Source organism: Myotis lucifugus, unplaced genomic scaffold (assembly GCF_000147115.1).
Source record: "Myotis lucifugus unplaced genomic scaffold, Myoluc2.0 scaffold_111, whole genome shotgun sequence".
In the NCBI taxonomy this organism is placed as follows: Eukaryota; Metazoa; Chordata; class Mammalia; order Chiroptera; family Vespertilionidae; genus Myotis; species Myotis lucifugus.
In genome coordinates, this window is record NW_005871159.1 from 2991205 (window position 1) to 3057986 (window position 66782).

The window sequence follows — 66782 nt, forward strand, 5'->3', positions numbered from 1 at the left end:
ACTTATGTCTTCACCAAAGCCTGGTGGAAATGTGGCCGAGGACATTTCCTCACACTTCCTAAAAAGTATTACACTTCCTAAATAGCCTGTTTGGACAGCTCACTCCTAGGTTTCATCCTCCCAAGCTGCTGCTTTCCAAATCTTCCTTTTCCGCTGCTGGCAGAAGTCCACCTCTGGATTTAGTCCTTCCTTCCCCAAGTATCTATGCAAATCGGTTTTATGTATGTAAATCAATTTAGTCTTTCTTTGCACCTGTCAGTTTTCCTGTCCTCATTGCTTATTACCCTCAACAGCATGAAAAGGGCAAACACAGACTCCTTGCTGGGAGTGCAGGGGGAATGTAAATTTTGACGCTGTCATACTTGAATTGGTAAATACATTATACTATTTTAATGCTGTTTTTGATGGTGATACACCTCACCAGATGATAAGAACCCAATAATAAATTAAAATGTATAAATTATCCCTTCTTCGGAGCTGCCATCTTCCTATTCTTATGACCACCTCTCCCGTCCTCAGTCTTCATTTTCCATGAGCGTGTTTTCCATGGCGTTTTGTCTGAAATAGACCTGGCCGTGTTCCACGTGTCCTTTCAAAGGATCCCTGTGGACCTGCCTGGGAAGGAAGCACACATGGGCATGAGGTGAACACTTGTGCACATACGCACAAACACATGTCTGCATATGGTTTTAGTTAGTTCATGGACCCCTGGAAAAGTCCCAGTTCATAACCACTTTCAGATCCTGAAATTCTGACCCTAAAATGTTAGCTAAAGTAATAATACACTTACATGTCCACAACAGGATGCAAAGTCCTTTTTTTTATCGGCAAATGAATAGTCCTTATAAATTACGTAACGCATACATAGATTGGGAACTAGAGAAGCCAAATTTGTTAGTCACTCATTCATTTAACAAACATTTGTTTGCCAAGTACTTACTGTAATACATTAACATAAAATCAGTCTCTGAGTCAAAGCAGTTCATGGGGAGAATTGAGTGGAAATGACAGTAGTGTGCTGCAACAGAGGGAAGAAAGGGGTGAAGAGAGGGTAGCAGTGGGGAGGGTGCCCGCTTCAGCCTGGGAGTTGGGTATGGCTGAGAATGGTTTCAGGGAGAGCTTTTTGGAGAAGAAGACACATGAATTGTATGTGAAGAAATTCTTAGAGTTTTCAGAAGGCAAGAGTGAAGGAAGATGTTCCCTCCAGCAGGGATGGCATTTGCAAAGACTCAGAGGCAGGAGGAACCTGGTGCAATGGAGAGCTGGTCCCTTGCTTGCCAGGGCTGGAGGAGTGGAGTGTGAATGCGGAGACTGTCACAGGAGAGAAGCAAGGGCCGGTTCACAGTGGGCCTGGAATGCTGGTCTGAGGAATTTACTCCTTATGCTCAATGGGACTTAGAGCCTCTGAAAGGTATTAAGCAGGGCATGGCATAATCAGATCTGTAGGTAGCCCAGTGAGGTGTGGTACTGACACCCATGCATGGAGCTTGTTTCTGTCTCTCTCAGTTGCATTTAAAATTTGAAAATAATAATAAAGAATTGAGATTATAAATGACATGCTTTTAATAAACTAAAACAGGTACATTTTTATACCTTCATATAATAGAGCTCTGAGCCACTTGCTTTTAAATGTTATTTTGGAATTATCACCAGAGCTGCAGGAATAGCATGTATAACTTGCATCCCTGCTTATCTTTGTTCCTGCTTTTAGAGATGCACCCGATATAACCTCTCATACCAGTGGAGATTGAAATATTGTGTTCACTTATAGTTTTGTATTTATTTCCACTTTCTTTATTTTTTCCAGTGATTATATTTTTATTTTAAAAAAGAGAGAAAATATAAATGAATAAAACATGCATAGAGCATCAATATCATTAAATGGATACTTTACTTATACACATATTTATAATATGCTTTTATGAATATAATAGCCCTTCCCCAAACAGTCTGTGGTCTATCTGCTCTACTTTCCAGCTCAATTTGCATTAGAAATTAGATAAACTCGAGGGAGTAGGTAATGTATGTGAAAGTCATTGCTTATGATATACTGCAACATGAAAAAAAATTTCAATCCAGGCAATGCTGGGGTAGTGAAAAGAACACACATTTTGCTGACAGATCTGGGTTCAAATCCCAATTCTGTTAGTTACCAGACATGTAACATAGGGCAAGATATATCACCTCTCTAAATCAGTTCCCTTTATGTAAAATGGAGCTAATAATTATTCCCTTGCAGGATTGCTGTGATAAGGGAAAGAACGTGTATTTAGTGCTGGTATAGGTGTTTAAAAATGGGTGGTCAATAGTAGAACAGTCACTGTGAAGGTGATGTGGACATGGACTCTGAAAAAGATGAGATGTAGAAGATGGATAGTTCAGGATACCTAAACTAAGGCATTTGCAAAGAGGAGAAAGAATAACTTTTAGAAATATTTAAAACTTGATTATCACATTAAGATAGGCTCACTACTGGAACTAAAACAATATCTATGGTGTAATATATTAAACATATATTTCTGAAGTTGAGTCTTCTGAAAAGCAGATACCATGATGAGATTAGACACGCAAGAGCTTTATTGGGGGAAATACCTGTGAAAGACAGGTAGGAGGATGCTAAGGGAGGTGAGGAGAGCTTTCAGACCACAGGACAGGTTTGACTCCTGTGAAGGACAGGAACAGGGAAGGAGGATTGGGTAGAAAGAGCCCTGGACTTCACTGTAATTCCCAGAAAAGTTCATCCACACCATTGGAGAACTTATGAGTCAAAGCCATTTGCTGGCAGCATCCAGTGTCTTGCAGGAATGGGCTCGAATTTGTATGCGCTGCATGCTCCGTCATTGGGAGCAGCCCCTGGGAAGTGTAGCCAAGTGATATATCCAACTGGGGCACCAGTACATCGTGTTGCCTCCAGTAGGAGATCTGAAGGGCAACTTTGTGACCCCACATCCTCACTTCACAGTACAATGCAGATCAGTTCTGAGAGCTGCAGAGCTCCATTGAGTCATTCAGGGACCCATCTATGGCTCTGCTCTGCTTTAGGTCCCTGAAGTGCTCCAATCAGTTGGCAGATGGGGAAAGAGTGCAGGTAATGTGTGAAAGGTTACTACTTCCATGGGTTTCACCTGAACTTGCTCATGTTACCTATGTTCAGATTACATTGACCGGGAGGTAGTCAGATGCCCCTAGCTAGTTGCAAAAGGACTGAAAATTATAGACCAACTGCACACCACAACGATTTATATGAGGCATACAGGAGACAGAGCATTGTCCCCGGTTTCTGACTTGAGTTACTAGCTAGATGGTGGTGCCATTCACTGATACAAAAAATACAGGAGGATGCTGACTTCAGAGGAAGTAGAGCTACCTAGCAGCCAGCTAGACATTCAGATCTGGAGTTTGAGGTAACCTACATAGTGACTGAAGCCACGAGGTTGATGAAAGATAGTCTTAGCACCAGGAAAGAAAAGAGCTGAGAACATAACTCTGAAGAGCACCAAAGTTTCAAGGGACTTGTGACTCAATATCTATTTTTTTTAAAATATATTTTATTGATTTTTTACAGAGAGGAAGGGAGAGGGATAGAGAGTTAGAAACATCGATGAGAGAGAAACATCCATCAGCTGCCTCCTGCACACCTCCTACTGGGGATGTGCCCGCAACCAAGGTACGTGCCCGCAACCAAGGTACATGCCCTTGACCGGAATCGAACCTGGGACCTTTCAGTCCGCAGGCCGACACTCTATCCACTGAGCCAAACCGGTTAGGACTCAATATCTATTTCAGTCTCCTTTCAGTAAGACTTCCCGTACTGCAAAGCTAAAAGGACATCTCCCAGACTCCTTGTAGCTAGGGTTTCTGAGGATGTGATTTAAGTTCTGCCTATTAGACCCACTCACATGAGACTCCAAACCTCAGAGCAGAGAAGAGGGGTGTTGAAGGGGGGGCAGGCTGGGCAGGCGGCAGCCACTGAGCTGGTGTGGAGGGCAGCAATACTAGATGTCAGGATGGCAGCTGTAGGGCGGTTTCCCAGTGCAGCAAGCACTTCGCAATCATGGCAGAAGCAGCAACTCCCCTGGCAATTCACTCCTGAGAGTGGCTTAGTTGCTGGTAACTCCGCCCAGGGTCTGCTTCTTCAGGAATCCCCTGGATGCTATAACCCAATCAATACCTGTAATTATGCCTTTCTGCTTACCCTCGCCAGGGTGGATTCTGCCTTTTGCATGACTGATATAGTCAGAGAAGCCTGAGCCTTTGAAAGAGGCTGAGAAGGAAAGGCCAAAGAAATAGCACTAGGACTAGGACAGGCTGCTGCCTCAATGTCAAGGGAGGGAGGGTTTCAATAAGTGGTCAGCAATTACAGTAAATGCTGCTGCAGAGGGGCCAAGACAGGTGCCAATGTAAAGTAAAATAGCTCAGCCAGGAGGTCACGGGTGACCTTGACAGGACCAATTTCAGTGCAATGGTAGGGGAGGAAACCAGGCTGTAGGGGGATCAGGACATTCTTCCGTTTCATTTGGACTCAACTAATGAAGTAAGAGTCAGCTATTAGAGTCAGGTATAGGAATCCCCCGCTTTTCGAAAGCTTGTGTTTCGCCACTTGGCTTTTACAAAGGACTTACTTTTTTTTTTTTTTTTTTAAAGACCCGTTTTTGCCAATCAAAAGAAATCTGAAGAGGCTTTTCACTGTTATGAAAAGAAAGGTGCAAAGCCAAAAAAAATAGCTGTTAGAGAGGCGGCGCGCACACAAGCAGTGGGAGTGGCCGCTCCAGGCTCCTTCCTGGGAACCACACACGGCATCCCAGCATCAAGCCACAGCGCTTTTCTCTGTGTCTGTGAGCATCTGTGTGTGTCTCAATTCACATTGTGCATCTGTTAGCAAGATGTGCCCTGAGGCATCAGAGGAGCCTGAGAGAGCTCGTAAGGGTGTTATGCTTAGCGTAAAACCGGACAAAATTAGCATGTTTGGTGTGATTTGGTAGGTTATTCTTTGGGTCTGGGAATGCTCAAAATTTTTTCCATATAAATTAATAGTAGTTGCTTTTTTAGGCCATTTCAGCTTACTAAAGGTTTCATAGGACCATCTGCTTTAGGATAGCAAAACCTGTGTTCTTAAGCGGTTTGAGAGGTACGAGGGAGATAGTTACATGCTTATTTCTGTGTCTGAAACTGCGGCCTGGTGGTTCAGTCCCTCCAGATGCAGGAATTTGTCTTCTGGCATCATTTATCCCATGGGCCTTTAGCCCTAACTCTGTTAGTTCCATAAAATAGTTTTTAAAACAGGAAAAGCCCATTAGAGAATGGCACACAGGTGTAGCCTGCCTTCGGCACAGGCAGAAGGGTGTCGGAGGTAAAGCCCAGGATTTGGACTTGGCCAGACCCAGGGCTTAATCCTGGTTTGCCACTTGGCTGGATGGCCTTTGGGAAGTTATTGAGACCTAGCTTCTCCTCTGTAAGATGGGGATGATACTCCCAAACCTCAGGAGCGGTTATCATGATTAATTGAGGTATGTAAGGCATTGCAATACACAGCAGCTGGCATGTAAAATACTCAGTAAATGATAGTTCATTTTATAAGTGCTCAAAAATGTCTTTTGGGAAATATGACTATCATATTTCCTCACAGGGTTGCTGGCCAAATGAGATGATGTACAGGAAATCAAAATATAAGGCCTATTATTAGAACAAAAATACACCAGGAGAAGGTCACCCCTACATCCAGAAATTGATGGATTTCCTTGACAACCAGATTGTGCTATGGAGTTGGTGGAGGGGGGGGACAAGAGAAAGAGGAGCTGGAGATTCATTTCCGTTGGTGCATAGTTTTGCCCAGGGCTGGCCCTTGTTGCTGTGATAGACACTCCACTGTAGAGGGGCAGTTGGAAAGCATATACCTGTTGGTAAAGATGGAAACTCTGTGTCTGTAGAGCTGGGTGAGTGGAAGGAGTAAAGAGAGCAGATCTATTTGCTTGAAATTAGGTAAAAGATTCATATATCCAGAGCTTCATTTTGGCTGGCTCCAATGCCCAGCTTCTCTCCCCTCCCTTTTGGGTCTCAGCAGAAAGCACACACCAACTCTGTGCAAAGTAAGAATCCAAAATAGCTTACACAGAGATAAACCACCTGCGTGTACAAATAGGAAGACCAGAAATCCCTGGAGGTAAGCAGTGAGTTCTCCTTCCCTGCCTAACCCGGCCTGCCCTTGGCCCTGCCCCACAAAGAGGGAATTAAACTCCTTTCTCTCCAGTGCCCTTCCTTTGTTTCTGCTCAGTGGAACACATTCAAAGAGGGGCCTGCTGATGACACCACCTCACCCCACCATTTACTTTATCCTTATTCCTGTTAGAGATTAAACATAGACAAGAGAGGGAGTTTTTCATTGTGGATTATTTTATTTCTTCACTTCACCATTGTTCTAATTAGTAGCCATCCATCTTCTCTGTTACCTCATGCTAGGATGTGAATAATTTAAAGCCAGGTTAGAGTTCAGAGTCAGGCTACCTTCTGCAGCTGGTGACACTCCAAGCAGCCCTAGGATGTACTCTTCTGGCTGCTGTCAGGGACCTGTAGGGAGTGGGCAGAATGGGCATGTGGTCAGGGGTGGTGCAATCAGTTTTGTCACCTGGTCGGCTGGGTCAATGCTGGCTGAGTCAGTCCCGCTGAGGGAAGGCCCAGGCCCTGACCCACAGGAACCTTAGTAAATCACTATTGATTGCTAATCTCTGAGACATCACAGTCTAACATTTCCCAAGACAGACCTGTGATTACCATCGCTCAACCTAATAATCACCGCCCAAGCCCAGGTGTTCTGAATAAGTGGGGTATCAGCCTGTATTAGAAAAGAAAATGATAAGGAGCTATTTGCTCAGCAAAGATTCTGTAGAGGAGATCACAAGTACACATTGTCCCACCCTCCTCCATCTTCTCACAGCACCCTGCAACCCCAAATTAGAATTATACTCTAGCTGTCCTTTCTGCAGGCTGTGCTCTGATCTTTATAAAAGCCTAGAGGCCTGATGCACGAAATTCGTGCAAGGGTAGGCCTTCGCAGCCCCAGCCGCCTCGGCTGCCTCTTGGCTCTCGCAGCCCCAGCTGTCTCTTGGCCCCATTCCCCGCCCACTGGTTGTTCCAGAAGGTCGTTCCACCATCCAGTCTAATTAGCTCTTTATTATATAGGATAATTTAATTTTATTCTACTCAACCCATTGAGTTTATACAATTATCTTAGCATCTATTCTATGTCTTGGGACTATGGGGGTGAGGAGGCATGGATGAAATGTTGGGTCTGCCTGAAAAGTACATGCAGCTGAGTTAGAGAAATAAACACCTTTACTATTTCACAGTGACAACTGAGGGCTATAGATAAAAGTGCTTTTGATTTTTTTCCCCCTTCACCACAGATGTTCTAAAGATCACAACCCATCTTTTCCTCCCTCCCTCTTGCTTTGAGGGAGGAAAAAATTGAAATCTTATCTAAGGCTTATTCCTCCATGGGATTTGAGCCTCACAAGGGACTTTGCTTCATTCATCAACTTTTTCTTTCATTGTCAACCTCTTTGTACGTGCCCTAGAAATATGTTTAAATTAACCTATCTTTATATTTCTTTCTCTGTCTTCCTTTCCTCTTGGGATATAGTTTTTCTTCTTTCATTCATCCAATCCATGATTTACTTACTCATTGAACAAATGCTTAGTAATAGGCACTATGCGCAAGGCCTCTCCTAGGCTGGAGGCATAAAAACAGATAAGGTCCTTGCCTTTGAGGAGACCACTTTGTGCCTGAGGAGACACACTGAAGCAGGTATCTATTGCCACCACCTTTCTCCTTCTTTTCATTGCCAAGCTTCCTGGGAGAGTAACCACCTGCTCATTGCTCAGTCCCCGAGGCCCTCACAGCATTTCTGAAACAGCCATCATGACAGTCAGCTGGGACCTCTGTTTCCAAATGGCCAGTCCTCATTTTAGCACTGACGCATCTCAGCGCTCTTGCCAGGTTAGACATCTTGCTGAACTCTTCTCACAACACGGTTCTTTGAAGCCAGAAAACTCCTGTTCCAGCTGCACTGCTTACTAGCTGTGTGGCCTGGGGGAGTCACATATCCTCCCTGAGACTCAATTTACTCTGAGATTCTGTCAACTAGGGATTTAAAAAGTCTGTGTATTGGGGCTATTGTGAGGATTAAATGAGATAATGTATGAAAAGTTCCTGTCACATGGTAGATGCTAAACAAATATTAGTCTTCTTTCCTGGAAGACACTATGCATTTTTTTCTTTTTTTAGTTCTTTGCTTTATCTCACTTAGAATTTTTGCTTGATCTTTGTCCTCCTTATCTCCCTGTTTAGTCACTGCTTAAGGGAAATTTGCTTTTGGGGAGTGCCCTCATCAAAATTCCAAGAAAAGTCCAAGATTTCTGACTGGAGAGTCTAGCCCTTCCCAACCTCCATCTCCATCCTCTGCCCACATTCTGAGTGGCTTTGATGGAACAGATCTGGGCATGGCATGTGACCCAAGCCTAGCCAATCAGAGTCCTGCATGCTCCTGGACATACAGTGACTGGTTCAGGAATGGGCAGGGACTCCTCTTAGAATCACTGAGACTCCAGGAAACTTCTACACAGGTTTCTGGGAGTGAGGCACTTTTTCCACTGAGAATGAATGTATAAATATGTAAGACCAGGTGTAAATGCAGCCATCCTACTATGATGAGGGAGACCCAGCCCATGAATGAAAGTAAGCTAGAGTAGGCAAAGCCAAAGGAACCTGATGACATCATTTGGAATCTGCATTAAATCACACTCAAGAGTAGCATAACTTCTGGACTTCTTTGCTCACATGAGCCATTAGATCTCCTTTCTGCTTAAGCATTAATTCCTTTTTTGATTGAGTTTTCTGATATTTGTAAGCAAAAAAATTTAAACAAGAGAGAAATAGGTTAACATCCACTCATTCATTCAACAGGTGCTTATTAAGCATCTTCTGTGTGCTGAGGACTATGCTAGGACCTGGACATCCAACTGTGGGCTAGACCCCATGCCTACCTTCAAGAAGCTTGTCGTCTAGAAGAGACAGGTAACTAGGTAATGACAACACAGTGACTGAGAACTACAGAAAGGGGTTATACAGCATGCTCTGGAAGCACAAAGAGGGAATCCCTAAGTTATCTCATGGAGTCATGGGAGTCTTTCCAAGGGGCATAATCTGCATGGAGATTCAAAGGATACATAGTCAGGCAATGATGGGGAGAGAGATGAAGTGTTTCATGCAGTGGAAAATGGTAAGCAAAGGCTCGGAGAAAACAGAACGCAGGGAGTATAATAGAGTTCTAGGGAGAGGGTCTATAAGAGTGTAGAGAGCCCCTGGTCAGTGTGGCTCATTGGTTGAGCATCATCCCATGAACAGAAAGGTTGCCAGTTCAATTCCCGATCAGGGCACATATCCAGGTTGCCAGTTCAATCCCTAGTCAGGGTGTATACCAGAGGCAATCAATCATGTTTCTTTCTCATATCCATGTTTCTCTCCCTCTCTCTCCCTGTTCCTTCCTCTCTTTCTAAAATCAAGAAAAACACATTTAAAAAAAAAAGAATGTAGAGAAGTAAGCAAGTGCTAAACCATGAAGGACCTTGTAAGCTTAAGGAGTATGAGTGGAAATATGAAAGACTTTTAGCAGGAGAATGTGTAACATGGTTTCCTGCTGCTACACATACAAATGTACCATCCATTCCCACACCAGTAAATGTCATCTACTTCTAGGTTGATGCTATCCAAATCTGTGCCCCAGGCCTCTATCCTTACCTTCAGATCCACAACTCCAGGTCGACATCCTATGGCAGTGATGGTGAACCTATGACACGCGTGTCAGAGGTGACACGCGAACTCATTTTTTTGGTTGTTTTTTCTTTGTTAAATGGCATTTAAATATATAAAATAAATATAAAAAATATAAGTCTTTGTTTTACTATGGTTGCAAATATCAAAAAATTTCTATATGTGACACGGCACCAGAGTTAAGTTAGGGTTTTTCAAAATGCTGACACACTGAGCTCAAAAGGTTCGCCATCACTGTCCTATGGGAATTTGAATCTCTTCAGATTCCTCCTTTCTCACTCATTCTGCTCGAGTTCCCAGATTTAGTGATAGTGTTGTCCTCTTTCCAGTCACTGGCTCTAAGCCCCGAGTCGCCTTTCTCTTCCATTTCCTATACCAACTCAATGTTTGCCAAATTTCAGCAATTCTATTTTCATAATGTCTCTTTCACTTTCATGTGAACTGAAGGAGCTTATATTTTTAATTTCCCAGAAAACTTTCCCATCACCCTTCTTCTGGTAAATGAGTTGGGTATATGCAGGCCTGGCTATGTATGGTGTCTGTGGCAGACGGATACTAGGGTGGCTTCTCATGATCCTCACTTCCTGGTTCATGCATCTCTCCTTGAGGATGAGTGGGATCTTTGACCTATGAATTGCTTTTACCCAGTAGACTATGGCAAAGATAAAGGGTTCTCATTCCTGTGTTTATGTAAGACCTGTTTTGCTAGACTGCTCTAGAGATTCTTCTTGCTGGTTTGATGAAGTTAAGTGTCCATGTTGGGGAAGCTCACTTGGCAGGGAACTGTGGTAGACTCTAGAAATTGAGGGCAGCCAGCAATAAGTCAGGGACCTCAGTTCTAAAACAGCAAGAAAACAAATTCTACCAGGAAGAATGAGCTTAGAGACAGACTATGTCCCAGTTTAGCCTATAGATGAAAACCTAGAGCTGTCTGACCCCTCAATTGTAGCCTTAAAGAAAACCCTATTATGTTGTGACCAAACTCTTGACCTATAGAAACTGTGATATATTAAAAAAAAATGCTTTATTTTTAAGCCACTAATTTGGCAGTAAATTTGTGTGCAGACATAGTAAAAAAACTCCTAGCCATTCAACAAGAATAGATTCAAAGTGGCCACAGACCCTCCCTACAATACAGTTATATTCTCCTTATGAGTGACAGTGTTCATGGTAATTAATGCAAGCACTAATTAATATTTCTCCTGCCATTAAATAATGCATCCGTATTTGCATGATGAGAGGGTTGTGGACTGAGGCGAGAATGTTGAAGGGGAAAGACTGGAAGTGAATGCAGTCTCCATATGACACATCTGTGTGATATCAGATCGGTTTTCTTCGCTTTCAGTATCTCCGTTTTCACATCTTTCAGATGATGGAGTGATTTCTAAAGTCTCTTCCAACTCCAGTAAAAAAATTAAGGTCTCTACTAAAATCATTCTGAGTTATAACTCTTGGTTATCAGTAACAGAAATTCGCTTGAGCTAGCCAAAGATAAAAGTAATATGTAAATATTAAATAAAGGTAACAAATAAAATGTATTTATTAACATTCTAGAGTGTAAGGAATGGCACATTAGTAAATTTCCTTTCACTCAAACAAAACTTGATTCTGATCCTACATCCTCTTGTGGTGGCAGGAGTGTTCAGGAAGGGTATGTGCAGGTGCAGGCACGGGGCTTTGAGAAGCAGGGATGATATTCACAATATTTAATGACTGCTACAGCATGCCAGCTGAGCACAAGCCTGGGGGAAAGGAGTTGGTAGTTGGTAGAATGTGGGTGAAGAGAAAAGAATAAAATACAGTAGCTCTTCTCCTTCCAATCCTTATCCCCCAATAAACAAGACTATTGGTGCCTCAGTGAGTTAACTCATCTGGTGCTGGTGAGAGGAACTGACTGGACAAGAGGAACTTCAGAATATCTCTTCCCCTGAGGATTTTGTGAGTCAGAACATGCCACTGGAGCCCAGAGTAAAGGGACTGCTTTTACTTGGTTTTATGTTCCTTGTGTGTTAATAATGACTAACAGTAAAACCCTGTGGTTATGAACTGCACCATCTCTCCCTTTCATGTGGAGAACTGTAAGCAGGGGTTGCGCCCGTATGTACCCTACACACTAGCCATTGTCATTCCCTGCAGTCGTACTGTTGTCTACCTCTGAGCTTCTGAGCCTGCTGTTCCCTCAGCATGGAACGCTTCACTCCCCTCTTGTCTGCTTTTTAGGCCTCATCCTTCATGACTCAGAATAGAACTTTTGCCAGCCTTCCCAACACTAAAATGCCAAGTGACTAGAGAACTAGCCTGTTTTTCCATAACACCCAGGGTACCCCTCTTACAGCCTCTGTAGCATCTATTGTATGTGCCATTCCCTGTAATATTGTACATGTAACGGTGCATATATAATAAATATTTTCTGGATAGATGAACGAATAAATAATAGAATACTGCGTATCTATATATATAAAAGGCTAATATGCTAAGTGTCCATCCGACCAGTAGCTATGACATGCACTGACCACCAGGGGGCAGACACTCAATGCAGGAGCTGCCGAGCTGCAGTGACTTGGCAGCAGCGGTTCTTGGGTGACGCACCCCAAAACCAGAGAGGAGGGAGCCCGATTCCTCCTGGGGCCATGTGATTCCACCTTCGGCCGTGGGTTATGTTGTTGCTGGGGCACCGTGGGCCCCGAATCTGGATTAATGCACACTTGCATCTGCATTCCACACTCTGTATGATAGCAACTTTGCAGAGTGCCCTCTCACACTCGGGGACCCCTCAGGGAATGTCAGAGAGCCAGTTTCAGCCCAATCCCTGCAGGCCAGGCTGAGGGAACCCACCTTCTGGAGGGACCCCATTCACTCAGCAGACACCCTTTGAACCATGGCACAGCTCCAGGTGCAGCCAGCCTGGGAGAGATCGGGGAGGTTGGCTCCAGGGCATGCCCAGCCCATCTAGCCTAGTCCCACCCTGCCAGCCACCTTCTAATGAATTTCCTTTCAATGTGCATGAATCCGTGCACCAGGTCACTAGTTGAATAATAACCACATGTCCATTTGTCCCCAGACTAAATCTTATTTAGTGTCCTCACAGCCTCCGGAGAAGGTGTTTTGCGTCTGACCTAAACAATTTGCTGATCCCTTGTCAGAAATGTAGAGGGATCAGGGCTAATTGGGTTTGTCTAAAGAGAAAGACAGAGGAAGAGAGAGATATAAAGCAGCCAGGCCTCATCTTGTTGCAAAGTTTACTGAAATCAATCTCAATAAAATTGGGTCAGTGGCAGTTCTCTTGCAGCCCTGATTTAATAGAGGGGACAAGGGATGGTGAGTGCACCATTAAAGAGGAGCATGGGAGGAAGGGAGGCTGCTCAGCTCCGAAGCAGCCAGTCATGTCCATCACTGGCTGTTAGGAGAAGGGGCACATTGCCTATGACACTCAGTGTCCTCCCCAAGAAGCCCAGGTTCCTGGACTCTGAGCACGCGGAGTCTGACCTCTTTGCCACGTCCTCCCATGGTACCACCGATAATGGAGTAACCCTGACCCCGTTATGGTTGCTTTGAACAGGTTACCTCTTTTAACATATATTTTAAAAAGAGAATAAAGATTCTTGTTTGTTGCTATGAGCTCAGAAGCACAGGGTGTTCACAAAGCACCACACACATCACAATTGCAACAGTTTACTGCATGATATTTTCACCTGTAATAATGTACAGTTAATTATAGTTCATGGGAATTACATATAGAGCAGTGAATAGCAGCCATTCATATTGTGTATTTTATTAAGGATCTTTTTAAAACATTGAAAATTATTTTAAAAAAGAAAATTAAGCTCTTCTGGAATATCAACATCTAGGGCATATATTTAATTTGGATCACACTGCATGTTTCTCTATGCCATGTGGTCTCTGTAATTTTTAAAGGCTGTACAGTATTCCATCTCATGCATAGACCCTCGCTAATTTGGTCAGGCCTCAGTCATCATATCCTACCCCAGGGACTACTTGCCTCGGAAGCTTCCTTCCGGAATTTCCAGTTGGCACTGCCAGGAGTCTAAGGCTCAGGGAAAAACTCCCAGGCTGTTAGGGAATTCTTGGAGGCTCTCAAGAACACTTGGGGAGAAAGACCCAATGACGTTGGGTCTCCACACCCAGGGTAGTTTCCAGAATCTTCCCTGGGTGTCCTCAGAGCTGAAGGATCTCTCTGGTGGGAAGGGTAATCAGAGATTTTCAGTTTCACTGGGAGGGGGAATGAAAGGGAAGAAGAATTGTAGTGGAGTTTGAACCCTTCAGTAGGCCGAATTCCTGCAACTCAGTTTGCTTCAGTTCAATTCATTTTGACAATTTAAAAAAAATGGAGTGGTCTATTTTTGTAGCACATCCTGCTGGGAACCCAGAATTACCCCTGTCCTTTCTTTCTCCTTCTCTCTCCCCTCTCCCAGATGGAAAAATGTGCTTCTCAGTTGCTTTGTCTTATCCTCATTATTTTCACCCCTAGCATATTCTCTCCTAGTGCATTTCTAGATTATGCTAGCATCGTCTAAGGATACTAGAGTAAATTATCATGCACTCCTGGAGTAACTGAATCCCAAATATGCTAAGCATTCACAGTACTAGGTCCATGCATTCAATAATATTTTAAAGCGCATACTATGTACTAGGTCATATGGGGATGGCAATGAAGAGCACGTACACCAACTTCGCTCTCCAGGTGCGTACAGTCTACCAAAGAAGTAAATAGGGAATTACAAAACGATGAAATGTTGTAAGAAGGGTCAGCTCAAGATGCGATGTCTCACAGGAGCAGAGGTCGCCCTTGAGAAACTTAAAACCTGGCCCAGTATCTGTGTCCCTGAACTCACTCAGAGAGGTAGACATAGGAACTGGTGAAGACTCCAGTTTATCTCCCCCAGTCCTGAGGTTGGGGATGGGGTGTAGCCCAGGTCTCGTCTATTCTGAGAGGCCTTCCAGATGGCCACATGGAAAGCCAGTTCTGGCCCCCTAGCTCACCCTAGGCAGCGAAAACAGAGTCAGCAAACATGGACTGAATTAAACTGGTCAATTGTTACATTAAAACCCTGAAACCAAGCCAGAATCAAGCATGAATAATGCAGTTGTTATCATGTTGTCCAAGATTGCCATTTTCATATTTGCATCCTAGTTAAAGGACCTGAGAACCAAGATAAGTCTCCTCCAGACAGACACCAACTAAAAAGCCACAGACAGAACACTCGGCCACTACTGGGGATTCTGACCCAAGCTGTTCAACAGAGGAGGACTGTGCATGTACTCCTTAGCCTAATGTAGATGATAGATGGTAGATTGGAATGAGGAGCTGTAAGGGATTGTGTACTTCCCTTAGCAACACACCAGCAGGGTTGTGGCAAAGTCCCGACATTCAAGCCTCAGTTTTCCACTGAGGGAGAATAGAGTTTGCCACCCCAAAATATGTCCTTTTGGGATATTATTTTAAGCAGGTTATTGGTAAGAAACAAAAGACTCAGCCCTGACTGGTGTTCTCAGTGGTTAGAGCGTCGGCCCATGCACCGAAGGGCCTCAGGTTCAATTCCCAGTCAAAGGCACATACCTGGGTTGCAGGTTCAATCCTTGGCCTTGGTCAAGGCATGCGTGGGTGACAACCAATTGATGTGTCTCCTTCACATTGATGCTTCTCTCTCTCTCTCCCTAAAATCAATAAACATATCCTCAGAGAGCGGGAGAGCAGGTGCAAGGCGGGGCAGCCTCACAGGTGCCCAGGTTTGCTGAAGGCCCAGGAACAATTTCTGCATTTCATCTCTCTTGTCTACATGTGTTAAGTGGTTTGTTCCCTGAATTGTCAATTAATTATTATTTTTAAGAAATAAAATGGAAAAAATTAAAAAGGAATGAATCACTCCAGATGGAATTAGCTTTTAATGAATGAACCCTTACCATTTCACCATTAAATGAGATCACATGGACGTACAGCACAGGAAGACCATTCTTCTGATTTTTATTTTTAACCCGATTCAACCACAGCTCATTAGCTTCCTGTGGATGAAATTAGTGTCATGGTTGCTTTTCAAATTGACCAGCTGGCAGAGGGTCTAAATAGAAAGCTAAGTATTGATGGCTATCTTGTTATGAAACATTAAGGAATGGAGAGATTTGGCTTAAGAGTTAGAAAAACAAATCTTCAAGATTCTCCGAATTGCCCCCAGGAAGTCTGCAGGGATAGTACATCTTTTCTTCCAGTAGGAAACATTGGAGCAAGGCTCCTATAAACTACCACTTACTCGAAGCCAGTACCTTTTCACCCATGTTTATCAAGCCCTCATTATGTGATAGGTGCAGTGCTGAGTGCTTAATGTGTATTATTTTATTTAATCCTAGAAATAACTGTATGCAGCGGGTATGATTATTATTTCCATTTTACAGATAAGGAGCCTGAAGCACAGATAGGTAAGTGAGTTACCAAAGCTCCCAGTGGTGGTACTAGGATTCAGACTCAGGATGATCGGAATTCCAAGTTCACAGAGCTAAGTCCTCTCCAAGATGGTGAAGGATGGCCCTCAGTCTTTCCATAAGATGTAGAAAGAAAACAAATAGGCAGGGCTTTTAAACAATAGTTTCTTGCATGAGTTTTCACGAGTAGGTCTTCTTTTAGGATAGACCAGTATAAACCTGTATACCAAGATGTTTCAGGAAAATGTTTTTACTACCTCACACTGCCATTTCTCCATGTTACAGTCTATTACTACAGAATAGTTCCTATCCTATTCCTTCTTCACCTAAAATGTATGAAGTTTAGTGATATGCTATCATCACATGTACTTTGAGCTCCTTGAAAAAAGGATGCTATTTAGACACTCAGCAGAGCCCTGACTGGGTGGCTCAGTTAGTTGGAGCGTTGTCCCATACACCAAAAAGTTGTGGGTTCAATCCCCAGTGAGGGCCCATACAGGAGGCAACTGAGTGATGTTTCTCTCTCTCTCTCTCTCTCTCTCTCTCTCTCTCTCTCTCTCTCTCTCTTTCTCTCTTTCCTTAAAATCAATAACCATATCCTCAAATGAGGATAAAAAAACCATGCAGCAGAAATGATAGAAAACAGTGACAATGTGGTATGTATACAACATAAAATGGATCAGATTATTTTGTTAGAGTTTGAGACAAAAATAGCTCCTTAATCTTACGTGTCTATTTTTTAATAATGTTGTATATTGCCCTGTGTCTGTGGCTTTCAAGGGCATTCTGAAAGAAAAACACGTCTACTAGAATGTTGGTTGGATTAGCAGTTTAGCATTCTCCTCTTAGAGGGAATATTGCAATATCCAAGATCTTGCCTGTTTCCAGCTTTTGGAAGAACCACAGGTCAAAATTGTGTTGCCAGATGAGTGTTTCATGGCGGGAAGTTGACTGTGAATTTCCATATACTAAAGGCACTCCTGACTGTCCTCTATGAAAGATCCAAGAGCTTTTTATTATGATTCAAAAATAGTATGGTCACTTTAGGATTCTTGTTTCCAGAGTCACCAAAATATCATTTGTACTGCCCAAACTGGGCCATCACTTCAGAGTAGAATATGGAAGAAGTTAGTGTGAGATCCAAGTAGTGTTTTTTTCAATCTTCATTGTTGAAAGTATTACAAATGTCCCCCTTCTTCCCCCATTGACCCGCCCCCAGCCCCAGGCCTTCACCACCCTATTGTCTGTGTCCATGGGTTATGCATCTATGCATACAAGGTCTTTGGTTGATTACCTTCCTCCCCTTCCCTCCGAAATTCCACACTCTGTTCCATGCTTCCATGTTCCTGGATCCGTTTATTAGTTTATTTTGTTAATTAGATTCCACATATGAGGGAGATGTGATATTTGTTTTTCTCTGACTGACTTATTTCACTTAGCATGGTACTCTCCAGGTCCCTCCATGCTGTGAGATCCCAGTAGTTTTAAAAGGCATGAGGGATGTGAATGTACTTAACACTACTGAACTGTACATTAAAAAATGGTTAAAGAGGTAAGTTTTATATTCTGCCTATTTACCACAATTAAAAATATTTTTTAAAGTTAAGATGGTAAAATTTATGTTATATGTATTTTACCACACTTTAAAAAACACACACACACACAACAAAAAAGCATGAAGGATGAGAAACTGCCGCTCTTATCTAGGTGGCTCTGGCCAGCACCCCTCCCCCACAGGTAAAAATGCCTAATGCCCATTACACTTTCATACCTGCCCCCTAGAGCAGTGATGGCGAACCTATGACATGACACGCGAACTCATTTTTTTTGGTTGATTTTTCTTTGTTAAATGGCATTTAAATATATAAAATAAATATCAAAAATATAAGTCTTTGTTTTACTATGGTTGCAAATATCAAAAAATTTCTATATGTGACACAGCACCAGAGTTAAGTTAGGGTTTTTCAAAATGCTGACACGCCGAGCTCAAAAGGTTCGCCATCACTGCCCTAGAGGAAGATTCGGTGGAAAGGAACATTTACCATTTTCTTCCTGTGACATTGAAAAAGCATTATAAGACTTGTTAATCTTCTTTTAAAACCAGAGAACCCCCTCCACACTTCAGCCAGAGGAACTCTCTGGGAGAAAAACACACACACACACACACACACACACACACACACAAAAAAACCTAAGAGTAATCAACATGTATTTCACAGTTGTATCAGCTCACACCCAACAGCTCACTTCAGTTGGACTGAGCCTGTGGTTGGAACCTCATATTTCATGACCTGTAATTTTGTTTCGAGGGTGGCAGAGAAAGGAAGAAAAGGGACTTTTCACTTCCTCTCAATCAGCTCTGTTGTGCAGTTACGATCTCTGGCTGGAAAATAAATGCTTGATAATAGTGGAGGCTCGAGATTTTGTGGATACGGGAGAATTCATTGACATCTTGGGATGGAGAGGGCAAGTCTTGCAAGGCCTCGTGGGACATTTCCACCAGCACCTGTGTGCTGGGCTCGTGGTTCTATGGGAGGAACAGTGGCCCTGAAGACCAGGCGCTTGACTCTTTCCTAGTAAAATAACCCCAACCGGATAGCCTGCTACCTTTGCTCCACGATGTTTTGCTGAGGATAAAGGAAATAATGACTTTTCAAATGTTTTGAAATGTGAAGACACTATACACACGTGAGGTGTTGTTAGACCTGTGACTGAAGCAGGGTGGTGTAATGGGAAAGTGCCAGGCATCAACAGATCAGGAAGTAGGCCAGATTGTCTCGGAAGTGTAATGAAATGAATTAAATGATCCTCTTAGGGCAGCACTGCTGTTGGCCATCTTTCCAGGATCTGATCAGTTTCTCTTTTTCCAGATAGTGAAGACCGCTTCTTTAACAAATTTGATTTGTTAATCGATGCTCCTACAGCTTAAGTGTATTCTTCTCATGGTAAAATGTAGACTGTGGGTCAGGAGCAAGTCTGGGACCAGATGTGGAATTTCCTCTGCCTCCCTGCTGCTTGTGTAGGCCATTGCTATTTAAGGACCGGCGAGAGCTGAGGAAGGAGAATGAAGTGGTATAGAAATGGATTCCCAGCACGGCAGTGTAAGGGCTATGTTTGTGTGTAAGTCATGGGCGAGTCCTTCACCCACTATCTCAGGGCACGAAAGCGTGTGTGTTTGCAAGGGCCCTCCCGGGAGTGTTATGACATGACTTCATAGGCAGAATGACCCTGCATGTGCAGACACCCGTGGAGAGATGAGGATGTCAATCAGTCTTGAGATCAAAGGTGAAGTTTGCTGTTGTTTGTCCCCCTCCTGAAATACCGGGGAGAGCCCCCCAGGGTGGGGTCTTGGAAAGAACTGGACAGCGATGCACGCATCTTTCTCTCTCAACCCCTCGGGGCTTTCAGCAGCTGAAAGGGGGATGTGTGGACCTGAGCCCCGGGGAGAAGGAAGAGGCGTCAGCCAACTTCCTCCGCCGCCGCAGCACGGGAGGCAGCGCGGGCGGAGGGCTGGGGGCGGGGGGGCTGCCCGGGTCTGCGAATCCCGCCCCGGCGGGTAGAGGCGGAGCCCCGCGGTGCCCGCCCCCGGCCGTCCCCTTTTCCTGGCCGCTCCCCTGTGCAGCGCGGGCCGAGGTCACCGCCGCCTCCGGGAAGCTGGGAGCCTGGAGCCGGGAACCCAGCCGACCCAAAGCTGCCCTGTCGGTGAGTCCTGACGCGCACCGACCCAGCGCCGCCCCTGACTGTGCCCCATCACCGGAGGCGCAGAGCGGGTCTGGCCGGGGGTGAGGACTGCGTTCTTGGGGAGCCCGGGGCGCCCGCACCCGGGGCGGAGGTGTCAGGATCGCGACTTAGGGGAGCCCCAGAACCCGAGGCCAGAGGGGCGTTCGGGATCGCGATGTTGAGGAACCCGAGCCCGGGACGGAGTGTCAGTGCCCCTATGTTGGGGGCTCTCTGAACCCCAACCCCGAGGGCGAGAGGGCGGATCGGGATCGCGACGGTGGGGAGTCTCGGAGCCCGAACCTGGAGAGCTGAGGGGTCAGGATCGCGACCTAGAGGACCTCCGGTGCGGGAACTGGGAGTGGAGGGGGGCGGAACCGGGGGTGCTCTGTCGGCATTCTTGGGGTGCCCCCCGCTGGGCGGAGACCAGAACCCGGGAGGGGAATGCAGAAGAGAGGAAACCCGAGGCGGGAGGGGGACCCCGAGGAAGGGGAACCCCAGAAAGGATAGGGTGGGACGAGGCTGTGACTTCTCCGGGGAAAGATGGAAGGGGCCTCTCTGAGAGGGTGGGCGGGGGAGGCGGCTGGGTCCGGTGTGGAGAACAGGGGCCTGGAAGGATGGAACCGGACGGGGGATCCGAGGTGGCCGGGTGGGTGGTGGGGCAGAGATTCGGACCCTCTCGGCCAATGGCACAGCCCACTGACACCTCAAGAGGGCATTCACTCGAGAGAGCAAGACGGGGCCACCCCAGACGGCGCTGGTGGGGACTCGGCGCCCAGCTAGCTACCGGACTTGGCAACTTGGGTGGGGGAGGCGGGGTGGGGAGGTGCACCTCGCAGACCTGGCCCAGCGACTTGAAGGCGGCTGTGGTCCCTCAGCCTCCCACCGACAAGGGGGAGACCCAGACGGGCTCTTTGTTGCACCCTGTATTGCTGAACTGGGTTAGAAGTAATTTTGATCAGGAGTTAAGAGAATACTTATGGAGTGAGATTTCAAATATACAGGTAAGATCTACAAAGGGGTGTGTAATTTTTTGGATCCACATGAGCTATTTGCTCCCCACTCTCCTGTTCTCTGTGAGAGGCTATTTCTGAGTAAAAAAATCAGCAATGTGCGCGCACACACACACACACACACACCGCCCACAAATGCGCTGCATTCTTCAGCCAAGTAAACACCGGGAGTATTGTACAGTTTTTGGATCGTTTGTGCTCATTAGGGCTCCCTTACTGAAGTGAATAGGATGTTATCTACTCGGAAGGTGGACTGCCTTTGCCCTCTTCAGATGTCCACAGGCTGTGCCCACCCCTAAGGTGTCCAGGTCACCTGGCAGGAAGCCAGGCTGCTTAGGACCTCAGCGGATGGCTGTCCAAGTGTGTCTGAAGATAAACAAACGACCAGTGCAGTGTCTGTTTGTTCTCTGTTGTTTGTCTTCGGTGCCAGCTCCCTTTCTGTATGATAATTACTTTATTTGCTGTAACAGCTAATTCAGGTCCTGGGGTTCTATTATGTGGATTTTTCTATTGGAAGGTTTCTAGGCTTTGGGGATCCAGGGGAAGAGAGATGCCCCCCACTCCTTCTGTCCTGGATATAGATCCATCTTCTAGCACACACTGAGATTGGAGCTTCCTGGGAGGATCCAGCACTATGTTGGCAACTAGCATTTGTTGGGCCCAGTTTTTAGTGGTTTTTTTTTTTTTTCATGAAAAGGAAATCTCTTCAATAATTATGCAAGTTGACGGGAAAGTGATTTCTGCTTTTTACAAGTAGCATTTCAGGACAAGCTTTTTTTTTCATTAACTCCTAGAGTGCCGGGGAGCGCGATCGCGCTCCTCCTGTCTTTCACCAAAAGTGCCAGGAGCGCTTGTTTTAGGGGCAGGCAGTTTTTCCTAAACTGCTGTAAAGTCAGCAAAAATGCCTTGGCAATTTTAGCGTAGTTCCTAGGATATTGGTTGGCGCTCAAAGGGTTAAGGGGGTGGTCAGAACCTTACCCCAAATCTGCATTATCATGATTGCAGCGGAATACTTATTCACTTGGACTTAAAGCTAGCTGATTCTTCCATTTCTTTACCCAAATATTAAAAGAAATATGCCAGCACTTATACATTCAAGTGAGTATCCCTCCCCTTCACAAGCCCTGTCTTGGCAAGCTGCGCACTAATCCCCGGGATGCTGTCATTGCTGAGAATAATCTGGGAGCTCGTGCTTTGGCACCGCCTGCAGAGTTGGCAACACATTTAACTGAATTGCCTCCTGATGCCAAACCTTCCTCACTTGGGAAAGAGCCAGACACCATGTGGGGCCAACTGTGGCCTCTGAGGTGGGGAGTCGAGGTTGTCATAGAAAGTGTGGCCATGAAAGTAACAAGAGTCCCCTTGGGGGACTGGTGGTCCCCAAGATGGGCATCCAGTAAAGGCGTGTGTATGTGTCTAGGATTGAGAGTAATGGAAGTGCAACCCTCTTTGGGTGTATATGTTCGGGAATGTGTGTGCAAACATTGGTCCTATGGCTTTGTTGGTGTGCTTTACGGCCTGGTAAGCGGGAGAGGATAAGTCTTTCTTTTCCCGTGTGGGGACTCTTCACCAGGCCCTTTTCATCACTGTGCATTTTTACAGAAAGCAAAACAAAAGATATGTTTTTCTCACCAAAAAAAGTACCCAGAAAGGTACTTAACCCCAGGTGTGCAGTTAATGCCCAGTACTTGAGATTTTATGTGCAAGGATCTATATAGAAGCAAGGGGAAGAGAATGGTTTCTGAAATGCCGAAATTTCAGTCGTGGGATTCTATGGCACACACTGTGAAAAACTGCCATAACATCTCCCTTTTCTTCCATTGTTTTTCTAATTTCCCAGTGGTTGTTTTTTCAGATTCTATAACCTAAAGCTTTATACAGCCATCACTTGACTCTTGATCTGGCTGTGATTGTGGGCAAGTTAGTACATGTCTTTTGGCCTCAGTTTTCTTACCTTAAAAAGAAGATGCTAATGAGTATATACCACATGGGGCTGGAATGAAGATTTAGTAAGATTTATGCATGTAGAACACGAGTTCAGTGCCTGGCACAAAAGTGCTCCATAGAGTCCGGCTATTTTTGTCATGAATATTGACTATTGATAGTTATATTACAATTTCTTTGAAGCCATGTATGGATTTATCATTTTCCGGGTAATGCTGTCCTCTTCAGCTGGGCTTTGCAAATGGATATGTGAATGAGAACATTTTGTTTTTACTCTCCTGGCCTCTTAGGAGTTCTTAAAGAGTGACCTTAAAAGCAACTGTAGTTAGCTACTTTATTTTTTATTCAGATTGGGGTTTTTTTAAAACAAGCATTTCTGTTTTGTTAGGTATAATAGTTTAGTGAAGATCTGAAGGAAAAAAAATGTGGAAAAGCTTCTCCTGGAATTTCTTTTCCTTGATCCAATAAAATATTACTCGAATGAAACAGCTACAGTTCCCTTGGCCTGTATTGACAGAGATGATTCTGGTGAACATTTGTTCCAGTTAAACTTGAGTTTTGCTCTGTTTTTTCAATGACAACCTGGCACTGAACTCTGAGCTCTTCTGTGAATGTTGCCATTAATTTTTTTTAGAATATGAATTTTATTAAAACATAACATGGAAGATACAAACTGTGGGAATATAATTTTAATTTAATGAAGTGGTTAAGGGTTGCTATGAGGTAGATGTTCCATGAAATGTTCGACATTAAGTGAGAATTCTCTGTGTTCTCTGTGCAGAAGATAGAGAGATGTACAAGAAACAGACTTTGTCCTCCAGAAAGTAACATAATGTGCTCTCGAAGGATTACATGCATTAGCAAAAGTGTTTTTCTCCCAATGGCTTGTGGGCCAAAGATTAAATGGACTTCACTCATGTTCTTTTCTCTCAATTTCTTGGAGAAGGCTAAATATATAGATCTCTTTTTAGTGGTCATAATTTTTAGGGGTATTAATTCTTTCAGGATTAAGCCCTAGCCGCATAAGGAGATATTGGCTATAAAAGTACTTGGTGATTTGTAAAATGATATATACCTATAGGATAGGGTGATATTGTTGTTGTACTTATAAAGTACCAGGAAACAATACAGCATGGTGGGTTAGACTATAACAGTTGTTCTTAAAGTAGAAGAGGAGTGATTTTGACCCCCCTCCCCCCATCGCCAGAGGACATTTGGCAATGTCTGAGACATTTTTGATTGTCATAACTGACATCTAATGGGTAGAGGCCAGAAGAGCTGCTAAGCATCTTCTAATGTACAGGACAAACCTTCACAACAAAGAATTATCCAATCCCCATGTCAATAGTGCTGAGCAACCCTAGTCTAGAGCAGTGATGGCGAACCTTTTGAGCTCGGCGTGTCAGCATTTTGAAAAACCCTAACTTAACTCTGGTGCCGTGTCACATATAGAAATTTTTTGATATTTGCAACCATAGTAAAACAAAGACTTATATTTTTGATATTTATTTTATATATTTAAATGCCATTTAACAAAGAAAAATCAACCAAAAAAATGAGTTCGCGTGTCACCTCTGACACATGTGTCATAGGTTCACCATCACTGGTCTAGAGCATGGGATCTAGAGGTAGGGGTTAACCTGCATTAGCATCCTAGCACCGCCAGTTATTAAATGCACAACCCTAGGTGAGTACCTTAAACCTGTGTATCTATAAAATGCATGTCTGAAGAGATATCATGGAATTAAGTGAGATAGTACATGGAAGGCACCCAGTAAATGGTCACTCTTAGTATTATTATGTTGGGTTAGTAAATCCAGGGACTATATGCCTCAAACAGACATGGCTTTGGGGTGTATTTTTTTATTATATTTTTATTGATTTCAAGGAAGAAGGGAGAGGGAGAGACAGAAACATCAACGATGAGAGAGAATCATTGATCACCTGTGTCCTGCACGCCCCACACTGGGGATCAAGCCTGCAAGCCGGGTTTATGCCCTGACCAGGAATTGAACCGTGACCTCCTGGTTCATAGGTAGACGCTCAACCATTGAGCCATGCTGGCTGGGCCATGTGTAAAGTTTATGTGTTTGTTCCCCCCACGTCCCGCGTGGTTCAGGGTTCAGGATCTGGAAGAGGGGCCGCACACAAATGAAAGAGATGAGACAAGTAATAATTTGGAAATATTGGGGGGGCAGGAGGGCAAGTCCAACTCAAGGGGAAGGACTTCCCCTGGTGCTCAGGCCTCACCAACCTTTTATTGGTTTGGGATACACCCATAGCCCTTAGGCAGGCAATTTCCAGTAACAGGCAGACTAGCCCATCAGCAAGGATTTACGTAATAATAAATGGGGAAGTTGCTTCAGCTACCATTGTCTGGACTAACAGTGGGTGCCCAGCCCTGACCTTTGCCAGGGCTTCTAGGGTCACCAGCCTTCCGGGTTCCTCACTGCTAGTGAAGACAATAGGTGGCTTCCCACAGGGCCATTTGTGTGTGTGTGTGTGTGTGTGTGTGTGTGTGTGTGTTTAACGAATTGTGTACAGAACCAATACAGGTTTCTTAACCCATCTGTGTGTCCAAGAAAAGGGCAGGGACACAGACTCCTGGCCTTCACCATTCGTGGTACCTTCTGCATTCTGGCCCAGGTTCTGCCCTGGTTCTGTTAGGCAGCTCAGGGTAGGCTGCAGATCACTCCAACCAGGTGAACAGGACAGTCCCCAGACCTCTCTTCTGTATAGAAACGATGAACTGAGGATGGAGAGCTTTCTGTTTCATCTGGGCTACACCTAGAAGAAGACAGTCAGGCCATGAAGACCCTTCGACTGAGCTTATCTCCACGCTCTACTGAAACCCCCGTGTCTGCGAGGTCAGAGCAGGCAAGGAGGCCAGCAGTTTCCCTTTACTTTTCCTTAGCTCCTCCTACTCAAGCAAAAAGTTCTTCTAAGGCAGTGGTTCTCAACCTTCTGGCCCTTTAAATACAGTTCCTCATGTTGTGGTGACCCCCAACCATAAAATTATTTTCGTTGCTACTTCATAACTGTAATGTTGCTACTGTTGTAAATCGTAATGTAAATATCTGATATGCAGGATGGTCTTAGGCGACCCCTGTGAAAGGGTCGTTCGACCGCCAAAGGGGTCGCGACCCACAGGTTGAGAACCGCTGTTGTAAGGGGTCCCTTCACTCTTAGCAATATCCTCCTAATCCATTCCAGATTTTGCTCTGCATGGAGTCACCCAGCCATCTGGGAGGAGACAGGAGGCCTCCCGAAAAGCCCAGGCACACTTTGATCTTTATTCCTTTCTGGGTTTCCTGGAGCACACTGAAGCCACAGGAGTAAGCGATCCACTCACAGGCACCAGCAGACCTTCAGCTGGGTGGGGGTGGGGTGACATCCCGGTGCTGAGTGTTAGCAGACAGGGATGTAAATAATTCATCCAGTGGTGTTTTAGCTGGGAGCTAGATTGAAGCCATTAGTTCTGTGGGGCTTAGTTCTGGCTGCACAATAATAGAACCACCTGGGGCTGTCTACGAATTGCTCAGTCCCCACTCCAAACCATTGATTCTGAATCTTGGTGGGTAGGGCCCAGGGAATCGATTTTTAAAATACTCCTCAGATGACTCTGATGCCCAGTAAGAGTTGAGGGTCAGGACTATGCCTGGTGAAATGAATGACCTACATTAAAAAAAAAAAAAAGGAACAGAGCCAAATTAAAAATATCAAAGTAACAATTTTATTTTGTTAAGCTTTCATTTTAGTGATCAATGTATGCCTGTTTGCAATGTAAAATATATTTCTTGTAATGGGTTCTAGTAAAAAAAAAAGTTGGAAAACCATTGTTTTAGAGCAGAGGTTCTCAACCTGTGTGTTGCGACCCCTTTGGGGGTCGAATGACCCTTTCACAGGGGTCGCCTAAATACATCCTGCATATCAGATATTTACATTACGATTCATAACAGTAGCAAAATTACAGTTATGAAGTAGCAATGAAAATAATTTTATGGTTGGGGGTCACCACAACATGAGGAACTGTATTAAGGGGTCGCGGCATTAGGAAGGTTGAGAACCACTGTTTTAGAGCCTTAAAGGTATTTAATGAATATTGACAAATTTACCTCTTGCAATATTTCCGTGCAAGGATCTTCAGTACGACTTTTGCAACTATCCTAGGAGGCATAGAGAGGAGGTATCATTATACTGGTTTTTTGTTTTGTTTTGTTTTGTTTTTTACAGATGAAGGGACCTTGGAGTTGGAGAGGGTATAAAATTTGTCAAAGTCATAATGAGAAAATGGCAAAAACAAAGACTGAAACCTAGGGCTTCAGATTACTGCCACCAGGCTCTGTCAATGACATCTTTCTCTCTCTTCTTATTTAGCAGAGCCTGTGTAAAGGAACTGTGATAGAGCATGAATCTGGCCTCAACAAATAATTACCAATGGACCATTTACTAGTGTCAGGTAATCCTATATAATAAAAGGGTAATATGCAAATTGACCCTAACAACAGAAAGACCAGTCGCTATGATGCACATTGACCACCAGGGGGCAGATGCTCAACGCAGGAGCTGCCCCCTGGTGGTCAGTGCACTTCCACAGGGGGAGCTCCACTCAGCCACAAGCCAGGCTGATGGCTGCAAGCACAGTGGCGGTGGGAGCCTCTCCTGCCTCCTCAGCAGTGCTAAGGATGTCGGACGGGGAGTGGGCCTAAGCCATCAGTTGGACATCCCCTGAGGGCTCCCGGGCTCCCAGAGGGATGTGTAACTGCCAGCTTAGGCCTGATCCCCTGGGGAGCGGGCCTAAGCCAGCAGGTAGACATCCCCCGAGGGGTCCAGGACTGTGAGAGGGCGTAGGCCGGGCTGAGGGTCCCCTCCCCAAGTGCACAAATTTTCGTGCACCAGGCCTCTAGTCTATATATATAAAAGGCTAATATGCTAAATGTCCGACTGGTTGCTATAACACGCACTGACCACCAGGGGGCAGACGCTCAACGCAGGAGCTGCTGTGATGTGCACAGAGAAATGTCACCACGGACCTGGCGCCCACAAAGCAACACTCGGCTTACCCCAAGTGGGACACAGGCCCTGCCACCACCCTGGAGTGACACCCCACCAAATCGCAGCCAACGCTGCTGAGATCCCATGGCACAAAATACGGCCCACAGCCCAACCCAGCCTGGAAATGGTCGCTGTGGGTGCTGGGTAATGACATCACATAGCAACACCCAGCTTCCTCTCCCTAGCGACGGCTAGCCTCCTTGCAGTTTCTTCAGCCCAGGAACACGACTTGCTTTATAGCCAGGTGCAAGCATTTCACACTTTAACCAAATGTCTGAAGTGTTTTAACCATGCCTCATCTCATTTGATCCTCACAGAAGTCCTGGAGTAGGTAGATAGGAGACTTGGTGGAATCCTATTTTCTTTTCATTAGCCAAAAAATGGAGATTTAGAAACTTGACCTGACTGAAAAGAAGTAAGAAATGGTGGACCTTGGAAATGATTTCAGGTTTTCTCACTGCATAGAATATAGTCAAACATTGCTGCAGTTAAATATTTTACCCTTTGTTCTCTCTGCGTGATCTACAATAATAATCTGCTTAGTGTTGATATTTACTGCTGTGTTTCTGACAATTACCTGAAAGAGAAGTTGGGGTGCTTCACTGGGCTGGAAAAAGTTTAGCTAAATCAGAAAGCAGGTCTAATTAAGCAAGTTTATTCTATATCTATAAAACGCTAAATTGACTTATGCATGCGGGATACATATAAAGCTCTCACTGGCGCCAATCGGACGTGTGTGTTTTGATCTGTCATTGTTGATTGTGAATTTGGTTGACACTTCTATTATATAGAAAGGACAAGTAGCGATATTAAAATATTTCTTCTAATTAATTTCCTTTCAATTTGCACGAATCCGTGCACCGGGCCACTAGTATATTAATATTACTTCATTTAATTCTCAGAACAACTCAAGGAGATTACTCCTGTTAGCCCCCTTTGGCAGATGAGGAAACTGAGGGACAGAGGAGTTGTGACTCGCCCAAGGAGCAGAGTTCTTACAGCAAGGTCACATTCTTTATTTGTGTCCTTTGTTCCCTCAGTACTAGTTTGTTGACATTTCTCCAGATTCTAGACTGTTGTCTCTGGGGACAGTTTAAATATCAGGGAAATGTTCCTATGTCTTAGCTCAGGCTGCCATAACAAAATACCACAGACTAGGTGCCTTCAACGACAGAAATTTATTTCTCACAGTTTTGGAGGTTGAGAAATGCAAGATAAAAGTGCCAGTAAGTTTAAGTACTATGAGGATCCTCTTCCTAGTTTGCAGATGGCCACCTTTTTTTTTCTTTTCTTTAAAAAAAATTATTGATTGATTTAGAGAGAAAGAGAGAGAGAGAGAGAGAGAGAGAGAGAGAGAGAGAGAGAGGAGAGAGAGAGAAACCGATTTCTTGTTCTGCTTATTTATGCATTTATTGGTTGTTTCTTATATGTGCCCTGATCAGGGATCAAACCTTCAACCTTGGTGTATCAGGTTGAGCTGTCTGGGCAGGGTCAATGGCCATCTTCTTGCTGTGTCCTCACGTGGCAGTGAGCGAGACAGAGAGACATACAGCAAGCACTGGGTGGATGCCCTAGAGAGCAAGAGTTAGCTCTCAGTCCCTTTTTCCTACTTACTCCCATCCTGGGACCCCACTCTAATGACCTCATCGAAACCTAATTACGTCCCAAAGGCCCCAGATTCAAATACCATCACATTGGGGATTATGGCTTCAACATAAGCATTGGAGATGGTAGAGGTGCAAACATTCAGTTCATAACACCCTAGTACCTATAGCTTCCACTCACCTTTCCTTGTGTGTGTGGCTGGAATTCCCCGCCCAAACCACCCAGTGATTAAGGCAGGAAAGCCCTCTCTGTTGTATAGAACTACTCTATGGAAACTTGCTCAGGCTATTTGTGATACTTAATGGCATGAATTACTGAAATTCATGGTGTGGCTTGGGTAGTCCTGGCTGAGGAGGAACCTGAACACTAAACCTTGTGGAGTGAGATTTTGATCAGTGGTCTGGGAACCAAAGGATATCTTGTTCATTCGATCATTTATTTATTCATTCATTCATTCATCCATCCATTCATCAAATATTAAGGGCCAGGATCTATGCTATACACTGGGGATAGAATGATGGGCTAAAATGCTGTCCCTAACTTATGGAGGTTATAGTTTACAGGTAAGCTTTAGATGTGACCCTCCAATTCAAAGATAGGTAGAGAAAGTATTTATCATGGCTTTTAAATTCTTGTGCACATGGCCAAAGTAAAGCTCTGGCCACATGTCGATAGGGAGGACACTGGTTGGTTCCCTACTCAGAAAGTTAGAGAGAAAGAGTTAGACTTCACATTATCACACATGGTGTTTAGAAACCACAATTCCCCAAAGGTGGGGAACTGCTCTCTGCTGTAATAAGTCACCTGGATCAGATGATTAGGTTGAGTTAAGGCTTAGATAACTAATAACTGTCCCTATTTTCTTATGTGAGGAGGATTCAATAGTATATCAGAGTGCAACTTGTCAAATGAGTGGATTAATAATAATGATTATAATAATTATGAATGTTGGTATATAATAGCGGTAATGGGGAACGCCAAGATTTCGAGATGAGCACACCTAGAGAAGAACCAAGGCGAGCTCTCCCCCTTTTCCAGGCCGAGCCGGTTCCTGACTGTAACCATCTCCAGTTCCTAGGACTGTAAGCATGTGAAGATCAGAGGTAGGGTTATTGGTTTAAGAGATTTTTGTTGGTCTTGAGAAAACAGATAGCATTAAGGGCAATGACATTTATCCTTCTAGGGTGAGATAGGCCAAGATTAAGAAGAGCCAAAGAACTTATATGCATATATGCAAAGCCCATGGATACAGAAATGGTGTGGCAAAGGCTGGGGTGGGGCGGGAGCCAGGAGGAGGGCAAAGGGGGGGAAATGGGGGACATCTGTAATACTCTCAACAATAAAAATAAATTTAAAAAGGTAAAAAATAATGAAGAAAGAAGAAAAAATAAAGAATTTGTTGCTTTTCATTAGTAGCTTGAAACTGTACTTGCCCTATGGTAGCACCTGCTCTTTGGAGTCTAAGAGAATTCCCAAGGTCCACAGTCAGGAAACTGGAAGAAGTCTACACTTACCCACACCAGTTCAAGATGGAATAAAAATACACTTGCTCTGTGGAATCTTGCCTGTAGAACATACTTATATGAGAAATAAAACTTTTTGCTGATGAAAACTATAATCTCATTTTCATTTTAGGCTTATTCTAAAGAGAATTGGTAAAGTTGTATAAAATATAGAAGGAAAGGGAAGATGATGTAAAATCAGAATTGGAGGGTAATGGCTCTTGAATTAGAAAATTTCTATTCTCCGTGGTATATTTAACTCTGGTCCACAGAATTCATTCCAGGAGTCCCATCTTAGCTTTTCTATTTCTGCACTTAAGCAAGATAAAAGGCGTTGATATTATTCTCTTGGGTTGCCAGGAATCCTGAGCACTTTAGAAACTGGAATTAGTCAGTTTCATGCCTGGCTAATGCTGAGGTTGGACTTGGCTGCAGTACTCGAATGTCACCCAGACAAGCAGATTCAGGTAAAGCTCCAAAAATGACATTGGTGAAATTAGATTATTTTTTAAAAATCATGTGTTGAATAATAAAATGTTTTCTATTGATTTGAAAAATATGTGTCTATTTATACAATGCCAACAAAAGTGATTTTGTTATGTAAAAAAATACAATACAATAAAATAAAAACACCCCCAAATGACAACCTAAAAAAAAAAATGACATTGAAACTGGACAGCATTTCAGGCAGTTGGAAACTGATTTATCAAATCTCAGTTTTGTGCAGAGGTTCAGGTTAGTTCATAAAGTGCTATAAATATTTCTTGGATCACATGGATCTCTCTCTCTCCCTCTCTCTCTCTCTCTCTCTCTCTCTCTCTCTTCAAAACATCCTGCATGATGACTAAAGTCTTTGCTAATGGAGTTCTGGCTTTATTATTTACACCTGTCTTATCCATTGATCCTCTCAACAATATACAGTAGACATGTAGCAAGTGTTTCACAATAGAAATAAGAATGGCCTTCCTGGTGGTGTGGCTCAGTCATTGAGTGCTGACCCAAGAACCGAGAGGTCACCGATTCAATTCCTTGTCACGGCACATGCCTGGGTTTCTGGCTCCATCCCCAGCATACAGGAGGCAGCCCATCGATGATGTTTCTCTCTCATCGATGTTTCTATCTCGCTATCCCTCCCCCTTCCACTCTCTCTAAAAAATCAATAAAAACACATTTTAAAAAAAAGAAGAAGAAGAATGGCCTGGCTACAATTGAATTCGGCCATATTTTTCTCATGACTTTTTTTAAAATAATTTTTTAAATTATAAAAGATACTATAACACAACATTTATGGAAGGAGAAGAGGGAACCACATAGAAGAGAACATGTAGGTATTGATCACAGCAATATAGTTACCTATTTATCAGCTCTGTGAAGAAGATTGAATACATCTGCATTAAAATTTTTTCGCATAAAAAAAAGAAGAAAATCTTAAACTGTATAATTATGTGTCTGTGATATGTCTCATAACCTGGAGAACCAGTGGTGTCTAGATACATAACCAAATTACAAAGGAGGTAATGATAAGACATCCATTTGTACGTGAAGGCATACAGAGATGTAACATTGCTACCATGTATTGAGTAATTACTATGTGCCAGGCATTGTGCAATGCACTCTATTTATGTTCTCTCTAATTCCTAAAACAACCATAGGAGGGAGATATTCCAGTTTACCCAGGAGAAAACAAAGATGAAGTGGCTAGCCCAGTAATTCTCAGCCTTCCTAATGCCGCAACCCTTTAATACAGTTCCTCATGTTGTGGTGACCCCCAACCAGAAAATTATTTTTGTTGATACTTCATAACTGTAATTTTACTACTGTTATGAATTGTAATGTAAATATCTGATATGCAGGATGTATTTTCATTGTTACAAATTGAACATAATTAAAGCATAGTGATTAATCACAAAAACAATATGTAATTATATATGTGTTTTCCGATGGTCTTAGGCGACCCCTGTGAAAGGGTCGTTGGACCCACAGGTTGAGAACCGCTGGGCTAGCCCAAGGCCATTACAGTTAGTGTCACAGCTGGGATTGGAGATTCCTTGTCTGTGAGAGGGCAGGGGCAGATGAGTTTGGATTTAATCCTCTTAGAGTGCATATCTAGCCTGAAGTTGGTCCAGCCTGGCATTTCCTGTCCCTCAGCTTGTGTAAGCGATTCCAGAAGCTGGGAGTTTCTGGTACTGACTTCGGATTTATATATGTGGCTCCCTGAACCTACTGGAGGCATAGACTCTGGTGGCAGGGGGCAGGGTTGGGGGAGGTGTTAAGCTATTTTTCATTATTTCATATGCCTACAAATATATGTGGGTCAAATAGTTGCACAGGCCATTAAAACTAGGTAGTGCTTTCTTTTGGCTGGGACAATACAAGATCAATTTAGACCTCATCTGAACTCTGACTCAAAATTCTGACGTGCTTAAGTGTAGCTAACTAAAAGTTATGGGATAATGACTACTTAATGGCTGTGGTTGATTTAGAAAACTTTCAAAGCATAGAGAACTAATAATAATCTAAAACAGGCTTGATGGAGAAAAGATTGGGCAATAATGAATGGCCTAGAGTGACAGTGAAGTTCTCAATGCAACCCCCATCTCCCATTGCTGGCCCCAGAACCACCCATGTCTCTAGAGAGGCAGGCTGCTATCATGGTGCTTTTTGACCTAGCAACAATGCCTTCAAGTCCCTCTCTGATTTATAACAGATGACATGTATTGAGCACATGCTGTGTGCGAGCAGTTTTACCTGTATTCTTGCTCTTAAATTTTCTGTTATAGAAAATTTCAAAACAGAGGTGGATGGAATGCCCATCCCTCAACTTGAGCAATTATCAACTTAGGGCCAACGTCTTTGCCCCAATACCTTACCCCCAGGTGATTCTGAAGTAAACTGCAGACATCGTATCATTATTTGTGAGCATTTCAGAATGTATTTTGAAAGATAAGGACTCTTTTTTAAATATATTTTTATTGATTTCAGAGAACAAGGGAGAGGGATAGAGAGATAGAAACATCAATGATGAGAGGGAACCATTGATCAGCTGCCTCCTGCACGCCCCACACTGGAGATCGAGCCTGAAACCTGGGCATGTGCTCTGAGCGGGAATCAAACCCATGACCTCCTGGTTCATAGGTCGACGCTCAATCACTGAGCCACACCAGCTGAGCAGATAAAGACTCTTTTATCATAATTCTTTAAACATCACAGCAATCCTGTCAGTCAGATACCATTATATCCTTATTTTATAGATGGAAATAATGAGACACAGGGAGGTTAAAATATGTGCCCAAGGTCCCCAACTTGTCAGTGGCGGAGTCAGGATTCAATTCCAAGTTGCCTATCTCCTGAGCCCATCCTGTTAACTACTAGGTGGTTGCAACCAACCCCGCTGCTGTCACCGATCCTCCAGGGTGGAATCAGACCTTGGAGTTAGAAGTGCACACTACCAGAAGCACGACTGTTGATTTCTGTGAATTCAACCATCGGACCATTGCAGCAAATTGGTCTGTTTAGGTACATAGGGGCAGAATGACTGTGAAAGGCTTGGAATTGTCATCTCCAAGAATGAAAGCCTGAAATATTAGTGGATCCTCATTGGACAGCAAAACTGATAAAGTAACATGATTCTGAGAGTGTTTGAAATGTTGGAGAAGCCCACAATGAAAAGGACTCAACGGAAAATATGACAGTCACTGGCCTTGACAGCCAAGGGACCCAGTAAAAGGCTTCTTTTAAAATGAATTTTCCTTTGGTTTTCTCTCTTGGCAGAAGGAATCAAAGTCGTCCCACTGAGTCTTTTCAGTTTGTTTCAAGCGCAGCTATTTGTTTGTTTGTTTGTCTCCCGAATCACATGTCTGCTTCCTCTCCCTTGCCTTTTCTAAGCTCTCTTGTCTGTGTGTATACTGTGGCTGCCAAAGGCATTCTCCTCACCTGGGAGCCAGTTGGCTGACAACACAGAGTAGATGGTGAGAGGCCAACTCTGTCTCTCCCAGAGGTCTGACCTGGCCTCTGGTGTCCTACCCACCTGGGGGGGGGGGGGGAGGGGGCGGAGAAAGAGAGAGAGAGAGAGAGAGAGAGAGAGAGATTATATAACCTGGCTGTGAAAAGATTTAGAGCCCCTGCCACCCCTCCCCCCCTTAAGTGTGTACTTGTATCTAGCCTTGCTCATCTAAAAATCACAGAAATCACTTCTGGCTTACTATTATTCTTTAATTTCTCCATCTTTTTGGATATCATATGAAAAGAAATCAACAACAACAAAACACAAAACATCACTTGCTGTTGTTATTTTGGAATAACAAATAGTCCGAAGTAGTCGAATATTCTGAGTGGAATGAATGGCTGGTGAGGCTGAAATAGAGTTGGGGAATAATTGCAACTGTCAGTAGATACTACAATCCTTTGTCCAAGGGAGCGCTGGGGTGTTGGAAATGAAACTGTAAATACTGACCTTGAATTTTCTGGTAACAATAAGTTCTTGTCTCTTCCCAAGACCATATGATCTGTGGAACTTGTTGGAATAGCCTATGGCTGATACTGTACCTTTTGTTTTCTAAAGACACAGGAACTTTAAAATTCACCCATTGGGGTTAAAATCCTCTTATTGAAAAGCATTTTATTTGAATGTTAATTTTGTGGTGAAGTTACGTAATGTTGGCTTTTACATACTGAATAAGCTTGCAGCTGGGAAGTGATACTTTCTGGACCTGCAGTCATCTTGTCTTCGGCATGTAATTACATTCTTTTTTTTTTCCAACTTTAATTCAGAAATCTTAAGTCATTGGCCTTTATTATTCTCAGTTTACAGAGGCGCTATTGGTGCCAGAAGGATTGTGGTTTATTTTTAAGTATGTGATTCATTTAATTTGAAGAGAGCAGGATTTGGGCCTTATGCCTTCCTTGCCTCCAAGATCAATACAACCTCAAAGAAGGAAAAGTTGTCCCATTTTTAAATGGACTGTATAATGGATGTGTCTTATCGATATTAATTACAGTGTATCTACTACAGTATAACTTAGATTAATCAAAGTCTTCAATTAAGCTAATTTTTACTGACATCGTCCACTTTGAAAAAAACACAGAAATCACAGGGAAATAAAGTCCTACTAGAACTTTTGTTTAAGATCAACTTCCCAGTAGGGCTCTTGGCTCACCAGAGACACCATCCAGTCTTCTCAACCATTGGTAGTTCCATTATCCGAGCTGCATAAGGATCACTGAGATGGAGAAGGAGATGAAGGACTCGGATGGTTCTGAATTATCCACATTATTTTCACTTACACATTTAGTAAAGTAAACAAACACATTTTATTTTTTTTAAATATATTTTATTGATTTTTTTACAGAGAGGAAGGGAGAGGGATAGAGAGTTAGAAACATCGATGAGAGAGAAACATCGATCAGCTGCTTCCTGCACACCCCCCACTGGGGATGTGCCCACAACCAAGGTACATGCCCTTGACCGGAATCGAACCCGGGACCCTTGAGTCCGCAGGCCGACGCTCTATCCACTGAGCCAAACCAGTTCTGGCACAAACACATTTTAGAATGATTTTCAATAAATAAAGCAGAAACAGCATTTCCTGAGTAGCGTAGAAATTCAGGCATTACCTCTGCAGCAAGACTTCCGGTGTGTGGATTCTGGCTCCACCACTTGCTGGCTGGGTGACTTTGGGCAAGGGACATAACCTGTTTCCTCATCTGTGCTCTGTGGAGAGGAAGAAATCTCCCTCTACTCTACTAGCTTTTTTCAGTTGGTCTAATAATTAAATCAATCTGAGACAGATTACCAAGAGAAAATATCCAACTTCAATTACATATGTATGTATGGAAACCCCATATACATAAAAAGCTCATGCAGTATTATTTACAATAGCCAAGATATGGAAGCAACCCATCAATAGACAAGTGGATAGAAAAGCTGTGGTAGCCCTAGCTGGTTTGGCTCAGTGGATAGAGCGTCAGCCTGAGGACTGAAGGGTCCCAGATTCTATTCTGGTTAAGGGCACATGCCTGGGTTATGGGCTCGGTCCCCAGTAGGGGGCGTGCAGGAGGCAGCTGATCAATGATTCTCTCTCATCATTGATATTTCTATCTCTCTCCCCCTCTCCCTTCCTCTCTGAAATCAATACAAATACATTTTTTTAAAAAAGCTGTAGTACATTACTCAGCCATAAAAAAGAATGAAATCTTACCATTTGCGATAACATGGATGGACCTAGGGCAGTGATGGCGAACCTATGACACGTGTGTCAGAGGTGATACTCGAACTCATTTTTTTGGTTGATTTTTCTTTGTTAAATGGCATTTAAATATATAAAAAAATATCAAAAATATAAATCTTTGTTTTACTATGGTTGCAAATATCAAAAAATGTTTATATGTGACACGGCACCAGAGTTAAGTTAGGGTTTTTCAAAATGCTGACACGCTGAGCTCTAAAGGTTTGCCATCACTAACCTAGGGTATTATGCTAAGTGAATTAAGTCAATCAGAGAAAGACAAATACCATGTGACTTCACTTATATGTGGTATCTCAAGAAAAATATAAACAAACAAACAAAACAGACACAGACGAATAGATACAGAGACTAATGGTTGCCAGAGGGGAGTGGGTTTGGGAGGCTGGATGAAAAAGGTGAAAGGATTGAGAAGTACAGATAGTCATGGTGATATAAAGTCAGCATAGGAAATACAGGTAATGATATGTAATAACTATGTATGGTGCTGGGTGGTTACTGGAAATATTAGGGTAACCACTTTGTAAAGTATTATTGTCTAACTATAATGCTGTACACCTGAACTAATACAAAATAATATTGAATGTAAACAGTAATTGAAAAAGTTAATTTTTTAAAAGTTGCAACTCCAGTTATATATATATGAAGTTTCTTGTCCCTTGTTCTCTGTCCCTGTCCCCTGGGGGGAAAAATAGTTTAGAGACAGAATGGTAAGGTAAAAATGAGGTATACATAACATACTGAGAATGAGGTATGGTGCCTTGGGGCTTCAGAGGGGTGGAGGGTAATTCCAGGACAATAAGAAGAGCAGATGTTCAGTAATTAGATGCCTTGCCATATAATAGATCAGGGGTCCTCAAATTTTTTAAACAGGGGGCCAGTTCACTGTCCCTCAGACTGTTGGAGGGCTGGACTATAGTTTAAAAAAACAAACTATGAGCAAATTCCTATGCACACTGCACATATCTTATTTTGAAGTAAAAAAACAAAATGGGAACAAGCTACTGTCCTAAGTAGTTTGGTTGAAGATACCGTATACTAGTACACATGCAGGCACAAGCACACACACAAATATTAGTTCAAAGTCAGATTGACATTTTGACATAGAAACAAGGAAAGTAAAAGCCAGTATATTTTCAGTGTGTCTTTCTTTCACCAACTTATTTATTCACTAGAGGCCCGATGCACGAAATTCGTGCAAGAGTAGGCCTTCCCCCGGCTGCTGGCACCAGCTTCCCTCTGGCAGCCGGGACCCGGGCTTCCCTCGCAGCCCCAGCTTCTTCTGGAAGGAAGGTCGTCTGGAAGGACATCCTGTCTAATTAGCATATTATGCTTTTATTATTATAGATTCTTACAATGAATATTTACTGAACATTTACTGTACATATGCCAAGTACTGTTCTAGGTACAGGGGACATATCAATGAACAGATTAGACAAAGATTCCTCTGCTAATGGGGATTATATTCTGGACCAGCAGCAGTATTAGAGAGGACAGATAATAAGCATAATAAGTAAAAATGATATATTAACATCACACCCATTAGGATGGCTACAGTGAAAAACAAACAGATAAGTGCTGACAAGAATGCAGAGAAATTAGAACTCCTATACACTGTTGATAAGAATGTAAAAACGGTGCAGCCACTGTGGAAAATAGTATGGCAGGTGCTCAAAAAATTAAAAAATAAAATTGCCAATTAGCCAGAAGTTCTACTTGAGTATATACCCATAAGAATTGAAAGCAGGGTCTTAAAGAGATACTTGAACACCTATGTGTGTAAGCAGCATTATTTACAATGGCCAAGAGGTGGAAAACAACCCAAGTGCCCATCAACAGGTGAGTGGATGAACAAAATCTAGTATATACTTACCAGGTGATATTATTCAGTTTTTAAAAGTAAGGAACTTCTGACACATGCTACAACATGGATGAACCTGGTGGACATTGTGCTGAGTGAAATAAGCCAGTCACAAAAAGACAAATGCTGTATGATTGATTCCACAATATGAGGTATCTAGAGAAGTCAACTTCATAGACAAAGCAAGTAGAAAGGTGTCTGCCAGGGGTTGGAGGAAGGGAGAATAGAGAGTTATCTAATAGGTATGGAGTTTTAGTTCTGCCAGGTGAGAGTTCTGGACACTGGTTGCACAGCAGTATGGATATACTTAACACTCCTAACTGTACATGTAAAGGAGGTTCAGATGGGAAATTTTGCTAGGAGTATCTTACCACAATTTTTTAAAAGCATAAGAACACCTAGCTGGTTTGGCTTAGTGGATGGAGCGTCGGCCTACAGATTGAAGGGTCCTGGGTTCGGTTCCGGTGAAGGGCACGTGCCTGGGGTTGCGGGCTTGATCCCCAGTGGGGGGCATGCGGGAGGCAGCCAATCAATGACTCTCATCATTGATGTTTCTATCTCTCTCTCCCTCTCTCTCTTCCTCGCTGAAATCAATAAAAAATATATTTTTTTTTTAAAAAAAATTAAAAGCATGAGAACATAATAAATCACAAGGTAAAAAGTGATACAGAAAACAAAGAAAAAGAGCAGAGTAAGGGGGTTCTAGGTGCTGGGGAGGGTGCAGCTGCGTTACTAGGGCAATGAGGCTGTTGAGAAGGTGGGATTTGAGCAAGCACTGGAAGGAGTTGTTTTCCCCCTGGCTGCTGTTGTAATCAGTGTCTGAACCTTCCAGGGCCCACAGGTGGTGTGTGGCGGTGCTTAGGCCACGAGCAAGTGGTGTATGTCTTTAAAGCTCATGCTGGTGGGCAGCTGATGCAGAAGTCATGGCTGTGGGCATTTCAACTCGATTGGAAAAACAATCCGGGCCCTCAGGTAGCACTTGCACAGATTATAATCACATGTCACCTGAGACTTGAGGTTATGTTACAGTGAAGAGAAATGGCTACTTTTATACTTGGCCCTTTCTAAAGCGAAGCTCCATAACCTAGAAATGACAGTCAGGAGTCTGACTTTTTAGTTTGTCCTGAGTGTGCATGTTGTTGCTTAAGCCACTTCCAATATACGTTTTAAACTCCTCAAGAAGAGGATTTTCAAGAATTCAGCTGACCTTTCTGTCAACCCATAAACTAGGTAGGGCAGCTCAGGGTACTTTCAGTTATTCTCCATCTGGTAGGTAATATGGCTTCTCAGAGTAAATCCTGCGACCTGGGCATGTTGTATTACTAATTTATGAGGCTGGGATAAACAGACATCACCTCCCAATCATTTAAGCCAATACTTTGTATTCATGAAGAAGTTGAGAGATGTTGTGGTACAGGATTCTTTTTTTTTTATTTCTTATTAAATTTTATTGGGGTGACATTAGTCAACATAAACATATAGGTTTCATGTGTGGATTTCTAAGTTACAAGATCTGTATATAGCACCATGTGCCCACCACCCAAAGTCAAATCTCCTGTCACCTCATGTTAGGACCCCCTTCTCCCCTCCCATCCCCTTGCCTCTGGCAACCACCACACTGCTGTTTGTGTTCATAAGTTTCAGTTTTAAATCCCACATATGAGTGAAATCATATGGTTCTTAGCTTTTTCTGTCTGACTTATTTCACCTTGCATAATGTTCTCAAGGTCCATCCATGTTGTTGCAAATGATGCTATTTCATCCTTTCTTATGGCGGTACTGGATTCTTGAATTGACTTTTCCACATCTCACTTTTTAACCACTTCCATAGCTAATAAGAAAGAAGTATGATGAGTATGAATCTCTACTTTGGAATCAGGAAGAGGTCTCTAGCCGTGCTCCCACCCCCACCCCACTGACCTTGGAGGAGCGGTGGACACCTGTGGGTAGACAGCCACCTTTGCCACTCCACAAGCCTGTCCCTGGCCAAGGGTTCTGGAACTACTCCACAGCCATTCAGCACACGTGTGGCTATTTGTGACTCTGTCCCCAGGCTAATGTTGTATAATAATTGCTAAGGTCGCAGGACGAGGTGGGAGGAGGAGGAACAGATTTCCTCCTTAAATCCTGTCTACGCTGATGACAATAAACACTGGTTGACCGAAATAAGCACAGCACCAATCTTGAAAATGCCCCTCCTCCCCCAATTTTTTAATAACATTCTTATCTGACCAGTATTTGACTTTTAGTTCTGAACAAAATTCTTATACATTTTTTGGGCATAAATGTAATATTTTGGGTGCTTTGACAATAAGTAGAGGAGGGAGAATGTTTTCCTTACCTTTACTCATAAGCAACTGCCTACCGTCATTTAGCTCCAGGCAGTCATCTGGCTGGGAGTGTTCCCCAGGACCTCTGGTTTCTCCCAACATAGAGTGTGGATGATAGAGACAGGCTTCTCCTGACCCCCGTGGTGAAGTGATAGTACATAGGAATGTCGCAGCCATTATTATATATATGTGTGTGTATATATACATATATTGTTGTCACGAGAGGTATGTCAGATGGTGATAGCAGTAGCAAAAGAAGGAAAGCTCAGTGGATTCAACAGATATTCATCGAAGGTCCACTCTGGGCAAATATATGTGCCAGGCTCTAAGTGGGGAGGAGAGGGAATGTAATGCCATGTTACACAGGACTTGCTCATCAGAAACTATGGCCTGCTAGGGGTATATGAAAAGTACTCAAATATCTACAGGACAGAATTGTATATAATGGCATCATTTAAGTGATGCAAACTGAAGTTTGCAGGAGAATGGACGGAGGCTGTAGCTCTGACTGGGTGAGTTAGATGCATGGGGGAATCGGCATCTGAGAGGTGCCATCAGGGAAGGGTAAAGGGGGAACAGCCTCCTGGGCAGAGACCTGCAGAGGAAGCCCCTTCTAGGCACGTGCCCAAGAAGCATGTACAAACTGCACCACAGCCTTACTTGTCAGGGAAAATAGCTGGAAACAGCCTACATGTCCATCCACAAGAGGATGGACAGATAAATTGTGGCATTCAGAAAATATTCAGCACAGAAATGAATCAATTGGAGAATCATGTCATAATTAATGTGGGGGAAAAAAAACACAAAGCATGTATGAAATGAAAGGAAGAAGGCTGCAGAATGTTAGGTACAAAATTTACATAAAGATTAAAAATATTTAAAACAATATATGTTTATGAATACTGTATTTAATTTCATGATTTTATTATAGCATCTTTATATATATAAAACCCTAATATGCAAATAGACCAAATGGCGGAACAACCGAATAACCGGTAGCTATGATGTGTGCTGACCACCAGGGGGTGCGCACGGAACATAGTGGGCATAGGCTGCAGCAGGATGGTGGAGCAGGTGAGGAGGTGCCAGACCAAGGCAGGGCACAAGTCGCTGTCATTGGGGCAAGCCTCTGGTGGTTACTGAAAATTCTTTGCTCCTGTGTGCCGCAGTCCCTCCCCATGCTCTCACCCGCTGCTGGCACCGGCCTCAATCACTCAATGCCGTCAGTGGATGCCAGCAGTGGCTGCCAGCCCTGATTGCCCCTCAGGGCTTCTCCACCTCCCCCTGCTCCTGAGGGATGATCGAGGCCGGCATCCGCCTCTCAGCCCTGTCAGCGGGTGTGAGTGGGGCCAGCAACATCAGCGCATGGGAGCGGCTGCAGCAGAAGCAGGGCTGCCAGCAGAGAGGAGACCAGGGGCCATGGTGGGAGGGGCTGGGCAGGGGCGTGGAGTATGGGCTGAGACCCATCCCTGTGCCCAACACAGCCTCACAGCCCACAGTTCCTTTCAAGGTGCACAAATTCGTGCACTGGGCCCTGGTAACATAATAATTACATAGTAGTTATGTAATTTCAAGTGTCATAATGTTTTCATTTGAAAACATTCATGGGAATGAAAAACACCAAATTCTGTGTATAGTGGCTGCTGCTGGGGAACAAGGGAATGTCAGGTAGGAGGCTAGCTCTCAGTTGTATAAACATAGATATATATATATACATATACACATACACATGCATACACATATATACATATATTTTTTAATCTGATATAAATATGACATATCAAAAGTTGACAAACCACTGTATTATCCTCTATACTTTTCTGTGTGCCAGAAGTATTTCATAATTTTTATTTATTTTTTATTTTTTATTTTATTTTAAATATATTTTATTGATTTTTTACAGAGAGGAAGGGAGATGGATAGAGAGTTAGAAACATCGATGAGAGAGAAACATCGACCAGCTGCCTCCTGCACACCCCCAACTGGGGATGTGCCCGCAACCAAGGTACATGCCCTTGACCGGAATCGAACCCAGGACCTTTCAGTCCGCAGGCCGACGCTCTATCCACTGAGCCAAACCGGTTTGGCTCATAATTTTTAAATGAAAGAGGAAGTCATAGGGCATGTTTAGGAATACTAGATGGGGTAGATGAGTGGTTTTCAAACTTTAACATGAACCTTGCTAAGAAATATATTTTATTTCAGGAACCAGGAGATTCGTGACAGTACTTTAATATGCAGGATGCATCCTGACATGCTCTGTTCTATTTCCTCTGTTTTGTTCTGCATGAAATCAAGCTGTGGGTCCATTAGGGCCAGGGCATGGAAGACTCAGCTGCGATCCTCGGAAATGTGAGCTTTAGTTGGCAAAGAGGAGAGGGCTCCTGGCGGCTTTGGGACGTAGCATCATCAGGCCTGAACTTCAGCCCAGTCAGGTCAGATGGAACTGGGACCAGAGACGAGGGTGCAAGGTCAGGTAGGAAGGCGGTTATCACCATAGTGTAGCTGGGGCAGGACACAGGCCTACAGGGGAAGTGAAATAAGGAATAGGTTTGGGATAAGCTGCACTTTTTAAAAAGGGGGATTTGATGTCTGGGGATTTTCGAGGAGGAGGAAGAAAAGGAGAAATTTTGCTTTGCTTTCAAGGCTTGGTGACTGGGAGGTTGGTCCCACCAATAACTAGAACTAGGTACCGCAGGAGAAAGTTTGTTTTATTCACACAGTGCTTAAAGTGCTGATGGGACATCCAGATGAGTAAGGTGACGTCTCGGTTGAGGATTAAAAGCATGAATTTGTAGTGGTCTCAGAATGTTTTGTGACTTTCCATACTAGTACACAGCGCCTGTGAGGAAGAAAGAAAGGTCAGGTGTAAGCAAGGCGGGTCAGGCAGGTGGACCCAGCGAAGGGGTGGGGGTGAGGAGTCTGGCCAGAGGAGATGAGAAGTGGCAGGCTCTGGGCCCAGTTTGTGTAGAGACAGCAGCGGGGCCAGATGAGGAAGGTGGACTGAGAGAGAAGAAAGGCCGGAGGACTGGAGGGCGAGGAGGCCAGAGTGTGTTCGCAGACGCGCGGGAATGGTACCGGTGGGAGTCAGGAGTGTTGGGATCAGGAAGGGGGAACTTCACATCTGAGATCTTGGAGTGAAAGTAATCCTGAAGGATCAGTAATCACAGGGAGGTAGGACCTGCAGGCTGGGTGGGTACTTGTCACATAATGGAGGTGGGAGTGGAGCTGTGTGACAGTTCACAGGCATTGATCTGAACTGAGTAGGTAGACCTTTCAAACAAAGCTCCTCTATAGAATAACGAATGATTCTCTGCCAGATCAGCTACTGATTATGAATGACTACTTCACACTGTAGGAGAGGCCACGCTGGGAAGTGGAGTGAGGTCAGGGGTGCCCTTAGGAGAACGAGCCCTTATGGAAGGCTTTGGGGCAGGTGTCCTGGATAATACACCTAGGATGTTAGAGAGCCGGGATTCCTTGTCTGTCAGCTCAGAGGCAGACGGGCACTCACTTTTCAGCTATCTCTTCCTTTTCTGTTCATGTTTGATGGGCTTTCTTTTCCTGAGACACAGGTAGTTGGGCTTTTGGGGCACAGAAATCAGAAGCAGAGAGGTCTGCCCGTACCTTAGGGCTGATTTGGGTTGGGGCTTTGAGTAGGTCGCTTACATTCTCTGTGCTTCAGTTATCCTCACAATCAAGTAACACAAACTAAAAACTTTTTAATGTTTTATTTATTTTTCTTTTTATTGAGTATATTGGGGTGACATTGACTGATAAAGTTATAGGTTTCAGGTGTACAATTCCATAATACATCATCTGTGTATTGTATTGTGTGTTCACTCCCCCGAGTCTAAAACCATTTTTTGTAAAGTTTTATAAAGGAAAAAGCAAGTATATCTATCCACTTACAACATAACGCCGGGGAGTGCATTGGATGTGCTTGATGTAACAGGATGTGTTTCATTCTGCTTGAGGCTGTTGCTAAACCTCACAGAGGAGATTACATCTCAGCCCACGTGTGAGAGCAAGCTTTGCCAGGCAGAGAGGGGCACAATTAGCATTGGCAGTGTGATGTGTGCGGCTTGTTCAGGGAACCAGGACAGTCTATTCTGCCCTCTTCTGAGCAGCAAGAATAGAAAACTAGGTCTCCTGACTCCTGCTCCAATGTTATTTTGCTTTTTTTTTTTTTTTTCCTGCGTGGCCTCTCTATTTCCTGCATCTCTGCTTAGGCATTATTGGGCACAAAAGTACTACCAGTGGTAGGGGGAGATAGGCCCAGTGCGAGCGGATGATTGGAAATCAGTTAACAATTTAAAGACGGTTAAGGATACTCACCACGTTGATGATTCACACACAGATAAACAAGAGCTGACTCAAATGTTGTTTCCTTTTGAAAAATGCCTCCCGTGTTCATTATCTCACCTCTCACCAGTTTTGCCTTTAGAAGCAAAGAGGGCCAAAGGAGAATCTTATTTCACTTTGTGTTTGAACAATTTTCTATTGACACATTCTGGGGCACCTTTCCTCTGATAGTTGCTGATAGGAGAACTAGAGGATGTGTAAGTCAGTGTTCCTGTCCCAAGGAGCTTGCAACCCAATACGCAGGAGAAACAGGCTCTCTACACACAGCAGTGGGGCAGCACGGGAGTCCGGATGTTCTGATACCAAATGTGGGGAATAGGTAGGTTAAGTGTTCATGAAGCAAAGAAATCAAGATGGCTTGGAGAAGACTTCTTTTTAAAGCTTTTTTAAAAATATGATTTTATTGATTTTTAGAGAGAGAGAGAAAGGGAGAGGCTGATAGAAACATTATCCATCAGCTGCCTCCTACACACCCCCTACTGGGGATTGAGCCCGCAACATGGGCAGGTGCCCTGATCGGGAATCAAACCAGTGACCTCTTGGTTCCTGGGTCAACGCTCAACCACTGAGACACACTGGCTGGGCTGGAGAAGACTTCTTCATGGCCATTGTGGACTAGAACTAAGGCCTTGGGATATCTAAAAGAAACAGAAAATGGAGCGACTTACTTGTTTCTTAGTAGCAAATAAAAAGCCTTCGTCTTGGGACCATCCAGGGAGTGCACTGCCTCAGCTGCAAAAGGTTTAACTTCTCACAGCTAGGAGACCGCATTCCTCACATGGTGCTCCAGCCCAGACTTAATTTGCTAGCAGATCCCTCTGCTATGGAAAGTACCATTCCAAGATTGATTTCCTGCCAGTGGAAATCTGCAGCTCGATTGAGGGTTCACCTGGGCTGGCCCAGGTCCCAGCAGGTTTGCAGATGGGCGACAGAGCTTCCTGCAGCAGAAAGCTAGAGGCTGTGCTGCTAAAGCCAAGCCACACTAATGAAGCTGCCAGTTACACCCTTAGGGGAAGTCCTGGGAGACTCCTGTCCCCAGGCTTTCATTAGCAGGTGTTTCAGGTAGCAGAGCTCACCTTGACCTAAACAGGAAGTCTCTGAGGAAAAAAATGATCACCTCCAGCTAACTGTTGGTTGACCTTAGACTGCTTCAGTGTGTTCCAAATTCCCCAGCTCCTCCGAATTCTTCCACCACAATAAACACAGCTACTGTTTATTGCACGTGGAAGGTGTGTGCTGTGCTGTTTGAAAAATAGTACCTGCTGAAGTGGGAAGATGAGCTGAGACGTGGAAAGTATAGGAAGTAGCAATAAAGAAAATTCAGATTCGGCTATCATGCTCCTTGGTATTTGCCCAAATGAGTTGAAAACGTATTCACAGAAAAAGCTGCACATGGATATTTAGGGCAGATTTCTTCATAATTTCCAACTGAGCCATGCTGGCCAGGGCAGGACACATACTTTTAATTTGCTTCTTTCTTGTAATAATATCTTTCATTTTTTTATTCAGCAAATCTTTGTTGGACATCTACTATGTCCTAGTCAATCTAAGTGCAGGGGAGACTACAGTGAAAAAAAATGGAGCACATGTATTTCATGTGCATCTTTCTGTAACAGTAAATGTAAATATATCTACATAAATATTTGAATATATGCAGTATCCTATTTTATAGATTTATCATAATTTATTAAATCAGATCTCCCATTTGGGGATATCAAGATGCTATTTATGTGTGTTAGGTTTTCTTTTTTTAAATATATTTTTATTGATTTCAGAGAGGAAGGGAAAGGAAGAGAAAGATAGAAAAATCAATGATGAGAGAATCATTGATTGACTGCTTCCTGCACGCCCCACACTGGGGATCGAGCCCGCAACCTGGGCATGTGCCCTTGTCCAGAATCGAACCTGGGACCAGTCAGTCTGCAGGTCTATGCTCTATCCACTGAGCAAACCGGCTAGGGCAGGTTTTCTTGAGTATAGAGAGGATATGTGTTGACCATGGGTGAATCAGAGTTCATGTTAAAATTATCTCTGCTAATAATAGGATTCTGCCAGTGGTGCCGTTCTTTAAAATGTGACTTTGTAAACAGTGATATATTTGGCAGATGTGGCTGCAAAGGTTGGTGTGGGCCCAGCCGCCTCTCACTTGATGGACGACTGTGGAGATCCTGGCGGCGTCTGAGGCTATTGGCAACGCCATCTCTGTCTCTGGTTGGACCAGAGGCTGCTCCAAGCATGGCTCCAGTTCTTAACAATCGCACACCATGTCGGCACTTTGGCTGCTGTTCCTTCTCGGCCATTTATAGTTCTGCAGTGATGTGTGAGCTGGGTTTCTATGGATTCTGGAAGCGTTCTTCTGCCCTCTCTGATGGAAATGGCTGCTCTTTTGTCCTCTGTCCAATAAGCAGCAGGCCACCTCCCTGCCATCTGTGCGAGCCCCCACACAGTGACGTGAGGTGATGACACAGGAGCTCTTTGTTGGTGGTTTTAGCACACTGCTTGATCCTCCATACAAAGCAAAACACAGCCCAGATGAATTATGGAATTTTACAGTATTAGAGTCTGTAGAGACTGACTCCTATTTTATAGACTAGAGGACTGAGGCAGGGAGGGATTGAGTGATCTGCCTACAGTCCCATCATTAGTGGTAGAGCTAGGCCTAGAAGTGGGAACTTTTTCTTCCTCGTCCAGTGCTTTTCCAGGGAATCTGCTAAACCAAACCTGCGATCCGTTCCAGTAAGGTCCTTGAAATAGACCAAAGAACACCAGTGTTTTGGAGCGTTTATCTTTGGCCTTCAGATAAAATGTCACCAGATGGCACCAAACTATGTGCATTTCCCAAACATGGAGCTTTTTATTTCATTCTCTACTTTACCCGGGGAAAGGTTTTAGAGAGCATGCTGTGGGTGCAGCGGAATCAGTGACTATTCTCAGGGCTACCTGCTTTCCTCCAGCAGGCTGATCAGCAACCTTATCTTTAGGTTTATCACTGGAATCTCTCACTGCACCAGTCTGCAAGCCAGCCGCAAGGACGCATGTCTCTTTAAGATGAAAGAGGCCTGCGGGGTTTGTGATCACTTTTTATCTGGGTTGCACACCCACTGGATTGTCTGATAGATGCCTAATAGAGTATGTGGCAGTCCCATTTCCTTCTCTTGGAGAGTACTGGACTCTGATTTACAAATAAACTCAGTGGCAAAGAACTGAGAAGCTTTGCAATACTGATTGCTTTTGTAGGGCCAACTGCAAATTATCTTTGTGGATGGAGCAAAGCAGTGTTGCAGTAGCATATCTGAAGTTGCATACCGCTGAAAAATATTTGGGTTTAGTCATAGAGTGCATTTTTTGAGGACATAGTGGTTAATAGCTCAGTCACTATGGCTGACTGCTTCAGGTTACTTCCTGGCTCTGCAATTTACTGTGTAGCCTTGGGCAAGTTAATGAATCTCTGTGCTTCTGTTTCCTCATCTGTAAAATGAGAATGATGATATAGTACCACTATGGTCAGGTGGCTCACTTGGTTGGATTGTCCTCCCATACACCAAAAGGTTGCAAGTTCAATTACCGGTCAGGGCACATATGTAGGTTGTGGGTTTGATCCCCAATTGGAGCACATACAGGAGGCAACCTATCAATGTTTCTCTCTCATTTCTCTCTCCCTGGGCCCCCCCCCCCATCCTCTCTCTTAAAAATCAATAAAAACATATCCTCGGGTGAGAATTTTAAAAAAGAAAAAGAAATAGTACCAATGCCAGATAGTTGTTGGGAAGTTTAATGAGTTAATCTATAATAATAAAATGGCAATATGCTAATTAGACTGAACATCTTCCAGATGTCATTCCAGATGTCCTTCCTGACAAAGCTGGGGTCCTGGGTGCCTGCGCCTGGCCAAAGGGAAGGAAGCCTGGGTCCCGGGTGCCAGAGGAAAGCCGGTGCCAGCACCCCGGGGGAAGGAAGGCCTACTCTTGCACGAATTTTTGTGCATTGGGCCTCTAGTCCATATAATAAAAGCCTAAGTGACCGTTACAGCAAAATGACCAGAATGACCAGTCGCTATGATGCGCACTGACCACCAGGGGGCAGACGCTCAATGCAGGAGCTGCCCCCTGATGGTCAGTGCACTACCACAGAGGGATGCTGCTCAGCCAGAAGCTGGGCTCACGGCTGGTGAGCACAGCGGTGGTGGCGGGAGCCTCTCCTGCCTCCACGGCAGCACTTAGGAACAGTGAGCCGAGCGGTAAGGAGCAGCAAGCAGGTGGGCGGTAAGGAGTGAGGGGTTCTGGACTGTGAGAGGGATGTTCGACTGCCGGCTTAGGCCTGATCCCCTGCAGGCAGACATCCCCCAAGGGATCCCGAACTGCGAGAGGGCACAGGCCGAGCTGAGGGACATCCCCCTGCCCCACCTCAGAGCACAAATTTTGTGCACTGGGCCTCTAGTATTTGTGAAGAGCCTAGAATACTGCAGGGTATATGATAAACACCATATAAGTGTTTGTCATTATCATTATCCTGACATTTTCATTCCATTCATTCATTTATTCAACAACAATTTATTGGAACATCCCCCATGTGGGAGACACAGTGATAGGTGATAAAAGATTCTCAGCCCTCAAAGGATCTTTACAGTGTAGTGGGCGGAGAGACAGGTAATATAAAGTGGGCATTGGCGCTGTACGGTAGGGAGAGTGCTGTAAGGGAGCAGCGATTTTTCAACCCATGTGCTGCAACACACTGGTGTGCTGCAAGAATTTTTAAAACATGCAATATCTGACTATTTAGTCAGGGGCACTGACCTCTTTTCCCTAGATTGTCAAATTTTAAAAAATGACAACCAACACAACACTAGGCATCTAGTGTGTATAAATCAAAGTTACACCTACTTTTTGTCAGATCGGCAAAAAATACATTGTTTTGGTGTGCTGCAGAACTTTAATAATAAGTTTGTGTGCCATGAGATGAAAAGGTTGCAAATTGCTGTAATGGAGGACTACAAGTGCAGTGGGCAAGATAGTAGTACCTGAGGGGAAGGCTTCACAGGGGAACCTGAGCTGGGTCGTAAAGGATAAATAGGAGTTGGCCAGGAACAGCCCGACCTCCCAACGTCCAAGCTATTATTTCTTTTATTCCTCAGTCTTGCCTGAAAGAAGGAAATTGGTGCCATATGTCTGGGCCTAAAGAATTTATCCATTCCGTAAATGATTGTCGGGTGTATGATTATTTTATTTTTTAAATTGATTTTAGAAAGAGAGGAAGGGAGAGGGAGAGAGAGATTGAAACATTGATGGGAGAGAAACATCAATTGGCTGCCTCCTGCATGCCCCCCACCAGTGATTGAGCCCGAAACCCGGGCATGTGTCCTGACCTGGAATCGAACCGGCGACCTCTTGGTGCATGGGTCGACGCTCAGCCGCTGAGCCACACTGGCTGGGCAAGGCATGTGATTATTTTAGACAGAGGAAGTGTGCACCACGCAGTCCCTGCCCCTGAAGGAGCTTGGGAAGTGAGCAGAGTGAACCCGTGATCGGGAACCCAGGAGAGAAGTATGCTGGGGCCTCTTCAGGAAGATCTACATCCCAGCTGCCTCAGCAGAGGAGTTGATATGCACCCCATGCAAGGGATACCATTCTAAGGGAGCATCTTAGTTGACTCATGACCACATGAGTTTGGGGAGGGTGCATGGGGACAGAGGCCAGGAATGAGGGAGGGGCCCTTGCTCAGGGCCGGCAATGGGAAGGCTGAGAAGTGTGTTCTGCAACAACATCATGATGCCAATATGTGCTTCCTCCAAAACGGGCTCCCAGACTTTACAGCTGGCCCTTTGAAGCCTAACTGCAGGTAAGGCCTGTCTAGGAAGGTGGTCGGACCCCACTGGACAGCGGCTTCTGAAGTTAATGATGATAAAGAATTATAACTTATTACCATCGCTGTGGCAGTGGTGGCTGCTCTCACACAAAGGGAGAATTTTATGGCCGTGGAAGAGGTAGTTGCTAAGCAAAGGATTAAAAATTAATCCCCACTCTTCCCAATCATTAGTTTAGAATTTTTTATGACCTTGGACTTCCAAAGGGAAATTGAGGTCCTTGTCACCCACAGATAGAGGACCTAGATCTTTTTATCACCTCATTGCTGAGGGAGATAAGAGATGGTGTCCTGAGTTGGAGGCCATGGAGGTCAGGTCCCTGGAACTTGCGGTGAATGTTGGGTTACACACTCCAGAGGGTGGAGTTAAGGAGCCCCTGAGACTGATGTGGCTGCATTCTAAGGATCCTTGAGAAAGGAGACCTCATTTTCAAGGGAAATGAAGATTCTGCCTTTTTATTTTTATTTTTATTATTTTTTCCTGTGCACCCTTTCCTTTGAAGTTAAAGTGAATATCCTTTTGGTCTTATACTTCTCTGTTTCTTATTTCTATAAACCTCTTCCTAGTTCAGTTTCCGTAAGTGAAAGAGAAGTGGCAATGATTTCATGATCAGGACTTGTCAACATAAAGCCAGGAGGTTACGTTGGTGAGATGAGGGCTGGAGAAACTCAGGGTCAGATGGGGTTTTCTGAAAATTGCCAATAAAGCAGCATCATAATCTGTCTTTTCTTCCTCAGAACAAACAGATGCCAGTTGGCTCCCAGGTCTGAACTGGACTTAGTTCCAACCAATAGACAACCCAGACCCATGGTTTTAATCTTTAGAAATTCAGTTGTGTCATCAGCTTATAAAAACCTGCTATTGTGTCAGGCATCCCATTTTCGAGGATGCAAAGATGAGCAGAAACTGTGCAGTCATGTGTTATTCAACTCTGGATACAGAATGGCCTGCGATTGCTTGGGGTGCCCAGAGATGATGGAAACTCGCTTGATCAACGCAGGTGGGCGTGCCGGGCCACATCTTCAGCGAGTCCTACAGCCCATATCCCAGACACAAAATCAACATTTTCATCTGATTTCCCACTATGTTTGTATCTAAAGAATAGAGTCCTTTAATTCCCCAGAGCTCCAACAAGCCCAGTGCCCCTAGATTACATGCTTCTCAGTCACCAGCATCAGCACAGTTTGAAATGTCGTCCCATGTCCCAGGCCCAGCCCTACAGTGCATCCACCTGATCTGGGACCTGTGTACCCCACCTGTTCTACCTGCTGGTGTCCCCCTCCCTTACCCCTGCTGTGCTCTGTCACCAACTGCCACCCAGGTCAGTTGGAATCTCCATCTATTAACCCCCAGGTTCTCAATCCCTCTGCTCGCTGGCGGCAAAAGCACTGCTTAGCTTTTTCTTGTTTTGCTCGTTTTGAATGAATTAAGGTATTCTGATGACAACTTTCTCTCTATCTCTCTCCCACCCTTACCTGTCTTTCTGGCTGACACTCTGATTCTTAATAAGGTTCTCTAATTTTTATATTGAGCACTAGTTGATGGCTTGGTCCTGGTAGGGAATCACTGGCCTGTACTAGCTAAAGAAATGACTCAGTCCCAGGTTTCAGGGCCACCATACAAGTAGATACAAGGCACGGAGGGGGCATTAGGTCGTCCACTCGTGAACTGCCCCCACTTCTCCCACTGGAGATGGTCGTAATCATGGCAGATGTTTTGTGGACTTGGAACCAAGCGCTCTGTTAAACACTTTAAGGGCATGACGTCATAATAGTCCTTACATCAGCCTGTGAGGCAGCTTCTCTTTATCAGTCGCTCAACTTCTCAGATGACAGAGCCCAGGCTGGAGCTCATGGCTTGTCCTTGTGGAGGGCAGGGCTCAGGTCTCTGGTGCCGATGTCCTCCTTCAGACCACACACACGCCACCTGCCACCTCCTCGGGCGCTCCAGGCTGCACGGGTCCTTATTTTGGCATAAGTGCTTTGACCTTGCTCTCTGCCTACAGCTCTCTTTCCCCCTCATGTTCTCTTGGGAATTCTGATTTTCCTTCAATACCCAGTTCAGGGGTCACTTGTAGAAGCTTGCGCACCGCTCCCTGGCCTTCTGTCTATTTTGCTTATGTTTGCAGAGACACCGTGAGCCAGCGCTCGCCTCCGTGGAGCACACATCCATGTTTTGGTCATAACGTCCCTACTTGTCTGCCTCAGTAGACTCTGACCTTGAAAAGCAGGCAGCATATCTTTTTAGTCTTTGTATCCCTAGCACAAAGGCCAGCTCATAGTAACACAGATAACAGCAGTACTTAGCTTTTACTGAGCGCTCGTCTTGGGCCAGGCAGGGTGCTACGCACTTTATGTGTTAAATTCTTTCGTTTAGCCACCCCCAACCATCCATATGATACGTAAAATTACTACTCCCACGTCGCAGATGAGGGAACTGAAGCTTAGTGAGCGCTGTAACTTGCCCCAGGTTACCCAGTAAGTGGCCAAAAGCCAGGGCTTGACCTCAGGTCTCCCTGAGGTTCTTTCACATTTTATTAGTTTCTATGTCCTACATTTTAGACCATTTAGATATTTTTTCTTTTTCAATGTTAAGGTGTGTGAGTAGGAAGATGACATTTCTTCACTACATTAGTAGTGCCCTGAGAAGCACTTGCTGCACTTTTCTGAGGAAAAGGGTTTGGGAAATATGAATTACAGAAGGTAACTGTAGACATGCTAAAAATCCATTTCTTGACTCAGTAACTTCACTTGAAACTTTGCAGCTATTTTACGAACTATTTTATGAAATAATTGCCGTGCTTAGCTGGCTCATCTGTCAACAGAAATTTCAAATGTAAATTCAGCATTTGGGGGACCTAAAATTCATTGAGCAGAGATGTAAGCATCCAGGAGAGAGAAGCCCAAAACTACCTCCTTTTCAGAGTATAACTTAAAAAACAAAAAACAATCTTTGCAATTAGAGTTTATGTTAAATTTGTTTAACTGGTCAAATATTTCCCAGAATATACATGGGTTTTTACCAACCTAACAGTGAATAGAGCCTGCGTTTCCTAACAGTGGATAGAGCCTAGTCCCGGGTTGGGATTCTGGTCAAGGGCATGTACCTCCGGTTGCAGGCTCCTCTCAGGCCCAGGCCGTGGAGGAGGCAACCAATCGATGTGTTTCTCTCACATTGGTATTTCTCTCTCTCTTCCACTCTCTCTAAAAATCAATGAAAAAATATCCTGGGGTGAGGATTTAAAAATAAATAAATAAATAACTTTTAAAAAAGAAGAAGAAAGGCTCACAGAGCTGCCTGCAGCTTTCTGCCTCCGTATTGCACGAGAAAGCTGCGTTTCATTAAGAACACCCATAGTTGCTTTGCTCCCTTAGCTCAGTCCCTCTCTCGCTGCATTTTTGCTGATGTTCCTTTCTTGTCTTTAGGCTGCACCCCCCCGCCCTGCCGTGCCAGGCAGCCATGACGACGGCCATCCTGGAGCACCTGAGCACCCTGTCGGTCAGCGGGCAGCAGCTGCGCCGCCTGCCCAAGATCCTGGAGAATGGGCTTCCCAAGATGCCTTGCACCGTCCCCGAGACAGATGTGCCCCAGCTGTTCCGGGAGCCTTACATCCACACCGGCTACCGCCCCACGGGCCACAGGTGGCGCTACTACTTCCTCAGCCTCTTCCAGAAACACAACGAGGTGGTCAACGTCTGGACCCACTTGTTGGCGGCCCTGGCTGTCCTCTTGCGATTCTGGGCCTTTGCCGAAGCCGAGGCCTTGCCCTGGGCCTCTGCCAGCACCCTGCCCCTGCTCATCTACGTCCTGTCCTCCATCACTTACCTCCTGTTCAGCGTGCTGGCCCACCTGCTGCAGTCCCAGTCGGAGCTCTCCCACTACACGTTCTACTTCGTGGACTACGTGGGGGTGAGCATCTACCAATACGGCAGCGCCCTGGTCCACTTCTTCTACACCTCCGACCAGGGCTGGTATGAGCACTTCTGGCTCTTCTTCCTTCCAGCAGCTGCCTTCTGTGGCTGGTTGTCTTGCGCTGGCTGTTGTTACGCCAAGTATCGTTATCAGAAGCCTTACCCAATCATGAAGAAGATATGTCAGGTGGTGCCCTCAGGGCTGGCCTTCATTCTGGACATTAGCCCCGTGGCCCACCGAGTGGCCCTATGCCACCTGGCTGGCTGCCAGGAGCAGGCCGCCTGGTACCACACCCTCCAGATCCTCTTCTTCCTGGTCAGCGCCTACTTCTTCTCTTGCCCGGTTCCTGAGAAGTACTTCCCCGGTTCCTGTGACATTGTGGGCCACGGGCATCAGCTCTTCCATGTATTTCTGTCCATTTGCACGCTTTCCCAGCTGGAGGCCATCCTCCTGGACTACCAGGGGCGGCAGGAGATCTTCCTGCAGCGCCACAGTCCCCTGTCTGTCTACGTGGCCTGTCTGTCCTTCTTCTTGTTGACCGCCTGCAGCACCACCACTGCAGCCCTCCTGAGGCGCAAAGTCAAGGCCAGACTGATGAAGAAAGAGTCCTGAGGCTGGCAGGGTGGGCAAACTGTGGAGGCACCCCATTGCGATTTGGGGGAAATGTGATACAAACACAGGAGCTGACTTTTTGTTTTTAAGAGTTTTAATGTGTATTAATGGCTTTTACATTAATACATATATATCCAAGGATATGCTATGGCCATGCCTTTGGGAAGCCAAAGGATTCAAGAGTTATGTTGTTAATAAAAGGAGTGTTCCTTTTCCATCTGGGTCATAGCCTTTCAAGACACAGGAAAGGAAGGGACCTTGGCTAAGATCATGGGGCACTGAATTAAGGACCATATTCATGCCTGAAAATTTAGTAAAATTCTGACTAATGCCTCCAGGGGCAAGTCCTGGAGCTGGAGGGGTGATAAACTTGGACTGGAAAATAAGGAGGTGGCTGGTCCACACCATATTGGACCAGCCATCCTACTGTTGCTGGTCTTTGGTAATTGAATAAATTGACCCAAGGACCCATTTCCTTTGGGTTTCAGATTGTCCAAGGTGGAGAATTCAGACTCTTCAAGATTCAGTGAAACCTTCAGACAATGAATTATCCAGTTCATCTGATTTCTGATCTCTCCTCTCTCACCCACTCTAACTCTGACCCTTTTCTCAGGATGACATCTCTCTGGCTATTTCCTCTAAAGTGCTGATCACTCCCTTCAGACCTTGGTAACATACAGGACTGTGAAGTAGTTGCGTGGATCCATGTGGCTATCCAGGAAGCTTATTCTCATATAATACTAATGCAGACGGTACTAGAAAGTACAGTGCCAAGAGCCATCAGGAGGCCCAGGCAATAAGCTTGGATACTGTTTGGTATCCTAGGGCCCACTGTTGTATACCCGTGGACTGGAGGATTACTTGAGGTCTGTTACAGCTGCCTGACAGGCCAGAAGATTTGGGGCTTGCTCCAGGGAGTCTTCTCCAGATTTTGGCCAGCGTGTTCAAAAAGCCCCTGGTAGAATGAATTGGTTCTAAGGATCCCTCTAGGGATCTAATTATTTCAAGAGGAACCCAGGGTCCAGCCTTTTAAGTACATGCCACACCACAAGGGACCCACATAACTAGCCCAGTTCAGGGTCCTCAGACAGGCACTTATCTCCACTGAGAGCTGAACCCTTAAAACAGTCAAGCCCCAGGACAGGAAGTGTGTGTGCGCTCTGTGGTTGGTCCCCGGAGGCTCCTTGGAGTATGAATGGTGAGTGGGGCACCCTGTAGCTAGAATGTCCCATTTCAGACATCACTGCCCAGCAGCTTCTACGGGGTAAGTGGTACTTGCCATTGATGTGTTCTGGCCATGCAGCCTCCAGAGGACCCACCTCGCTGTGGTCCAGTGAAAGAGGCTGCGTTGACAGAGGAGCCGCGGGAGGCTGCATTTCCTATCAGTATAAGGTTCCCATTTACCGAAAAGGGAAGTGGTTTGTTTTCACTCCACTTTGACAAACATCTTCTATTACTAGATTATCTTGTTGTCTTCAAATCTTTGTTTTCTTTCTTTCCCTGAGAGATGTTTGGGTTTGTGCCTTATAAATGGAAATGTATGAACACTCCTTAATATATGGCCATGTGAAATTTGCGGTTTGGGGTTACTGGGATTAGAAAGAAAGAATGTGTTGCTTTTCAACCAGTGGATGAAGGATTGTTTATCAATCAAAAGACTCTTTCAACCTGCTTATTTTTGGCAAAAAAGAAGAAGGGGAGGATGAGAAAGAAAAATATTCAACCGAAGCTTTCCTATAATCTTTATATCAAGAAAATGTATGTTTTGTCAGCTTTGTAGTTTTCCTAGATGGGTGCCTCTATTAATCCCCAAGTACATGGACTTCTGTGCTACCCAAGTGTCTTACACAAGCTTCTGGTGTCTAGGCCAAATCCACCACAAATAAAGTTAGCAAACTGAATCGGGTTGGACTAAGCAAGGGCATGGGGGAGTTGTGCAAACACATGACAAGTAGAGGGTCAGTTTAAAATGGGGAATAGAAAGTGCTTGAAATGTTCATTAGTATGGATTCAAAGACCATGCTCTTTTAAAAGTTGGAAGGAAGATGTAAGTCAAGCTCTTGAACGTAACTGGTGGTCATGGTGGCTGAGATCTTGAGGCCCAAGATAAGTACAAGATAGACCAAACTTGTAGATATTGCCATCAAATTCTTAGTTTAATTTACACAAGTGTTGGTCCCTCAAGTGATTGAAATTTTTTTTTACGTTTTCACCACAGATATTTGAGAAGCCTTGAGGTAGGGGGTAGTAACATGTAAACACAGGAAATGCAGATGTTTGTTCATTAATACTCAGACTTTTAAAGGATTAAATACTCTTTTAAAACATCTTCATTAAAATGAGTGTATGGTAAGGAACAGGCCTAGTTTGTTTAAAAGGAATAATTATTTGATAAAGGAGATGATTGTCTTCACCAGACCCCCTCAAATAATTGGCATCTACTGGAAATTCTGCTCATTATCTCTCTCTCGTTTTTTAAGCAAGTACTTTCAACCTATTAAAATGTAAATGCCTCTGAAAAAAACTAAACTATCAGTCCATTTACATACTATGAATAAAAATTCTGATGGATTTATATCGGACCCTAGCCAGAGTAGGATGAGGGGATGGTAGGACGTACTAGACTGGGGACACATTTGCCCATTTCTCTGCTGCCTAGTACTTCCTGACCTATATATTTAATTAACAAGCTGATGTTGATACTCTTCCGGTGGTAGGCTTTCATTTCGCACCTCGGCTGAAAGTACCTCATTCCGGAACATTCTCAATCCTCTACTGGAAGCTTGAAAAACAGCAGGAGCTCAGGCCACGCGTTGAAGGTCCCACATTCCTGCTTATGTTGACCACCTTTTCACAAATTGTACTGTAAGGTTTCACGATTGCTGCGCTGTAGTTTCAAGTAGATCCTCCAGATGGCACTCACGTCTTACTCAGAGAGGGCCCAGCCATTGCCCTCAAGGTCTCAGCCTGCAGATAGTGTTGGACCCAGTGTTTTGCTTGATTGCTTGGCAAGGTAACGTTCGAACTATTTTCTGTTTATTTAAATCTACTTACAGAAATGATCATTAAACTGATTTTGTACATGGATTGTTGTACTGTCAACATCTCTTTGCCACAGCCCTTGACCAGGGCTACTTTGACAAGGCCCATCTTAAAGAAAGGTTTTATCTAGACAGTCATTGCCAGGAGAAGGTCATGATACTTGATATGCCCCTAGAAGTAGGAAAATATAAAAAAATTAAAAATCTACAACCCCCCCCAAACCACACATACTGGTATACCCCAAATCCTCACTTGTAAGCAGATCAAATATTCCCTCTCACCCCTTAAAGCTATGGAGTAGATTTCTCTGAGGATTTCAATCTAATTGAATAAATATTCCTAGTTTCATGGATAACAGTGTTAAAGATCTCAAAATTTTGAATTGATGGACTACATTTTTTAGATTTAAAAACTACGAATTATAATTATACTATCACAGGTACTATAGTGTAGGTGTTGTGAAATGTGGCACCTATCAACCAAAGAATTTTGTAGCCTGACTATTAGATTTAAATAGCTGTAGGAAAAAACAACAACAAGTGATTCTCTAGCCTATGGTAGCTTCAGGGACAGTGCTATCCCAATAACAGTAAGAAAATGGTGTTTCTCTGGCTTGAGGCTCCTCTGGTAGAATTATGGATGTCCCTCTTGTTCACACAAACCTATTTTTATCACCAGCAAGGGTGCTGGGCAGCTTGCAAATGCTCCTGTTGTCACTTAATAGTTCAACCACTCCGGTTATTGATTCATCATTTATGAGCACCTATAGGTGTCATGCTGGCTCAGGCATGCTGCCCACGGAGAGTTTGCAGTCTGTTGAATGAGGATCAGCGTCTTCCCACCTTGGGCCATAACAGGGTTCCCCTCTCCAGGCCTTGGCCCCAATCACAGACTGGGGGCCAGATGGCCTGCCAAACCCACAGGAGGCTGGATCTGCTTTGGGCCAGAACCTTCCCCCCTCCAAGAGGCTAGAAACATCTTCCCACCAGCAAACCCATCACTATGGCCACCTTGTTAATCCTTCTGCCTCTTCAGCCCTTCTTACCGTCTTCTAGCATTTTAACTCAGTCTTGGATATCCTCGATACTCCATACACAGAGCAGCCCTGTATTTCCATAGACAGTATAGCCTTCCCAGGTACATCTTCAGGGAAGGCTATGTAGGGTTCCAGCCTGTGTAGAGGTTCCTGATTTGGTAAACTGGAAACAGCTGCCCTCTGGCTGCCTGCTTTAAAAAAGAAGAAGAAGAAAACAAACAAAAACACCTCCCTTTGCCCTGACTGGTTTGGCTCAGTGGATAGAGCATCGGCCTGTGGACTGAAGGGTCCCAGGTTCGATTCTGGTCAAGGGCATTAAAAAAACAAAACACCTCCCTTAAGGAATATTGTTTGGAAATAATATGGAAGGGAAACCATTGCAGAAATGAATTCATTTAAATATTAACTGTGGGAGCATATTTATCTCAAATATAGGCTTTTTTTAACCTAACACGATTCTCATAAGAAGAGGTACATACTGCATTTTAGATTCCAGGAGGCCTTGACCAACTCAAAGCCTACAGAATATAACACCTCTGATCCTACATGCTTTCCAACATGTCCACATCCGTTTGAGCTTTTAAATAATCACGTGAGGTAAGACCATTAAATTAGGAAACACACTAAAAAAAAATGGAATGACTGGTTCAAAGGCACACGACTCATATTACTATTTAAACTCAAACTCATGTTTCCTATAGATAAATTCAGGACCTAGCTTATGAGAAACATCAACACCAAATATTCACAGAGTCCTTTACAGTGTGTAAAGCACCTTTATGTATTGTGTATACTCTAACCTAACCTCATTTTAACTTGTGTGTGATCCTAAATACCTTATGAATAGCCGGGGTTGCATTATTTTTTTTCGAATGAAAGTGACTGCACACCATCCCCTTGGATGCCAATCAAAGCATCCTTTGCCCCTCACAGTCTTCTCAGAAGCCCAAAAGTTCTGTTGGCCATAGGCCCTTGTTGGCCTGGATTATAAAGTCAAATCTCACTCTCTGGTCAGGGCTTCTTGAAAATACTTTTGAATCCTTGGATGAGAAACTCATCTAGTATTAATAATCTTGCCAAGATTATGCAAGTCCTCCCTCTCATCTTTCACTGGGATTGTCAGTTCTTCAAGCAAGTGGCTCTCCAGGGATTCTGAGAACTGATGGGACTTTGAACATGGGATTTGAAAAAATGTTTCTCTGCCTTATAAAGGGGTTAGTAGGGAGCCCCTCCCCCAAAGTCATTGGTCATTTATCATTTTCAAGTAACATGCTTATTAAAGAAAATGCAGGAAAATATGGGAAAAGATAATCCATGAACTCATCACTAAAATAAGTACCTTCAGGAGAAAAATAAGGCTTTATCAAAATATTGTCAATGGTAGGTAAATTAGCAGAGTCACATAAAGCTTCCTGAAAAACCAGAAATTGGGAACTAGAAATTTTAAGCAACCTCATACTTTCATTCTATAAAGTACAAAATCAACAGCCTTTGGTTCAGTTTACAGGAATACCGAGATGGTTGGAGTACACTTCCCTTCTGACATCCCATGATGTAGGCAATTTGATGATGCTGTGGTCCAGACGCTGGCCATGAAACAAAGCTGCTGAGAGTGTTACCTCGTGTTGAAAGAATTCTTTGAAGTGCCTCTCCTGAATAAAGCCCTCTGAGAGTACTCTACAGAAAGACCTCCGCTGGAGGCCAGGCCCAGCCGTTGAACTGGTGTGGGGATTTATTGACAGTCACTCCACCAACCCTGAGCACACAGGCACCTGCTTGAGGCTCCAGGGATACAACAATAGACAAAACACACAAATTGGCCCTTGGTGATCTTACATTGGAGGTTGGTGAGAGAGCGAGACAAAGAACCAAATAATTGGTATAGGATGTTAGAAGGTGATGGTGCCAAGGAGAACTTCAGAGCAAGGAAGAAGGATAGGCCAGAGGGGTGGGGTGAGTATGCAGTTTTAAACAGAGTCAGGGAAGACTACAGACAAAGGTTACAGAGGGAGCCAGCTCATTTTCTCTCCCAGGCAAGGGGAAGAAGTGCAAAGGCCCTGCGGCCAGCAGAACAGAGAAGGGGAACAGAAGAGGAGATGAGGGCAGATTGTGAGAACCTTGTAAGGACTTTAGCGTTTACTGTCACATCAGGATGAGGTATGCTGGGCAAGAACTCTGCCCAAGGAAATTCAGGGTAGTTGTTTATCTATATGGACTAATTATGAACTGCATATTACCTTTCCTTTAGAAAACAGAGCAAATTCTGCTCCCTGCAGTCTACACAAAACTTTATCACCAAGGTATTTGCTATCTCTGGGCCTGGCCCTGTGGACACACTCTTCCCAGACTCTTCTCAGCATGTTTTAAGTGCCCAGAAGCTGACTCCACCTCCCAGACAGGCGGTGAATGTTTCCCTGTTCTGCAGACACTGGTCTGTAGTCTGGCTAATCTGAGAAAAATGCAATGAAACATCCAGGGCAGAGTCTGCAAACTAGGAATAAAAATAACAACAGTTTACATTATCTAGTGCTCACTCTTTGCCAAAGTCCTTAGCTGAGCTGTTTTCTTAGATTCTTTTATTTAACCCTCATACAAGCCTATCAGGCAGGTACTATTATTGCCCCAAATTAACTAATAAATAAATTTGCCCAAGACTACCTGGTTAGTGCGTGATGGAATCTCACAGAAACTCAGGCTTTTGGATCCAGAGTCCATATTCTGAAGCACCAAAGTTAAGTGAATGCAGAGGCCTCTGGGTCTGGCTTCTCCATTGCTGATTGTGTGAATTAGGAGTGTAGAAACGAGAGGAAAATGGAACACTATTTTCTTTTTGCCCTGATGAATGAAATAAATCTAAAGATGCAGTTCTTGTTTTATTTTTAGACATCTTGGCCAAGCAAAAGTCCTTAGGATCGAATCTGAAACCTGGGTATGTGCTCTGGCCAGGATCAAACCTGCCACTTTCTGTTGTACGGGATCCACACTCCAACCAACTGAACCACATCGGCCACGGCCAACGGGGAGATTCTTAACTGTATTGTGCTAGAATCCAGAGCGGACCTAGTCACATTACAAATGCTAGTCTCAGAGGCCACCTGTAACCATCTGAAAGACCTTCAAGGAAGTCGAAACCAGTTTTAAGAACCACTGACTGTCCTCAAGTTATTTCCCTACACTTCTCTAGTGCAGTGGTTCTCAACCTTGGCTGCACATTAGAATCACCTGGGAATCTTTTTAAAATCCCGATTTCTGGCCCTCATCCTCTGGAAATTCTGTTTCTTTGTTATGGGGTGGGGCCACAACATTAGTAACAAAGAAACAATTTCTGGAGGGTGAGGCCCAGAAATCAGGATTTTAAAAAGATTCCCAGGTGATTCTAATGTGCAGCCAAGGTTGGGAACCACTGCTCTAATGAGTCCTTCCACCTATTAAATACAGCCTATTCCTCATTAAAGTGAACTTGAGCACTATTCCAAGCGCAAACGATGTCTGAAAGACACCCATGGCAACATGTGAAACATCCCACTCTGTTTTTCTTTTCCAACCAAGAACAAATTATCTTGGAACCTGACTAATTTTACTGTGGGAGGATATATATATATATATATATAACTCAACACAAACCTTGTGTTCAATAAGTGCACTGGCAATTGTTGTCATTATTTATATCACTTTGTTCCAAGCAGGGTACTGTGAGTTCCATACAAACACATCCACCCTCTCTGTGGGCTCCCAGAAGCCTCTCACCACCATGGGGGCTCTTTGCCCTTGGAAGGGATTTCTCTCCACTCAGATTAAGACAGGCTTTATTTTGCCAGGCTTCTGTGTGTGTTTTTGTGGGGGATTTCCTGCTGTCCTCCACATTCCTTCTTCTTCAACACTCTGCATGTCACTGACTATCACCGGCATCGGCCGACACCCTTCTCTCCTCACCTATACTTCATTAAAGAGAGAAATGGGATTTGCGTTCTCAAAATAAACACAGAGGACATGCTGAGGGGTAGCTTATCACATGCGTGAATGCAGTAGAACTTCTGCGGTAGGATGTTAAATAGAGAAAAACCAGAACGGTCAGTTTCAATGTGGTTAAAAAAACACGTGTTTCCCACCTGACGCCGCCCTGTTGAAGCAGGTGCTCCTGGGCCTCACCTGGGCAACTGCCCACCGGGATTCTTGCCTCTGCTGCTCAGCTCTCACAGCTGATTCAGGTAACGTTTGTTAGGCTTTTTACAGCGGGAAGGGAATTCCAAATGAATCAGCTAAAGTCATAGAATGGGATTTGACTTCAGGGAGGAAAACGCAACAGAAACACAAGTTTTCAAACGCCTGGCAGGAGCCCATGGCAAGACTAAAATAGTCTAAACCCACATTGAGTGACTTTGTGTCAAGTGAAGATTTCCTGTGGGTCCTAAATCTGCTCCAGAATCTGCTTGGCAATCACTATGCATCCATACTTTGCAAAGATCGAGGTAGTTTACTGGGCACTCTTTCTAGGTAAGAGATTCCAGAGACCGAAGATTGATGGAAATGAAAGGTAGGGTGCATTCTGATTCAGGAACACTCCCTTGCAAGGTCTCCATAGCCAAACACTAGCCAGACCCCCAACCCTTTCAAACTTAGAGGTGTGTAAATGGGTGTGTTTTTCAGAAACCATGCTGCATCTTTTTTAAAAAAGCGGTTTATATATTTTTTTCTTAAATATTTTTAAAATTTATTTCAGAGAGAGGAAGAGAGAATGAGAGAGGGATAGAAACATCAATGATGAGAGAGAATCATTGAATGGCTGCCTCCTGTATGCTCTCTACCTGGGGTCCAGCCTCAATTTTTCGGTCATGAGCCCTGATGGCCAGATGAGGGCCAACCAACTGAGCCACACCAGCCAGGGCCATGCTGTACCACTTTTATCCAGCAGAGGGAAGTAGAGTGCCAAATCAGTGCAGAAATATCCAGAACTCCAATGTACACACACAACACACACACACTATTCAGCTTGATATTTGCCCTGTGACTTTTAGATACTGAAGAATACTGTCACGGGATTAAAAATAAATTCTGGATGAAGCCAGCTTTGGACAAAATTCTGTAAAAGGAGATGTTTATTTTAGGTAAGTGCTTGTAGCCCCTGCCATGCTTCAGGAGTCCCTGGGAGACACTGTGCAGCATGACGCCCTATTTCAGGCTTGGCCTTCTGGCAGTCTGGTGTTTCCATATTGTCCATCCCCCAAGCTTTGAAACAACCTGCTAAGGTCATGCAATGTCTCTGTGGTCTTCTGATTCCAGGCTTTACGCAGTCTTCAAACCATGGCACTTCCTACATCAGCTAACAGGGTTGGTCAGGTTCCTGCCCTCTTCTATTTGTTCCACAAAGTGGGAAAGGGTGAGTTCAGACTGAAGTGCAATCCATTTTCAGTTGTCATGTTTTGGAGTCATATAAACTCTTAATCATGCCAAATCTTCTCAGGGTTAAGTCGGCTCGCGTGAATTGCGCGTACTCCGCGGGAGCCGTCTTTAACTCGGTTCATATAGATTTGCGGTTTGGCGCTGATACAGCACTGCCTGGCTTCCCCTCATCAGAGGTGATGGAGAAAAGTTTTCCTCACCATGCTTTTCTAGGTTCCGAAAGTAGTGAAAAGCATTCTATTGACCTTTTAACTATTGTGCTCTTCTGGGAAAGAAGGGTTTTGAGCAGAGAGTACTCCTCAGGTTTCTGAAGCCCTGTCTTTCCCACCCACCGCACCCCCCTTCCTCACAGCCCTGGTCCCGTGCTTTTTGGCGCTGATGCAGCACTGCCTGGCTTCCCCTCATCAGAGGTGATGGAGAAAAGCTTTCCTCACCCTGCTTTTCTAGGTTCCAAAAGTAGTGAAAAGCATTCTATTAACCTTTTAACTATTGTGCTTTTCTGGGAAAGAAGGGTTTTGAGCAGAGAGTACTCCTCAAATAGAAACAGATGACATGGAATGGCTTAGGCATGACTCACCCTCTTCAGCCCCCATGGGCTTCTTTACTACCCAACGTAGGGGATACAGACCCAGTGCAACCATGCACTTAGTCCAGAAGGGCTCTTCAAATTGTATCCTAATGCCATGGATTTACTTTTATTAACAGACAGAGGGATCATATAGCTGGTAAGGGTTTAGGCCAGGGGTGGGCAAACTTTTTGACTCGAGGGCCACAATGGGTTCTTAAACTGGACCGGAGGGCCGGGACAAAAGCATGGATGGAGTGTTTGTGTGAACTAATATAAATTCAAAGTAAACATCATTACATAAAAGGGTACGGTCTTTTTTTTTTTTTTTTTTTTTTAGTTTTATTCATTTCAAACGGGCCGGATCCAGCCCACGGGCCATAGTTTGCCCACGGCTGGTTTAGGCTGTCAATAAGAGTCAGCAAGGATCCTAGTTACCAGTGATTCTGGGTACTCAGCA

The 66782-nt window shown here is 44.2% G+C and overlaps 1 protein-coding gene across 1 annotated transcript; it reads left to right on the top strand.

The window, feature by feature from the left end:
• The first annotated feature begins 19911 nt into the window (after nt 1-19911).
• Nucleotides 19912-59366, top strand: PAQR8 (progestin and adipoQ receptor family member 8). The gene is made up of 2 exons (XM_006093231.3): nt 19912-19963; nt 55181-59366. The coding sequence occupies exon 2, from the start codon at nt 55215-55217 to the stop codon at nt 56277-56279; it is 1065 nt and encodes a 354-aa protein (XP_006093293.1). The 5' UTR covers nt 19912-19963; nt 55181-55214; the 3' UTR covers nt 56280-59366.
• Nucleotides 59367-66782: the final 7416 nt, after the last annotated feature.

Excerpts from the sequence above, each read along its gene's own strand:
- PAQR8 (XM_006093231.3), top strand. The coding sequence starts at position 55,215 with ATGACGACGGCCATCCTGGAGCACCTGAGCACCCTGTCGGTCAGCGGG.